This window comes from Pelmatolapia mariae, linkage group LG10_11, assembly GCF_036321145.2.
Source record: "Pelmatolapia mariae isolate MD_Pm_ZW linkage group LG10_11, Pm_UMD_F_2, whole genome shotgun sequence".
NCBI lineage: Eukaryota > Metazoa > Chordata > Actinopteri > Cichliformes > Cichlidae > Pelmatolapia > Pelmatolapia mariae.
In genome coordinates this window covers 48,530,983-48,593,955 of record NC_086236.1, presented here as the reverse complement: position 1 = coordinate 48,593,955, position 62,973 = coordinate 48,530,983, and the positions used below count along the sequence as shown (strand labels likewise).

Genomic DNA, 62,973 nt, shown 5'->3' with positions numbered 1-62,973 from the left:
TGGCCAGAAATAATTTTTTTGAGTGACACAAATAATTTGTGTGGCATCAAATTTGATGCAGAACACCTGATTGTTCTGTAAATAGTTTGAAATGTTTATTTAAAAAAACGCCTTGGCTGCATTTTTAGGTAAACAGCTGCAAAAAACTTTGTTTGCCTAACTCAGTTACTTTTTTTGAAGAAGTAACTATATAATTAATTGCCCAACATTGGTCATTATTTACTGTATTTTGCAGACAGAGAGTTACAGGACTCTCTCCCAGACCACAGACTCATACTCATAATACAAGTCTGAGCTTTATTAAAAAAAAGAAAGAAAGTTGTGTTTTCAAAATTGGAGTTCAAGTTAATTTTACTTCCAATAGTGTTAACATACTACACAGGTCATGAACAAGATTTTTTTTAATTTTCATTGTAAGTGGGCTGAAGCAGTTAATTAAAAGTAGTCTAACATAAATGTAAATGCTGTAATTTGATTATTTTAATAAACCATGTAACTTGGATGGATTCGATGCTGGTGTGACCACAGTGCACACGTCTGATGTTGCTCACAGTGGTCCAAGGGACCGCTCAGGGAGTTTGTGTGTTCGCTCAGACACATGAAAAATTAGAGGGAACATTGTCTACTAGTATATTGCAAAATAACTAATCATGCCTGTTGCTCTGTTCATAGTAATGCCTCCTGCACCACCAACTGCCTGGCCCCCCTGGCCAAAGTAATCCACGATAGCTTTGGCATCGAGGAGGCCCTCATGGTAAGTAAGAGTAATTCTATACAGTATCTGAGTATGATAAGCAAATGTAATATTTATGATCTTCATTTTTAAGCCTTAAAGGTTAATAATGTGTCATGTGATATCTGTAGACAACAGTCCACGCATACACAGCCACACAGAAGACAGTTGATGGTCCCAGTGCCAAGGCCTGGCGTGACGGCCGTGGTGCCCACGCAAACATCATTCCAGCTTCCACTGGTGCTGCCAAGGCAGTGGGCAAAGTCATTCCTGAACTCAATGGGTAAAGACACACACACAAAACATACACACACACGAAGTTTCAGCTGTCTTAGCTGGTGTACACTTTAGCCAGTTGTTGAAGAAATGAAGACTGATAATAAAAAGTGCAGAAATCACTTTTTTGTCCTCTGCCTCCTTCTTTCTGTAGTAAGCTGACAGGCATGGCATTCAGGGTGCCAGTGGCCGATGTGTCAGTGGTGGATCTGACATGCCGTCTCTCTAAGCCTGCTTCATACGCTGAGATTAAGGAAGCCGTCAAGAAGGCTGCCGAGGGACCCTTGAAAGGAGTGCTGGGTTACACTGAGGACCAGGTATTCTATATAAACAGCTGGTTTAATATTGTTATCATCGATCTGTGATTTGCTTTACTTTACGCTCTCGTGGTGTGCTTTGTGTTTGCCAGGTGGTGTCCTCTGATTTCATCGGTGATACCCATTCCTCCATCTTTGATGCTGGTGCTGGCATCTCCCTCAATGACAACTTTGTCAAGCTCATTTCCTGGTGAGTTTTCAGCATGTCCCGTCCAACCCCTCATAGAAAACAGGAAGTCTGAAAAAAACACGCTGACTAATTCATTTTCCTTTCCTCCAACCAGGTATGATAATGAGTACGGCTACAGCAACCGCGTTGCCGACCTGCTGCTGTACATGCACTCCAAGGAGTAGGCACTTCTGTCCACCAAGGAAATCAGCAAAGGGACCACCCCTAATTCATCCTTTACTTCCACCCTTCTCTTTTACACACAAGCCCAACCCATAGTCATAGCATCACAACCATTAGCTCTACTACAGTATATGTAGGCAGCAGCAGTGTGTTTGAGTGTTTATGAGTTATTCTGGTTTTGTTTTATTCTTCTTATAATTCCAAGGCGACTGTTTGGTGAAATTATTTGTGTCCGTGTGCCCCTCTCCACCTCCCACTGCCACCTTAGATGTGTCGTTATGACTCAGTACTATGGTAACTACTGTATCCATCGCCCTGTTGGTGTGTTTAAAGGCTTTATCACCAGTAAAGGAGGAAGTTGAGAGGCAGAACTACTGCAACTCTGCTGAAAAATAAATAAAAGTTGAAAAACCTCACGTTGTCCTGTTTTATGCTTCCAATCAACCAAAATACAACTTGTTTGACTGAAATATGTAATAACAACCATTAACACTGTGATATACAGTAAACAAATGACTGTGTGTGACTGTGTTTAGCCATACTCTCAGATTTTTACCTCTTACTGGCAGACTAATGGATAGCATTAACTGTAGGAAAGAAGCATATAAAACTGCAAATGCTCTTTAGCACAGATAAAGTAAAAAAGTAGAATTACTGTAACAATGATAACAAGAAGACCCATGACATAGCCACTACTCCTGGTCATGACAGCATTTTAAATGAGCTGTTACTGTGATCTTTGGGTATGGACATGCAGAGGAGGAATGGTGGACGCACTCGACAAAAGATCCACACTGAAAATTATCATGATTTGCTTTGAACTCCAACTTCATATTCAAAAGTTCTGGCAAAAGCAGCTGTGTTTTAATCCACAGGATAATATTCATGCATGTGTCTTAAAGACAACCCCCTAGCACACACACACACAGATGTGTTTAGATGCTCTTGTTCTTCAATGAACTGTGCACAAGTAAAGTATATAAAACATATTTGATTCAGATTTAACAACAAAAATATGAGTTGATTTAATTCACACAAGAGAATTGTGGATGCAGATAATATAATGACTTGATTGTCATGCTTAAATGTTTCTACTCATGCACTGCAGAATAGAAACAGCTGTTCTACAGACACTGAGATGTAAATATGGGCTTCTTAACTAATAAGACAATGGCCATGGAAACTAATCACTTTTTTTGTGCATTGATATATCAGTATTTGGACAAGTAGGTCATAATTATAAAAACTAAAGTTGGCTAGTAAATGTCAAAATTTGTTTTGTATACGGAGATAGGGAAAACGTGGGAGATTAATGATACATTGCCAGTTAATGTTGCCATGAGAGAATAACTGCATATTTTTTTACATTAAAGTTCAAGTCAGCTATGCAAAAACGGGACTGGTCACTGAGGACACCTGCTGTCTTTTTTGCAATACTGCAGAAAGGCACAGTCTGCATGCTGCTGTGATGCAGGAACATTTTTTAACTAAGCTTGTCGCTGCCTTGGCAACTTTAATTGCTCTTAAAAGCATCTGACATGCAAAACTCTGAACTCAGCTGTGCTGCAGTGCTTCCTGTTGTTTAACCGTATATATTTTCACCACACTCAGTCGGGGCAACAAGTGCCATGAGCATGTTATATTGATCAATGGGTGTGTATCATGAAGTGATATGAGAATTTGTATACTATTACAGCTGCACATCACTTGCAGCTACAGCAATGGCAGTAAAAGTGAACGTCTGTGACTGAGTCTGAGGGATATCATTCCCATCATTCCTTCTTCAGAAACGCGGATAGTTTTCGAGTATTAGATGAGTATGACCATAAGGATTGTAACTGGTTTACCATCAGCATTAGCACTATGGCCAAGTGGGCAAAAGCTTGAGATTTCATTTCATTTATAAAATAACAACTTTAAAGGTCAAAAAAGTTCTGATGGTAAAATATTACACTAACTTTATAAATAACAATTTCTTAGATCTCATGGCCGTAGACTGCCATTCTTAATGATCGATGGAAACACAAAAGAGGAGGGGGACACACTATAATATTGAATCATCTGCATTGTTGAAAATGTTTATGTTAAAGGACTCTTTTTGTTCGTTTCTTGTTGTTGTTGTTGTTCTTGTGAACTGGACACACCGTGTGACTGAGACCTATCTGACTGCTGAGTCCAGCGTTTTCTCTGAACTTCTGCCTGATAAAGGTGGATTTATCAGTTCTTTCCAGTTAACCAGCATTGAAGGGGGTCTGGTTTGTTTTTTCAGCTTCAGACTAACTTTAATTTACTGCCATTCCCCCGCCCCCCCCCCACACACACAGAGGTAGTTTGTAATCAGTTCCCTTATTTTGTTTGTCTGTCTGTTTGTTAGCAGTCAAGTGTCCACACTTTTGAAGATATAATTTTCCAATTTTGCATGGTTGCTTGGGGGACCTGAGGACCTGACTATGCTAAACATTTTACCATGAACTCTTCAGCAGCTGGAAACTTATATCAGGCAAGAATGGGACCAAATTCCAACACCAAACCTCCAGGAACTCATAACCTTGATGTGCAGAAACAGTTTTGAAAAGAAGAGGAGATGCTACATCGCAGTATACATTTCCCTGTCCCAACTATTTTTTCCCCTGTAGCAAGCATCAAATTTGAAATGAGCTCACATTGTGCATAAAATTGCAAAATTTCACAGTTTGAACATTTGTCATGTTATATACTTTGTGTTGTGAATAAGATGCTGGCTCATGTGATTTGAAAGTCTTTTAGTTTTCATTTTGTTCAAATTTAAAGAATGTCCCAGTTTTTGTGGAATTTGTGTTGAATGCTGCACTTTGGTCAATGCCTGTTGTGTTTAAATCAGCTTTAAAAACTGACTTGAACTGAATTCATGATGATCATTGGTGGATTTTCCCTGCACATGTTTGCCAGTTGTCTTTGTTGTGAGTCTGTTGAATATTTCCGAAAAAAGGGGCCACACAAAAGCAACTATTTTATTTTAATAGATCCATTTTTAAAGTTTTTGAAAAATAAAGTAAAAGTCTTTTTCACTTAAAGTTATATCTGAACAATTTTTCTAAATCTTATAACCCTTGAGGCTGTGGGTCTATAGCTTTGCTCTTTTACTTTCCCCTGTTATCTTCATTTAGCTGCTGGACTTTTGTCATTTGAAACACTAAGAGTTTTCAAGGAGACAGAGGTCAAGGCAAGGATGTCTCATAAAATAAGATTCAAATGCAGGCATTTACCTAACCTTAATTTGCCATCTAAGCGCAGAGACTGGCTGGATTTGAATGTAGAAAATCTCTTTAAAACTTTAAGACACAGAGGAACAGAGCCTTTTACTCCACTGGTTGTACTTTGTGTGTTTATTTAACTTTTGTTTTCATGATTCCCATTTACTTACATTAGAAACAAATGAGATTAGGCCACATTCATTCATCATTATTTATCAGAATAGAATAGAATAGAATAGAATAGAATAGCCCTTTATTGTCATTGTACATGTACAGCGAAATTATGGGTGCTCCACGGCAGGTGTGCAGGAGAAAAATATAGTAAAGACATAAACAAAATGGACAGCAAACAAAAAGAAGAGAAAGGCACACAATGGAGAGCAAAGTGCTTGGAAGCAGTGCGAAAGCACTTGGTGAGGTGGGTGGGTAAGGGAGGGATGTGGGGCATAGTGTTTGTTTACAGTTTGAATGGCCCAGGGGAAGAAGCTGTTAGTTTGTCTGGAGATATGGGTCAGTGCCTCAGAGACACAAACAGGTGGTGGGTCAGGTGCAAGGGGGTCACCTTTAATGGTCCTGGTTTTTCTGAGACAGGAGGATCTGGCGATGGCCTCCAGGGGTGGCAGAGGGCAGCCTTCCTGTCCTCAATAGTGCCCACTGCGTACCAAACACCCAGGCAGTAGGAGAGCACGCTCTCTCTCTATAATGAGAGTGGAGTGGACCTGTCTGTGCCTCATGAAGTCCATTATGAGTTCTTTTGTTTTAAGGACGTTCAGCTTCAGGTTATGAGCACCAGCGGGACAAATTCTCTCCACCCTGTCCGCTGTCTCATCTCCAACAGAGAAGAGTCCAACCATGGTGGTGTCATTGGCATACTTGATGATGACGTTGGTTGGGTGGGTTGGTGTACAGTCATGGTAGGTAGGTGTGTAGGATCTGAAGGTGGTCCAATTTGGTGGTACTCTCACTTCCACATATAATCCCAATTTAGACCCTTCAATCAACCTAACCTTTCTGTCTGTGTACTGTGAGGGAAACAGGAGAAACCTCAGAAAACTCATGCAAATGCAGGCCACTCCACTGGTATGCAGTGATCACACTAGAATACCTGCAAGATTGGTACAAACATCAATAAAACTAGCATTTATCAAATAACTAAAAACATATTGAGTTTTGGAGGAAAGCATCTTGAAGAACAAAGTCGAAGGTGACAACAGGAGAGTACAACAAAAGGGCCATTTGAATTGTATTTGAAAGTGTGCAGAGTTCCTATTGGTCTGCTGGATGTTGAGGTGTGTGTAGGTGGCACTGATCACATAGCTGGTTGCTATAAAAGCAGGGTGATTGCTGTTCAGCAGCCACGGACCACATCATAAACTGACTGACAGCAAATACAATCTCTGAAAACTGATCTGTGTGGCTTGTTGTCCAAACAGGAACAGGCATGGGAAAAAGCAACTTTAAACTGGCACTATACCTCGTACTCATTGCTGCCTGTGTCTTAGAAGGAAGCATTGAACGTAACACACACATTTTTATTGGGAAAAAGAACTGGACACAAGCAAGACTATACTGCCAGACAAATTATGTTGACTTGGCTACTTGGGACATGATAAATATGAATGTTATGATACCATTTTTGGGCAAAATGAATATCCCATACATTTGGATTGGTCTACTCAGAGATCCTGAAGATGACTCAGTCTGGAAGTCTATAAATCTAAGGTGAGTGTCATTTTTGAAATGACCTTTATGTGAATGTCCATGTCTGTTTATGTAAATATGACAAAACTGAATTGCTAAATTTGAGATGATTGTTGTGTTGATTTCAGAACAGGTGAAGGTGTCTCAGGTGATGACCTCTCACGTACCAGCAAATGGGCCTCTGCACAGCAGGACTACTGTGCAGTTGTAGGAGATGACCTCATGTGGTACAGTGCACAATGTTCAAGTATCAATAATGTCTACTGTTCCCAAGGTGATGTAATCCAGTACTACAGTGTTATGCTCAGTTGGTATGACGCTGAAAAGTACTGTATGATAAACAATGGCTACCTAGCCACTGTCACCCAGGTAAACTCAGGTGATGTTGACAAACGGGGCTGGATTGGACTGTATCGAGTGGGGGGTAAGACCTGGAACTGGACGGGTAGTTTAGGATCTAGCTACAGAAACTGGGCACCAGGACAGCCACTCACTGCAGACTGTGGCTCTTTAGTTGCTTCTGCCAGAAGCTGGGTAGGCTATGCATGCTCTGAAGAGTTTTACCCTTTTTGTTTGGTTGACAACCTGGTGGTGGTGAATGAGAACAAGACATGGGAGGACGCCTTGATTCACTGCAGAGAGATGAAAACATCATGTGCTGGCTGTACGTACGACCTCCTGAGCCTGACCGATGTCTCTCAGTACAACTATGTCAGAGACAGGATCTACAGAGCAACCACTGATGAGGTTTGAGTTATTTTTGAATTACAGATGTTCTTTTAAATGCATCACTTGTTCATAGATTCTGCATTAAACACCAGAGGAGTTCACGTTCAAGTGGCTTTACTTTGTACTAGTTCAGTGCTTTAAGGCTGTGCTAAAATCCAGGCTGTGCTGTGAAGATGTCCTTTCATGTCCGATGCGTTGAATATGTATACTCTAGAAAAGAAGTGCATGTAAATATGTATATATATATATATATATATATTTTATTTTTTTTTAAATGATAAATATTCATTTCAGAAAAATCTTCACTAAAGCCTCAGTAATCAGTATTTGTGTCTGGCTTAATTTGCAAATACAAATCTCTTTGTCAGTAACTGATTGATTTGCCAGTTTATTTGCATTTTTCAGCTTTCTCAGAAAACTACCAACACTTCCACAGCCAGGACTGACTCTCCCAGTTTTGTCCTGTGTTTCTCAGGCTTGGATTGGCTTGCGCTTCCTGGGAAGAAAATGGTTTTGGTTAAATGGAGACAAACCAGGTCCCAAAGATATGCTGCCGGACTGTCCGTCCAACTGGGAACACTGTGGGACTTTGTCCAAATTTGACACAAACAGCACGTGGATGATCAGGGACTGTGCAGACAGAAGAAACTTTGTCTGCATTCAAGTAACCCCTCAGTGAATGAAACTGGCAGCTTAACATCAAATGTTACAATAATCCTTGTTCTATTTGTTCTTTAGCATATATTTAATTAGTGTATACCTCTAAGTTTGATTCTAATATTATTAATCCTTTCATTGTAACACATTTTATGCAATATACATATGTTATGATCTCTGAAAACAACGGTGTACTCTGAGATTGCAGATACTTTGAAATGAGAAGTGCAGATGATGTTTCACTTGTTGTGTTTAAACCTCTGCATCCAGCATATAAATTGTCTCTGTTTTCCTTACTTTTCATTTATAATTAATTTTTCATTAACATGAAATCATGACTTGCTGCTGCTACAGTGGTGCAGGCTCCTATAATGTTGGCTCTGTTAAGGTTATTGTAAAATATTTCAATTCAACAACCATCTAGTTTTTAAAAAAATACTCAGTCTGTACTGATATATTTCTTGTTTGCTGAAGACAGATTGCATCATTTTGATGTTTTAAGCAATTAAATAACATATTAAGAGAAGTATAACTTACCACCTGGGCTCTAGTGGTGGGAAGGGTCTTTGCAAGCCTCCATTAAAGCAAAATCGCACCAGAAAAGAAAAAGAGAGGGAGAGAAGAAGTGTGAGGGAAGTCTGCTGTGTGGAGAGAAAAGCAGAGCAGAGGACAACTACAGGTTAAAATATATCATATAACATTTAGAAAAATTTAATCTAATGCATTTTAACATTCTGCTTTTAGTTTGACTCTACTTTAGAATTACAGTTTCATGAATATGAAATATATCTAAAAGTCTGGACAATCATTTAAGCTTTCATAATGATAATGTAAAATGTAATTACATCATTAACCATTATTATAACTTTCATTAAGTTATAACTGGCAGAAAACTACCCGAGGTTGGCAATGTCCCAAGATAGGGCTTGCACTTCTCACCACTGAAATCCAATAAGCCAGATAATTTAGTTTTAAAGATCTAATTAGTGATTTTGCTAAAAATAAATGTGCCAATAGGTATGTTACTGAGGAATAAACACCATCATCATCTATAAAATATCATTATTGATTTATTACATTGTTATTTGCATTTATTATATTATGATTTTTTTTAAGATTTCTTAACACTTACGATTTTTTTGGCCTTCGTGTTTTGAACCATCACGCTGTAAATTAGGAAATCTGATGCTTTGTGTCTGTCTTTATCGTAAGCAGTTTCTAAATGTGAGTGTTACAAAGTTAGGATTGCATTTTGACGCCCTAAAACAAAGTAGATTTATTTACTTACATTTCTTCCTTAAGAAAGGAAGCAATGCCACAGATTATTTATACATACAGTCCATAGTTTTGCGCTACAGGCCCCCGGAACCAATTGGTAGCTTCCTACAGGAAGTAGTGCATTGTCGGATGCATTTCGAGGTGGAGCTAAGCTTACTTCCGCTTGTCATTCAGCTAGAGAGCTGCTGGATACTCGGTGTGTCACTTGTCAGGTATTTAAAACGCAGTAACGTTCTCTTTTTCTCTTTAAAAAAGTCTTGATACGTCAAAACAAGGAAAGAAATGAGATTCGTAATCACAACATAGGAAAAGAAGGTGCCGGAGGGTTCGTTTGCTGGATGTCGCGGTGTGTCCGCACAGGGTGAACGGGGATGTAGCTTAGCCAGCTAATGCACTGGTTATTCATTTCCTTGAGGACCCTACACTACTCCTTAGCTCTGCGAATATTCATATAAAATACACAAGCTAAACGACTCACTCAGAGACGGCTGACTGTTTTTGAATTTTTAACATTTTAAATTCCTGCGATCAGTGCAGCGTTATCAGTGAGGAGTTGATATTAAAATACTTTTACAGTAAAGAAGTAAACGCTCGCTCAGGTTTAAATGGTGCTGAATGAACCAAAAACCCAGTGACGGTAAATAAAGCAGATATTATTAAACTATAACTGATAGCTCACTTACGGGTTTGAATTACTATTTCAAACTTTTTGTCTGCTGCGGGCAGGAGCAGCTTTTCTGTGTTTTAAATCACTATAGTATCACATATAATTAAAGAGATGTTTTCTCTTGTTTTCTAACACAATGAGTGGTTTTACTGACTTAAACTAATATAGTTGTTTCCCCAGTCCAAGACCCAGTCTTTTATCATTCTCTCTCTTTCTCTCTCTGCAGGAAGCTGCATTTTGTGACGAGACATCATGACACTTTTTCACTTTGGGAACTGTTTTGCTCTGGCCTATTTTCCGTACTTTATAACCTACAAGTGCAGCGGCCTGTAAGTGTCTGTGTGAATCAGTCAGTGATGCTTGACGGTATAAGATTTAAATGCAGTTACAAGTAACACACTCATCCATGGGCTCACATAGACCCTTCTTTCACATTCCTCTTCTTTGTGGTAACATATGCTGCCAGACTGGGAAGTGTCTGCTAATAATCTTCTTAGAAATGTTCGAGCTTTTGTAGAGGGTCCACATAATCCTCTTAGACCTGCATAGTGTGCATAGTACATTCATTAAAGGCATAATGTAAACCCTTTCTCTCACCATTACTGCATGGATATATTAAAGCTCTGTTCATCTAATTCAGGCATGTCAAAGTCATTTTAAATCAGGTGCTATATTCAGCCCACTTTGATTTTTAAGCAGGCTGGACCAGTGAAAGTACATAATGAATGTGTAAAATTACAGAATAATTTCTGTTAGTTGATTGCCAAGACTAGTTATAATTAATATAAGTTTTATTCATTCACAGAAATGTTTTTATTTTTAAAACTGTGGTCTCATTGTTTGTTTGTTTTTTTAAACACATTTATAATAGATGGTGGAAAAACAGACACCTTTGTCAATTAATTGTTTGTCTGTTAATTTCGGGGTGTCAAACATATACAAATTACTTTTGTATAGTATGAATGGTAAGCTGTTTTTTTTAATTGATATGAAAAGCTGTTAAATGTATGAAAATAATAAGTTCATAATCTAAGCTTTTCATTGGGCTCAATTGGAGTTTTTTGCTGGGGCTATTCTGGCCCCCAGGCCTTATGTTTGACCCTCTTGAACAAATGTATGTATGTGTTCTCTGTTTAGCTCGGAGTACAATGCCTTCTGGAGATGTGTCCAAGCTGGAGCAACATACCTGTTTGTCCAACTTTGTAAGGTGAGACATTTTTTGTGGATATGAAAATCTGTGTCATATTTTTTGGGGCAGGAAAAAAAAAGCACAAACTTAACATAAGTAATGCTCCTTTATCTTTTTGGGTTTCAGATGCTGTTTCTAGCCACATTTTTTCCCACGTGGGAAGGAGGAGTAGGAGCGTATGACTTTGTAGGGGTGAGTGTCTAATCACAGTAATGACACCAAAAAGGAAGATAATCGTTCTTGTCATGTGTATATCATTAGAGAAAGGAAAGCATACAGAATACCAGCTTTAGCATTAGGCTGTAATGTTCTTTTTTGCATTTCAGGAATTTATGAAAGCCACAGTGGACCTTGCAGACCTTTTAGGTCTCCATCTCGTTATGTCTCGCAACGCTGGCAAAGGAGAGTACAAGATCATGGTGGCTGCCATGGGCTGGGCAACAGCAGAGCTCGTGATGTCGAGGTTAGCACTAGCGTCTCATTTTATCAAAATGTGCTACACATCTACACAACGGGCTCATTCTGCATGTACGATCACACGATCAAACTCTTTAATGTGCTGTCACAGTGAAGTCTGCAAAAGCTCAAACAAGCTCAGGAGACGTTTTCTGTAGCGTAAGCAGCATTACGTGAGGACCTAAAACTGTGTTGCTTAACCATGGCTGCGCCGTTCTTGTGAGAGGAACTGGTTTTAACCGAGCCAGTGATAACGGGAGGATTTAAGGGGAAGGAAAGTGGCTCAGTCATTAAAATCCCTGACTCATTTCTTTTAGAAAGATGTCACTTAAATAAATGATATGAAATGCATTCACTACCCACAGTATATGACAACGTTAATGCTATAGTTCGTATAGTTCGTCTTTCTGCTGCCCTCTTTGTGTTTGTTTTAAAGTCAGACAACATTAAAAAACATCCTACATAACATTTAAGTAATACTTAAAGTTGATAACTTTAAATACATTTAAGTAATATTTAAAGTAACCTGTTTTATATTGTTTTTTATAGTATTTAATTTTTTTAATTTACTTTGTGACCACATGTCTGTGAAAGGCTCTTTATAAATAAATGTTACTTACCTTGAATATTAACAGAGTACATAAGAAAACATGTAAATGATAACTTCATTAACATGATGGACACACAGAAGTTGCAACAGTTAATGAATATCTTACTGCAGTATGCTTTTTGATTATTAGTTTCCTGTTACTTTTCCCTCAGTACAAAGTACAAGAAAAATATGCAAGAAAACTATTCCCATTAAAGACGGAAAAAACATGCCTGTTTCTTCTCTTTAAGCAAAAACATACTATGAGTTTAATTCAGTTTTATTTATATAGCGCCAAATAGCTTGCTGCACTCCAAATGATAGGAATAGTAAATGATGGATGGAAATTACTGATAGAGTCGCATAGTAATAAACGCCAGCTTTAAAAACTAGAGCAAAGATGAAACAACAAATGTTTCTGTAATGGTCGATGCTAAAAAATTGACGATAATTTTCAGTTTTAAGTTTCTCACAGACTTCTAAAATATTTACTTTTGTTTTCATGACAGGTGGCCTATTAAAGTTTATTAAGAACTGTATATATGTAAAATCATATTGCTAGTTAAGGACAACAAGAGTGTGCTATCAGCCTGGTTAATTTAATTCCCTGGTTTAAGTCACATCACTGAGTGAAACATGGAAAACAGGTCCCATAACTCACTATCCTGCTTTTCAGGTGTCTTCCACTGTGGGTGGGAGCCAGAGGGATTGAGTTCGATTGGAAATACATCCAGATGAGCTTTGACTCAAACATTAGTTTGGTGAGTCACTGCTGCTCTTCTCCCTTTTTAATATTTTCACACTGGTGACTCATCTTGTTTGTAGCGGTTTTACAGAAACATCACAGTAGAAACAATTTGTTTTTTGCATGTTCAGAGAAATTTGAACTTTAAACTACTTCATTCCTGCGTTCCTTTTCTCTGTTATAATTGGCATTATCATCATTGTTGTAATATGAGTGATTTTATTCTGGTACATTATTAAGGTACATTACATTGCTACGGCATCAGTGGTATGGATGTTTACACGATACGACCTTCCAAAGAGCTTCAGGCTGCCTGTGACTGTGCTGCTGGCTCTCTGTGTCTATAAGGCCTTCTTAATGGAGTAAGTCTTGGATGTTTCATATTTCATGTTACCATTCTTATATTATATAGGCTTACACAATATAAGAATTATTGTATTTTTACTACATTAAAGTCATGTTTTACCTTCAATAATATATTTAACACTTATCTGCCCTGTGTGGGTGTAGCAAGCATATTACTGTATGTACAGTTATATGTTGTATCCTGGACTAACATTGTTATGAACAACACCGACAGAAGGATATCAGATCACATTTACAACAATTCGAGTAACAAAAAGTCCTTGATGCAAATTCTTTGCTTCGGTGCTTCATGTAATACAACAGAGATGGTCTGGAGTACCTGGATGTCCATCAGGTGCATACGCAGAGGTACCAACAGACTGTCTCTGTTGGTACCTCTGCGTATGCACCTGATGGACATCTAGGTCCTTCAAAGTCACATGTGCAACCTGGGTGATGCTGGGGAAGAGCACCAAGCAGCGTCTCTATTTCATCGTTTCGCCTTTAAGCGCATACTGTGTATGTTGTTACCATTAGCTAGCTTTAGTGCTTATCACCTGTGCCAGTAGCCTTGAACCTTCAGTTGGAGCTCATTTTTTTTTATATCCCAGAGGCTTCATAGATCACAACTCTCTGCACCAGACTGTTCACTGTTACTCAGATTCATGACAAAATGACAGGAGATGCAGTTGGGTGCAGTGACTGTCCAGGTGTTTCACATTACCTTAGAGCTGGGCGATAGAACGATAACGATATGTATTGCGAAATAACTTTTTCTCGATAGAAAAATTAAACTATTGCGATAGGCCTCATCTCTCTTGTCCTCTTAAAAAAAAAAAAAAAAAAAAGAACAACCAATCCAAATTAAGTAGCGCAGAGCCGAACCAATCACAGCCGCAGCGTTACGTCACGTGACTTGTTACGTACAGCACAAGTGCCAAGGCGCACATGTGTATTTGTTTATGCAGCCGGGCTGCCCAGGTAATGGAGGAAATGAGTTTGCCGACTACAGAAAAATCAACCGAGAGCGTGAGCGAAGGTTACCGAAGAAAAAACCGATGATGGTTCCAATGCCGGAGAGATTGTTGAACGGAAGGGCCATAGAAGTTCCGTAGTGTGAAGGTATTTCGGCTATTTCAAGTCTGACAAAAAACAGAGTAGCGCGCACTGTAAATTGTGCCGAAAGCAAGTCTGGAAATACAATAAACCGGTGCATGCTCAATCTCTGACTGAGGCTACGTCCACACGTACACGGGTATTTTTGAAAACGGAGATTTTCTGTTTTCATTTTAAAAAATAATCCCGTCCACACGTAAACGCAGAAATGAAGGAAAATGCTGCTAGGAACATGCCAAAGCAACAGGTGGCGATATATTCCTAACCGTGTAGAAATGTTGGCCAATCAGAAGTCTAGAAGCCTCGGTGGGAAATAGTAAACAAAGATGGGGCATAGAAGCAGAACCGAGTCGTATTTGTGGAGGGACAGTAAGTGTGTGTATATGTAAGCATTTAAACACTGCAGAGAGTACAATTAACAGTAACAGTATAGTAGAAATTCATTTCCCCTAAACAATAACGTGGCGCACAGTGTGACGTCAAAAAATGCGCACACCTTTGACGCTGCGGTCTAAGGAGCTTGGAAAGAAAAGCGTCTGGACTTCTTAAAGTTGCTTGAAGACGTTTCACCTCTCATCCGAGAAGCTTCTTCAGTTCTAAGGTCAAATGGCCGAGAGTCCCAGATTTAAACCCAGTGGGAGTATCCCCCCAAAGAGGGACAAAGGACCCCCATAGTCAGTAGCATAAACTCAGCCACTTATAACATTGCAAAACACCTTGCTACCATCCTTGCACCTCTGGTGGGGAACACCCCACACCACATCAAGAACTCCACCGACTTCACCGACAAGGTCGAGAAACTTACCCTGGATCCAGATGAAACCATGGTGTCCTTTGATGTAGTCTCTCTCTTCACTTGCATACCCACCACGGAGGCTGTGGAGACTGTCAGAAAACGATTACAAGAAGACAACTCCTTGGAGGACAGGACCAACTTCACACCCGATCAGATCTGCAAACTGTTAGACCTCTGCCTCACCACTACATATTTCAAGTACAACGAGGGTTTCTACAGACAAAAACATGGCTGTGCCATGGGCTCCCCCGTGTCACCTATTGTAGCCAACCTTTACATGGAGGAAGTGGAAAGAAAGGCTCTTGGCTCTTTCAAAGGAAGAGTACCCAGCCACTGGTACAGATATGTAGACGACACCTGGGTCAAAATCAAAACACAAGAAGTGGAATCCTTCACTGCGCACATTAACGCCGTGGATAAAAACATCAAGTTCACCAGGGAAGACACAAAGGACAACTGTTTGCCTTTCCTGGACTGCGCTGTGCACATTGAAGAAAACGGCAACCTCAACATTGAAGTTTACCGGAAGCCCACACACACGGACCAGTACCTCCTCTTTGACTCCCATCACCCTCTGGAACACAAACTTGGAGTAATCAGGACCCTACACCACCGGGCAGAACATGTTCCCTCTAAGCCTGAAGGGAAAAAGAAGGAACACACACATGTAAAGGAAGCACTCAAAACATGCGGTTATCCCAACTGGGCGTTCATGAAGTCAGCAAAGATGCACAGAAAAGAAGATCAGACACCAGCGAGGGAGGATAAGAAAGACAGACGCAACAACGTTGTCATCCCCTATGTAGCCGGTGTATCAGAGAAACTCAGGAGAGTTTTCTCCAAGCACGACATCCCAGTGTACTTCAGACCCAGCAGCACACTCAGACAGAAACTGGTTCACCCGAAAGACAAAACTCCAAAACACAGACTTAACAACGTGGTGTATGCTGTACAGTGCAGCGAGGAATGCCCAGACCTCTACATTGGAGAGACCAAACAGCCACTTCACAAGCGCATGGCACAACATAGAAGAGCCACCTCCACAGGACAAGACTCAGCAGTCCATCTGCATCTTAAGGATAAAGGTCACTCTTTCGAGGATGCCAATGTTCACATTTTGGACAGAGAGGACAGATGGTTTGAAAGAGGAGTGAAAGAGGCCATCTATGTCCACTGTGAGCGACCATCTTTGAACAGAGGCGGTGGTTTACGACACCAATTGTCTGCCATCTATAATCCAGTTTTGAGATCCCTTCCCAGACGCCTTAACGCCCACTCACATTCTGGGCCATCTGACCTCAGGAATTCACATGATAGGGTGGGGCCAGGTTTAACAATGAGCTCACCCGAAACCCTGGCTGATTAGGTCCCACACCCGCTTTCACACCTTGGCTCATGTGATTAGAGGATCACCAGGGGGTCCTTTGTCCCTCTTTGGGGGGATACTCCCACTGGGTTTAAATCTGGGACTCTCGGCCATTTGACCTTAGAACTGAAGAAGCTTCTTGGATGAGAGGTGAAACGTCTTCAAGCAACTTTAAGAAGTCCAGACGCTTTTCTTTCCAAGCTCCTTAGACTACGATGACCTGGATGACTGAGAACCTTCACAGACACTTTGACGCTGCGTTTTCTCCGTTTTTCTCCGTAAACGCCGTTTACGTGTGGACGAAAGGTGCAAACGCATAGAAAAATCTGCGTTTTCAAAAATACCCGGGTCCGTGTGGACGTAGCCTGAAAGCGCTAATTCGTCATTCGGCTTTTGTCAGACTAAAGTCACTGTTAAAACTGTTTGAAAAGCTAAGCTATACACCAAGGAGAGATTGAGAATTTCCTTTTAGTTCTCAGTTTATTTGATATTGACAAAAGTTAGTCAATTTTGTCTGTTCTTCTGTAAAACAAACTAAGATTTATTTTTAGAATTAATATTTTGTTTCTAAGTGGAATTGACAATTTAGTAGTCTGTTTTGTTTGTTCTATTTTGAAACTTAAACGCTTTAGCGGCTGCCTTTTGTGTAGTTTGCAATATTTGCCTTTATTTATCTGAAACTGAAGTCTCACGTTCCTTAAGTACATCTACCCTGTTAAACTTATTATGGGAAATAAATATTTAAATCAAAACAAGCTGCAGATTATTTCACATTTTACTTGTGAGCAACGGCACATTTAAATCTTACAAATATAGTTATTTGGCTTATATCGTGATATATATCGTTATCACCTGAAATGAAAAAAACATATTGTGATATGAAAAAATCTTATATCGCCCAGCTCTACATTGCCTGCAGCAGTTATCCAGAATTCATAGAACCCTAGTTATATTTGTAACTCTGATTTTACATCAAAGCCAAACGTCCACTTTAGGTGAGAGTGCATTAGTCCACCAATGATGCTCCAACAATAGAAATCTAGGAGGTGTAGGATTCATGAAAGGCATCAGCACAAAGCCTGTAATATTTAGCAATTTTAAAAATTATTACAAATAATGTTCGTAAAATCATAAAATAAAAAGTCTGTAGAAAATACCTGAAATAGCTTTTAGGAAAAAATATTTTTGACTCGATAAACTGCTGCTTTATTGTGTGGAATTAGTTTTTGGGATTGATCTGCTGTTGAGTTAATGGGATTCATATAATAATGAGACATTTTTGAGAAAAAAAAGCTTGGAGTGGAGCTACACTCTCAAACTTAGACATAGCTTTCCACTTAAAAACAAAGCAAAACATATTTAGAAATATCTTTTCTTTTTCTTTTTTTTTAAATTGGAGACATAATTACTAATAGAAATATGGTTCCAGAATCAAAATGATCTGTTTCCATAATTTTTACTGGTTAAAATAAGTGAAAAAATGTTGCAGTACAACTGCAGGATTTGTGGACTTAAATTCAGTTTAAATGAAGAGAAATTATTTGAAAATGTGGCAGCAGAAACCTTTGTGAAGCACAAGATGGCAGTACAATACTGGACACGCATATGATCTAATATTTTTATCTATAAAGGACATAATTTGCAGGTAATTGGAAGAATTGCTAACTTGCATGTTGCGCAACACCTAAGTGCTAAATTCTCCAATGAATAACTTCACAGTTTGGCATCTTTAGAAACTCTTGCAAAGAAAAGGTTCTTGTTCTGTTGGTGTGAGTGGAGTGAGTAAAAAATGGGGTCAGAGTTTGAATAAATATTTTGAATATACTAATTATCCCTCTGTGTGTTTGATGGATGGTCTCAGCAGTGTTGTTTTGCTCTTTTAATTTGAAACTTACACACATTTTCCCGGTTTTGTCTTCAGGTTGTTCGTTCATGTCTTCCTGTTGGGCAGCTGGACAGTGTTGCTGGTGAAAGCCGTGCTGACTGGGGCCATCTCTCTGTGCTCACTTTTCCTCTTTGTCACTCTGGTTCACTCCAACTAAATAAACCTCAGCCCCCCCGGGCCGAAGCCTTTGACAGTCTTTCTGGTCCTGATAGGACCGGGGTTTACTTGAATCAGGAGCTGACACCACATCAATCTTGCTGTCACCATACAACATTCAAGATGGCTGAAAAACTACTGTTGATATTGTTGGGCATGTCTGCCTGGAACACTTACCAGTTCTCCCAGTTTATTGTGATGAACCCATTGTTAAAAACTGTGTGGTTTCACTCCATCTGTTGAAGCTGCAGAGCTGCAGTGGTGACATCAGAAGGCTTCCGTAATACGATTGGCTTACCTAAGCTGTGTTGGTTTCATGGAAATGTGACTTTTATATCAAATGAATTGAGACTTAGTTAACAGCATATTTAGTTTTAAATGTTTTCCAGCATTAATGCTCAAAATAAAACGTTTAATATATAACAAATAAGTGACATCAGTAGTTTGTTTGCCCACATATGTGTCTTTTTGTTTGTATAAAAGTAGTAAAAACATGCATTCTAGGACATTTTTTTCTAATTATTGAAAAGACTTGAGGTCTAAATAAAAAAATCTGAAATGCCTGTTGTAAAATTAATGACAGGTTCTGTGATTTTGACATGAATAAATGTCTTTGTATTGTCTTCTTTCTCTCAACTGTCCTTTAACAATCAGCCTAATTTGTTTTTAATAAAGCACAGTTGCAGCTATCTCAAGACAACAATCTAAGCATAGAGGTTTCTTTTGTATTCAGAGATTCACACTTTGGGCTTTGCACGCATTAACCAATCATCTCGGCTCAAAAATCACTTTAGACTAACTCTCATTTTCTGTTTTTCATGTTTTTAATTGAATTTGTTCATGACATGATTTTTATTGATATTTATTATTATTTTTATTCATTTACAATTACAATACAACCTGTTCCCCGCACACACGTTAAAAAAATAATAACATTTTTTAAAAAATTCATTAAAAAAGGGGGGGGGTGGTAATATTAATCAGCTGGTAAAACGTTCAGTGACTTGCAATAGTTGACAAAGGAGCCCCAGACACAATATATTCGGCCTTTGCTGCTAGGCCTATCTTTTGCAATTTAAGAAATGACATAAAATCTCGAAACCAAAAAGAAACTGAAGGTGTCTTTGAAGATTTCCAACGGATTAAGATACAACTTCTAGCCAAAAGTGATGTAAAGGCTAATATTTTGAGGTGTGTAGGGGTAGTTAAACCAGTATTAACTGGAAGCCCGAAAATAGCCAAAAAAAGGGTTCATGCAGACCTGGGTCCCAAGAGTCTTGGAAAGAATAACTGAATACTGACTCCAGAAGTCATGGAGTCTTGGGCACAGAAAGAACATGTGACTCAGGTCACATGGGGTGGCATGACATCTCTCACACTGATCCACCACTTGTGGGTAGATCTCAGACACATGAGATTTCGAATAGTAAACCCTGTACAATACCTTGAATGAGTTGTAACCTAGCACAGGACGTACTATAACAGACATTTGATACTGCTTTCTCCCATTGCTGATCCGAAAAGATTTTTCCTAACTCCCGCTCCCAAGCCCTCCTAATTTAACCACCGAATGGACATCTAAATCCATGAGTTGTTTATATATTACAGATATAATTGATTTCTTATTGGGTTTAAGGACAACACCGCTGGACATCTGGAAGAAGAGAGTAGGAGGGGAAGAGAGCAGAAGTGCAATGCAGTGCCTGAAAATAGTGAAATAGATGGGTAGCTGGAAGATTTGTTTCTGAACAGAGGTCTGAAAAACTTAAGAAAGTGCCATCTTTAAAAAGATCTTTAAAGGTGTTAATACTATTATGTTTCCACTGTACATAAGTGCCATTGATAAGACAAGGGGTAAATAGGTGGTTCTGTGTGATGGGCATGTGTACTGATGCAAAGACGTACTTCAAATGTCTCCTTTATTGTGACCAAATCTTAAGACTAGACAGTACCACAGGGTTTTTTTGTGAAATGAGAGGGGTTGAGTGGTAGTGGAGTGGTTAGCACTTTTGACTCTCAGCAAGAAGGTCCTGGGTTGAAATCCAGCGTGTTGCGTTTTCTTCCTTGTTTGCATTGGTTCTATCCAGATACTCTGGCTTCCTCTCTCATGCCAAAGACATCCGGTTAGTGTAGCTGGGTTAACTGGTAATTCTAAATTGCGATGATCTTTCCAGGATGTACCTTTCCTGTCGCCCAATGGAGCTGGGATAGGCTCCAGTCAACCTGCAAACCTGAACCGAATCAATGAAAGGCAATGGATAAGTATTTATTATTATCTAAATATTTATTATACTATTAGTAGGATTTGATTAAAGATTTAAATGCAAATTTTCTAGTTAAGATTTTTACGTGTTTTACTTTCATTAGTGCAATCTCACAATAATAAAACACAGTAAAAGCTTAAAATACTTCACAGCAGCATGATTGGTTGACTGGATTTGTAGAAAGATATACTTGTGGTCATAAGGTACGTACACTCATAATGGACATAAATACCATGGGCTTTGATCTTTAGTGTCTTAAAAAAAAAAGAATCGTGGTCAAGTTTGAATTTATTTTGGATTTTTCCACACAGTCAAAAGTAGAGATGCATGGCTCAAATATGCATAAACTCAAATCTTTTAATAAGTGGTTCTGAATGAGCTACACGGTCTTTTAAAATCGCACCACACATCAATACTGGAACGGATGAAGAAGGTTAACATTCCCCAAAATTTGAGGACTATGCTTAAAAGCAGGGTCTGTACCATAACACCAACCAATTTAGCCAACTACTTTTTGACTACCAAAACTCCCCTGTTAAGGTGGTAATTGCTAATGGACATTTACCCAAATATTAGTCCTGGTGTATTTGTACTTGTATCTCTATGTGTGTTATTATTATTATTATGTGTCTGGTTGTTATTATAAAAAATTCACCTCTTAACAACCAGGAATGCTACAAACATGTGAAAGTAATCAAATTTGCTTCTGGAACACGCAGAGAATGACACATTCCTGAAGTCTGGCTCAAAATTCAGGATTTTCCCAGTAGTTACATCTCATTTTTCTTAGTTAACCACTTTTCTGCTAATAGAGCGCACACTGCCGAATGTTTTCTCCTTCTGTCAGTTGTTGTCTCTAGAGTCCAATAAAGCACTCTTTTCAAGAGTCACAGTGGACTTTGCTGTTACATATTATATTAACATGGACCCACTCCAAGTTAAGGTCAAGATACAGAAAGGGAGAACGTTCTGATACTTTCCCAGAAACACAGAGGAAATTTGAAGGCTACAACTTAACAAATTTTTTAAAAAAAAACTATGATCCAGCCTTAGTTTGTTTGTTCACTAAACACAGCCAAGAGTAATTCAGTAAGAACACAAGGGTCTACTGGTTCAGACCAGCCCATGGTCATCAGGACTTGGCTCCATCCAACCTGGAAATTATCAAAGCATTTTGGAATACATAAGTTTCTTTCTGGAAGATATACGTACTAGGGAAATTGCACTAAGAACCAGGAACAATGCTAAAATTAACATTGGCCCTTGATCTTCAGGCAGTACTGCATAAAAATCAGGTTTCTGTCATGAAAACTATGGGATGGGTAGAGGAACACTTCTAGAAATCCTTGTCTGTGAACACAGGTCACAAATTCAGGTTAAAGCCCTGTCTCTCTGCAAAGGAGAAGCCACATATGAACAAGAGCCAGAAACATCACCATCTTCATTGAGCACAAGCTCTTTTAAAATGGACTAAGGCAAAGTGGGCAACTGATCTGTGATCAGACATTTCTATTTCAATCCTTAACCACCATGAGGAAGTCCAAAGTGACAGACACAAATGTGACGGTGGTGCAGAGAAATGTGTCGTGAAAGCCTTAAAAGACAAATTGAAGTATGCTAACTGTGTCTTACTCACAGGTTGTGTTAAAATGCTGTACAGTTTAGTGCAGGCTAAACAGGTTAGCTTTCTGTACTGTGGTGAAGTCTGCAATATGACTGAAGTATGTGCTGAGAAAACCTGCCAAGAAAGTGTATGGTGTGTTGGTGGAATAAAAAATACAGGAAAATATTCGAAGGGAGAGGTTATTTATATCTGCTAAATTGAGTATGAAACCCACTGAATTGTGATAAATAAATTATCATTTGGGGGAAAAATATACCTCAAACATGCACTATGAAAAATCTCTGAACCTTTTTGTCTTGGCAGTCATGTCTATAACTTTAAGCTGCCCTAAAGTGCTTTGGAGGCAGACACATTTACATTCCAGGTCTCCAAAAAAACCCAGATTCAAAATCAATGAAAAGCTGGAAGGCGTGTTTTGTTGGGTTAACTAAGTATTTGGGAAAGTAAAACCTGGGTGATTTAGTGGTAACTGAAATGTGTTTGCAAATTGCTGATGTTTTATCTCATAACTCACAACACACTTCTCTCCTCTACATAAGCTTTATAAGTTAAAAGTATCAGTATCGGTATTAATATGAGCGATAGTGCCCCTGTATTGACCTGATATTAGTATATATATATATATATATTTTGCTGTATTGAACAAAACCTAATTGTAAATCAGGCGCCATACAGGAAATCACGTGCTGCCTTCACGTCACCCTGCAAAAACTGGCTATTACTTTATTCGACATGATTGTGGGACAGTTAATTGCTATTAGTCTGAATAGTAATTTTGAGATCATAAGTAACATAATAAATAACTTTGGAGATGTTTAAGGAATTAAGCACTGGGCACGAGGAAAGTAAATATTTACTGTTTGATTTGCATTTTCGCTTCCACTGTGATTTCCCACCGTGCGTGAACGTGGCGGGGAGGTACGACGGTTACTGACAGCGACACTTTCTGTGCATACTTCGAAAAATGTCGATTTCTGAGGAGATGTATATGCGCTATCACGGACTGATTGTGCCCAAGGAGACTCACTCTTATGAGAGTTTGGAGTTTGCTCAGGGATTCAAGTTTGAAGACGACGATGTCCTGGCTGTTACATACCCGAAGTCAGGTGAGAGCTTCTGTAAAACACTCAAGCAGCTTTTACTTCACAGAAAACTGATGACTAAACATTTGTGACTGTAGAATTTGATGATAGATGCTGCACCTGCGCATTTATCTGTGTAAGTGGTGTCAGACAGAGCACGCAGAGTCTGCGGGTGAGGGTGAATATAAATGAGGTTCGCGAGTGAATTGTACGCCGTCCTTGAATAGTTTGCTGATCAACCTGAATGTTCACTATTACCAGTTTGCCTTTGAAGGCTGGAGACTACATAAACCTGTATATGTGGTTAAGTAAGCCTAGATACTGTGCGCTATGCAAGAGACAGAGTTTTTCCCGTCACTCCAAAGCCGTGTGTCAACTGTTATGATATTGTGAAAATGATGCAAATGGCTGTGGTGAACACGTACTTCAAGAAGAGGGAGGAACATAGAGGGATGTATAAAAGTGTATAAAATGTGCAGTTTGAAGGAAATGGGAGTCTGCAAGGTAGTGGCAGGTGAGAATGTAGCTAGGCAGATGAGTCGCTGAAGTTGAAGAGCAAAGAATGTTGCACAGAGTTCAGAGAGGATGTAGGATAGCTCTGGGTGGAAAGCAAGGGTTACCAGATGTCTGGGAAAACTGCCCAGAATGTATCCTCTGGATAGTTTCAAAACTACAAGTAGACTTGTTGTGGAAAGAAGAACTACAGGAAGGTATCCAAAGTGAAGAAAGACCTGAGTACTGGGAGCTTGTCGTACACCAAAGAGAAAGCTTACGAAAGGAAATGGTTTATAATGAGTTGTATGTGAGGCTGCACACTAAGAAAAGAAAATGGTTCTTGTAACAACTGGCTAGTCAAGACAAGGTAGAAAGGATGTGCAGCAGATTAGTGTGGTTAATGATAGAGATGAAATATACCAACAAGTGAAAAGAGTGTGTTGAGATGATGGAAAGCACTGCACCTGGCAGTCATGCGTGTGTATGATGTGCAGGATCTTTAGTTGGAGAGCAGTTACAAACTGTGCTCACATTGACTAAGACCGATTTTCATAAGCGTTCCTGATCCTAAGCACCGGTTCCCACTACTGTGTCTGTTAACCCGTTATGCAGTTATACCTGAAGACCTGTAGCTCATACTCATTTATTATTTCATTGCTATTTCTTTAGGTACAATCTGGATGCAGGAGATCCTCCCACTGGTGCTGAATGGGGGGGATCTGACCCCCATACATACCATTCCTAACTGGGAGAGAGTCCCATGGCTAGAAGAGAAACAACTGGCACGGGTGGTGGATAAGCTGGCATCTCCACGGGCACTGGTCTCACATCTTCCCTACAACCTCATGCCCCCTTCCTTCTGTGCCTCCAAAGCAAAGGTAATGACTCTGTGTGATATCTCCAATTCATTACTGATTGTGTAAGAGACTTTACACTCATTATGTTTTTGCACTCTTGCTGCTGTAGGTGATCTACGTCATGAGGAACCCAAAGGACATCATGGTGTCTTCGTACTACTTCCACCAGATGGCCGGCTTCCTTGAGGATCCAGGAACCTTTGATGAGTTCATGGATACATTTCTTGAGGGCAAAGGTCAGAGATCACATATGCACAAGAGGAGACATGCACGAAAATCAATATTTGCAAGTTCTATCACAGTAGTGGTTGGATGTGTAACTGGTCAGCCAATGTCTGCTTTATTTGCAGTGCTGTTTGGAAAATGGACAGACCACGTGAAGAGTTGGAGAAACAGTGAACTGGGAGACAGAATAATGTACATTACATATGAAGAAATGGTTCAGGTAAAACACTTCCAATGTTTTCACTGAAAGGAAAGTATTTCATGTGAGTTTTTTTTTTTTTTGACTAAACTACCAGACGCAGTGTCTCATAGTGCACTGCATTGTTAGTGTGTGCGTGCACAATATGAGAGACAGGTGTAACAGAGAGCTGCCATTACCTGCACAGAATAAATATTTTAGCTCACACTTTCTCTTGTTATATTTTCAATTGTCATATTGTGCATTGAAGTAAACAGAAAGTAATTGGAGGACTGTTGAAACTTTTATTCATTATCATGTCATCAACTGAATTACCTGAGCAGCTGTTGTTAGCTCTGTGTGTATTTGTGGGTGCGGTTGTCTTGCTCAACTTCAGCCTGCACCTCGTCACTACCGCATTCGCCTGCAATATACAAGTGAAGAAAGCGATCTATATCAATATACAAATCTGTTGGTTAAATAACATGAATGTTGGCAAATATAAATCATAGTAGTCAGCTAGAACATCATAGAAAGAAATAGTTTTTTCAGTCTTTTACTCACCTCTGCTGCTTCCTGGTTGCAATCTTATGATCGGGAAAGATTGTGCCCCAGGACCCGCAAACAATTTATTTGTTCCGGGAGGAGAGTAAGGCATGCGTATAGGGTATGGGAATTTATTTATTCATTCATTCATTCATATTCATATTCATAATAGGGTTATTGTTGGTTATTATTTTAAATGTGGCGTAAGTTGGAAATGTTTGTAAATAGTGTATTTTTATAAATATTTCTGTGTTACAATGCAATTTCTTTTGTATCATCTATATTCCTGAGTGTAACCTGCAGAATAGAATATCCTGTGAGGTTATTTAAACCCATCTGTTCCATTCAATCAAAGACTCTTTGGTTCTTATGTTGGATGTCTGCTTCCATGGCCACTCGACCAAGCTGACAACTGTGTTTTTAAAAATTGTTACTTACCTACATCTATTAATATTGTGTTTGGGGTACGGGTGGGACTCGATTAAAAGAAGGTTAATCTAATTAATTAGAGGCTTTGTAATTAATGAATTAATCTTGATTAATCACATTTAATCGCACAAGCAAATGTGCCTCAAAGTGCAAATGTTTTTTTTAATTTAAAAGGGTTTTAGTGGGCGACAGAATAAATAATAGACATGGACATGAAAATTGTAAACTCAAGCTCTTAATTTCTGGGGAAAAAAAAAATTAAACTGCATTTCAGTTCAAAACAGAGAAGCAAAAATAATATCCCTGGCCAAAATTGGGCAGACTTAAAAATAAAATACTATTTTAAGTACATTTTCAAAATGGTATTGTCTTTCAATAATAATGATAAAAATTTCAAAATAAAGTGCAGTTTTTCTGCTTAAAAAAATAAGGCAGAAATGTAAAAGGTTATTTGACCAGTGTCACCTTTAAACTCTGAGTAACCTTAGCCAAAATTATTTTGTACATTCATCTTAAAAAGTGTGATCATCGACTATTTTAGTGCAAAAAATAACAAACCCATTGGACTCACAATACCTACGTACTCCATACTGTCTGTGTCTTTTAACCAGTTACTTAGACAAAGTAACTGTGCTTTCATCTGTTTTTATGTTGTAAGGTATGAAGATTCATGTGCTTTGTGCTGAGGTGGGTTTTTTTTTTCTGTTCTCAAACTGCTCTCCTCTCAGGAGCTCAGTCTGCTTTTCTCCTCCTCTCCCCTCATGTATTGTGCATTTCATTGTTTTTCTTACCATCCTACCGCTCTCTGACCTGTCTTCCCAATGTGATGTTTTTGCAGTGTATGTATGGTTAGAAGGGGACCCATTTCACTGCAGGTAACATGTACATGAAACATTGCAAGTGACAGTTAAAGGCATAACCATCATCATCATCACTTCCAGGCCAGGACAGACAGCTGTGGGTGGGTCTCTGCTCGACTGGACCACCACTGCAGCGGGGAGTCTGTCTCGCTGATGGTGGATTCTGCTTTGTACAAACTCAGAGCCCTGTTACACAGGGCTTCCTCATCTCACTCAGAGTCTGAAAACAAAGAAGAGAGGAGGAGGCCCATTGTCTTTGCTGCCTCCTTTGTGGTGGCATCTTTACACTATTCCAGTAGGGCTTCAAGGCTGGTCCCAAACTCTTCTCGCTCTCCGCTTGCAAGATGCTTTAAATCCTTAAAGCGTGGGTCAAGCACAGTAGCTATCTTGAGCCACTGATGATTGAGTGTAGCTACACGCTGGGATAGGTCTTTTTTGTGAAGGCAGTCTTAAATTTCACCATGTAGTTTGAGTTATCATTGGAGACCTCCATGGTGTGATGCAGGTGGCAGAAAGCAGGTAAAACCACGGAATATAAGACATATGGCTCACCTCCAAGAAGCTCAGTCACAAACCTGTAGTAGACAGTAGGGCTGGGCCATATTATACCGTTCACGGTAATACCGGTAAATTGTTAGGCAACGATAAGAAAATGAAATATCGTGATAGAATCTGGGTAAAACGCGCATGCGCAGTGCCTTTGTTTTCATACGCACATGGCCGATTGTTGAGTGACATGGATGAACCAGAATTGGTTTGTAAAAATGGTACAACTTCAGTGATGTGGAACTGGTTTGGTGTTTGTTCGTCAGATACACAACAAAGCACAGTTTTTTGTAGAACATGCAAGCGGGCCGTCATTATTGCCGTATTTGTCGGACTAAGGCGCTCGTAAATCTGGGAGTAATCTGGGTCCTAAACTCCGTCCACTTCAGGTCCAAAATTCAAACGAGCACTGCAGCATCACTGAGAGTTAAAAACTGTCTAAATTCTTTCATCTTTAATAAAACGATCAGCATTGCTATTTTACCAGGTGTAACTATGAAGTTTAACATCCAGGCATCCATGAAAACAGAATTTATTACATTTAACGGAGTTAGAAGTTAGCAGGAAGTTAGTGGAAGTTAGCTCGCTAGTTTCGCTAGTTACCTAAGCATGATATAGCATGTTCTGACTGAGAGATTTCTGAAAAAATTCAAACGTACTGCTCTGCTATCACTTCCAACATAAATGAAGACGGGAAACTAAACAGCAGTGACGTTTGTAAGGTTACTGAAGTTGGGCTAGGTGGTATATAATGATGTGCTACGTGATCGCTAGCGACACAGCTATGTTAGCATAACATAAGCAGTGAAGCTGCAGGATGAAGGCTAACACTTTTCCACTCGATAAAAGTTAACGTGAAGGTTCCTGATGGTTAGAGACAAATGCACTCGCATGGCAGGATGCTGTAAACGGACCAAACTTCAGTCAGGAGGATAATACATCCACAATAGAAGGTTAGTCATTAATATACTGCAACAACATGGGAATAGAGCAGCTGTGATAGAATACAGCATTAATGAATCAATGGTACAGAAGTGGAGGAAGCAAGAAGAATGAGTTGAATAAAGTTTGATTTATCTGACTGCTTTGTTTCGCTTAATGTGCCTTATAATCCGGTGCACCTTATGGTCCGAAAAATACGTATTTGACTTTTTTATTTGGCACACTGCAGTTTAATGTTGCAAAGCACCTCTTTTTAACTTCAGTGGATATTATACATGGTTATGCTCAGGATATGTCAGCCCATTTCTACTGGAAATGCCTTTTGGTTAAACTTTCAGCAAGGAATTTGCATTTGCACTGTTACATTTTTATATAGCTTTAATGCACATTAAAAAAACAGCTGCTTGTTTAAGTGAGAATAAATGGATGGGGTTTTTTTTGCGCTAGTAAAGTTGTGGAGTTGTATTTTGTCTCACATCAATTATATCGTCAGTTATATCGTTATCGCAAATTTTCAAATATATATCGTGATAAATATTTTTGGCCATATCGCCCTGCTCTAGTAGACAGTTCAAGAAAGTAATTATTAATCTACACAATAAATGTCAACTATAGAGCTTCTTGAAGAAACAGTAACATTAAGTTAAAAAATAGTTTTATTTGCCTGCATGGCTCAAGGACAGTCGCCAGATTTTGGAGTTTTACCACCTCTGATGGAGTTAAAATGACTAGCTTGTGCTTTTGTTTGTCTAAAGCAGCGAAAACAGCCTTTTGATTCTTTAGTAGACAAAAAACCATATCCACCGTGTCTCTTCTCTCTCCGGATTGACTCCTAAGCCGATATGCAGCTGTAGGTGCCAGTGTTTGTTGAATTTCCTTCACAACTTGTTTCCATGCATAATGATTGTTGGCGATTGTCCTGGCCTCGTCAAGATTTATTCTGCGATTTCTGATGTCATCTTCGACCTGTTTTAGCCATGTTCTCTTCCGTGCCATTTCTTGGATTCTCCACTGGGTAGGTCGTTTACACCAGGGGAATTAGTTTGGTAGTCGGCTCGCGTCCATTCGACACACACAGCCAAACCATCGCAGTCAACGTTTTTGAATTTGCTCCTCGATTGGCGGTTTGTTGTCACATCTCCGTCAGATGTCCTAAATTCTTCGTTTAATGCTACCGCATCCGGGGCAGCCGATGCGCCAGTATTGGGGAACAAGGATGCTGGTGAGAAGTGGGCTACTGGCCGAAGAACCCGAAACATCATCACACCGAAAGTGGAAATACAAATTTTCAGGGGCAGACGGTCGTCGAACCATCACTCAACGATGACCAGATGGCACTCTACTTCTCGGGTGGAGAAAAACGAAAAGCAGGAGTCATGGTTGCCCGTCGCGCAGTCAAGAGTGTTGGCTCATTCCAGCCAATCTCCAATCGCCTTGTAGTGCTCACCATCAACAGTAGCATCAAAACCCGCCTCATTACCATCTACACACCAACCGAGACAAATCCAGACCCGGCCAAGAACAATTTCTATAACCAACTACAGCACACGTTGGATTCAATCGGATTGGGTGGGAGAGCACGGGGTCGGGTCATTTTTTTGGACATGGTGTAATGAACAACAACGGTTTGTGCCTCTTGTCCTTCGCCAACACCAACAACTTCATCATCGGAAACACCCAATTTTGACATCCAAAGAAACATAAACTCACATGGCAAAATCCAACAGGTGATGACTCAGCGATGTTGGATTACATCCTGATTGACTCCTGTTTCCGTGATAAATCTTCGACTACAAAGAGCCAAATGCAAATCGCACCGATTGGCAAAGCTCAACTGGAAATGCCTGTCAGATCCCGCTTACAAGGCAGAATTTCAAATAGCATTATCCAGCCATTTCGCTGCACTGGTGCCATCCGAAGATGTCAACGTCAAAGAGCAACAAGTTTTGGACGTCATCATGAAAAGCGCCACAGACCTGTGTCATCCCACACGTTGCTGAACACAGCCGTAAATATCCGACGAATGTCTCGATATGGTAGATGAAGCGAAATGTGTGAAGCTGGCCGACTTTAAACGATATCGTCAGCTCAACAAGGACGTCCGACGCCGAATGAAGGAAGAACGCGAGGCTTACTGGAACCAAGTAGTGGCTGACTTGGAGGAAGTGGCCTCAAAGCATGAGTGCCACACGATTTATCGAATGCTCCGATGCCTGAGTAGAAAAACCAAATCAACAAACGACAACATCTGAAAGGCTGATGGCACCTTTGTACGATCATCAACTGAGCGGTTACAGTGCTGGAAGGAGCCACAAGGACCACCAGCAGAGCCGCCACCCATCGAAGCACCAGAGACCCCGATGGTCCGATGATGAGTCGAGCCTGGCAAAGGTGAAGACAGCCATCCGGACTTTGAAAAATGGAAAAGCGCTTGGTGTGGATGCAATTACAGCGGAATCGATCAAGGTTGGCGGTGATGTTCTTCTCCAACAAGTGCACCTTCTTCCGCAAAAAAATGTGGCGCACAGAGACGATTCCAAGAACATGGAAGAAGGCCATCATTATCCCAATCTTCAAGAAAGGCAACAACCGAGAATGCCAAAACTAATGCGGCATCAGTCTGCTCTTGATCAGTGGAAAAGCCTTCATGAAAGTAATTCAATCATGCCTGCAGAAACATCGCAAATAAACGAACCGCGAAGAGCAAGCCGGCTTCAGACCTCACCGCGGGTCCTGTGACCAGATATTCAGTATTTGCCAGGTGAGGAGCAAATTTTATGTGGGAAACGGACGGTCATCGTCTTTATTGACTTTCGGCCTGCATTCGACTGCATCGATTGGGCAGCACTTTGGATGACACTGGAGACTGAGCACATCCCACCGAAAGTAATTAAGCTCCTACAGGAAAATTAGAACGGATCATTGAGCCAAATTCGCATCCGAAACAAGCAGTCGACTGAATTCGCCATCCGCACAGGAGTCACCTTACTGCTGCTCTTCAACATCATGGTTTACACCATCATTTGACCGTGTAGAAACATCCTGTATGAGTGGCTCTTTCTGTTGCCCCAGTCTTGTTTGCTCCTGGTGTAGTTCCTCCATATTAGCAGGGGTGTCTGTAATGCATCTCATTTTGCTTGCCTTTCAGTATCATAAGGCTGTTCAATTTTACTTGAAATAGTCTTTCGGCAGAGCAGTTGAAAGTTGGATCACCTGATGCTAACTGTAGCACATTTTCTAACCACCTATCTTCTACCACTGATAGTAGTCTACAGTCCAGAGCAATCCTTTTATGCGAGAGTTGGTAAGTTTGTCCAATATTGACTTACTAATTTTGGTTCTGAGGCCAGTCATTTCATCAAATTTGGACTGCTCATATCTTTTATTGGCACTGCCAGTGCTAGGTTCTGTGCCTCCCGCAACATGTTTTGCATTTGGATGGTACCGTAAGGTTGAGGTGCTTCGGTGGTATCGAAACTCCTTTTTGCACAGTTTGCACAAAACCATGCTTTTATCAAGGCTTCTGTCGGGTAGTCTTTTGAAATGAAATTTGCCTCCGATCAGTCCTAACAATGCGCGTTCTTCTTCTCCCTTTTTGTACATCCGATGTGTGCATCAGTGTAGTCGGTATTCCAGGAAATTGTGCATTGACAAAAGTTCCCCTTTGCTTGAAATGAAAAGTGTGATTAAATGCGTTATTTAAAAAAAAAAAAAAATTATTTTACATGTTTAAATTCCCACCCCTAGTTTTGAGAAACAATTTCCCACAGATTTTGATGCTCCACCTAAAGGCCCGAGTGCACCAATGTTCCCTCTAATCTGCGCATGTGCGCAATTGCGCACTGCTGGCACGGTCTCTGCGCACAGAAAATCTGTGTTGCGCACAAAAAAAATCTAACCTGAAAGGAAATTAAAATTAAAACTTTAACAATTATGTTTTGCAGTGTTCCCCTTATGGGGTTAGAACGATGCCACCATATCCCATATTCCAGCCAATAATGCGATTTACATTCGCAGCTAATCAACGTGGTTGACAGGTTATGACAGCGTCCTTATGTGCCGAGACCGGTGTTTTAGCTAGCAAAGCGGCGTGGCTGATGTGGAGTGAAGCCACATTAATGACAACATGTACAACCATTGGAGATGTGAGCAGGACAGACGAAACAATTGACGGAAAAAGTGTGGACTTTATACCAGTTTTTAAATTGTGTTGATAGGCCACGTAAAACCAGAGTTATGATAAAAAGATATGCAATGTTTGGTTTTCTTCCTGAATACTATCGTTGTTTATATTTACTGCGGGAAGAAACGGTAAAAACTGCGTTTTATAAGGAAAACACTCGAAAGCCTGTGAGCAAAAACAAAACCAAAAAAACCTCACCCTTTCCTATTGGTCGAAAAATGTACCATGTCGACCAATCAAAAATGATATGGCAACATGGCATTTATTGTTTAGGAAGGGGGGAAGTTTTAGGAGTGACGGCAGTGTTTTGCCAGGTGAGAGATTTGCGACGTTCAGCGCAGATCTTGTGTAGTTAGTGTGTAGTGTAGTCAATAGTTTTGTTGTGTGTGTCAGAACAATGAGGCGACTACTGAATGTTACAGGTGTTACAGGAGTGAGACATCTCCTGTTGTCAGGCCTGCAGGTATCAGGCTGTTGTTCTCCTTTATCTCATAGTGGACAGAAATTATTTTTTGGAGTGACACACCTAATTTGTGTGGCATCAAATTTGATGCAGAACACCTGATTGTTCTGTAAATAGTTTGAAATATTTATTTAAAAAAACGCCTTGGCTGCATTTTTAGGTAAACAGCTGCAAAAATCTTCGTTGTTTGCAAAACTCAGTTACTTTTTTGGAGAAGTAACTATATAATTAATTGCCCAACATTGGTGATTATATACTGTAGTTTGCAGACAGAGAGTTACAGGACTCTCTCCCAGACCACAGACTCATAATACAAGTCAGAGCTTTATTAAAAAAAAAAAAGTTGTGTTTTCAAAATTGGAGTTCAAGTTATTTTTACTTCCAATAATGTTAACATACTACACAGGTCATGAACAAGATTTTTTTTTAAATTTCATTGTAAGTGGGCTGAAGCAGTTAATTAAAAGTAGTCTAACATAAATGCTGTAATTTGATTATTTTAATAAACCATGTAACTTGGATGAATTCGATGTTGGCGTGACCACAGTGCACACATCTAATGTTGCTCACAGTGGTCCAAGGAACCGCTCAGGGAGTTTGTGTGTTCGCTCAGACACATGAAAAATTAGAGGGAACATTGGAGTGCACCCTCCACATTTGTCACTTTGAGCAAAATAAATCCAGACTTATGTCTTGCCAAAACTTGAAATTGTGACTTAAACCATTCAAACCCCTGACTTTTCAAAGTTTGCTCATGAAATGACTTTAGAATAAGTTTTCAATAAAAGCCAAATTTAAAAAAACACCAACTGTTTCACATTATATAACAAGCGTGTTTCTTCCAGGACCTGCCTGCGGCTCTCAGGCGTATTTCTGATTTCCTGGGCTGTAATCTGACTGAAGAAGTAATTCAGAAGATAGCAGAGCATTGTTCCTTCAAGACCATGAAGAACAACAACATGTCCAACTTCAGTCTGATCCCCAAGGTGTACTTGGACCATGACAAATCTCCTTTCCTAAGAAAAGGTGAGTTTCCATATCCCATTATGACACATCTGACTGGGTTGAAAAATTAGTGATATTGAACACAACACACCAACTTGGACGCGTTTGTTATCAAAGATGTCTTTTCAGAGTTTCTTCCATGGTCAATTTCTGTTCTCATCAGGTGTTTTTATGTTTATGTGACTCTTTGCATGCTTGGCGTGTTTTTGTTGTCAGGTATTGCTGGAGACTGGAAAAGCCACTTCAGCTCAGAGCAACTGACCCGATTCACCTCTGTGATTTCCAAAGAGCTGGAAGGTGAGAGCTTCCCTCTACCATGGAGCTTGGATTGACCACCATCTGAAATAGTGAGACGGAGAGATCAGGAGTGGTAAAGACAAAATCGAGACCTATATCGCGAGTAATGTTTTATTTCTTATATATTTGGAAGGAAAATGACAAATGGGTACACCGATTTACTGAAACATGCAAACACACATGGAAATACAGTATATAAGGAGAAAACAAAGTTTGTCTTCTAACAAACTTGAAAGTCAGTAATTTGTCAAATCAATTTTATTCCTCAAAGCAGCCTCAATTGTCTTGGCAAGGTTGTCTTGTAAATTCAGTTAAATTAAGCCAATCAGACGCTTTCCAGATGGTATTAGATAGTGGACCACCTTTGTACCTTTCTCCGGATCTCCTCCATACATATTGTTGACAATTTGAACTAGACATTTTAAATTTGGATTCATCACTCTAAGAGACCTGTTGCCACTGATCTTCAGTCCAGTTCTTGTAGAATTTGGCATACCTCAGCCTTTTCTCTCTGTTCACCTTCCTTAAGAATGGCATCTTGACAGGCACCCTTCCACTGAGATCATTTCTGATGAGACTTACGTGAACAGTAGATGGATCGACTGAAGGGTCCGATCCATCTTTGAGGTCCTGTGTCAGGTCTTTTCTGGATTTAAGGACTGTTCATCTACTGTCATATTTTTTTTATGCTGGACACTTCTTCTTTTGTCTTCCACTTGTCCAGTTTCTTCAGGTTTTTTTTAGTACACATTGCACACCATGTCTAGATATGCCAATTTTTAAATTTACTGGATGGGACAACTGTCTTATTTAATCAGCATTTCTAGAACACAATGCTAAATGGCATGATCAGGAAGTGAGACTATGGTTTAGGGAAGGCCTCAGAGGGGACTGGTGGCAGCTTGTGCTTTACTGAGCTGCAGGTCCTGGAAGGGTAAAGGCGCTTTCACGTGTCAGCGTTTTCCTTCATCACCACAAAGGAAAACGTTTTGTATTGTCTGAGTTCGGTGAATTTTTTGTCACAGGTTTACGTTCTTATACAGGGACCTTCAGAGTCATTCCAATGGCTCTGCGGACCTCAGGGGGAAAGCAGTGTTGTGGAAATTACACACTCTTCACTAGTCGGGATAGTTACAAAGCTTTCTTTGTTATGAATGAGCGATACATGTCTTTATTGAACATTTGAAGGTAATACAACACAAACTCTTGTAGAGGATATAAAGTCAGATATACACGTTTTGAAACGACAAGGAGCAGGCGCATCTAGTATACATAGAGCTGCCCCAAAAAAACAACAGAGTGCATCGGCCAGCACAACAAATTTTGGATCCTTCGCTCTGATTTAGCGGTGAGCGCAGCGCATGCCGTTGTGAAACGGCCTTTATGCTCCGCAGTGTGACTCACAGGTCCTAGGTCAGCCCTGACTTTGTGTTAGGTAATACTAAAGTAATAATGGGATTTCTGGTATATCACAGCTTAATTCTTTCAACAGCTACCGGAAGTTAAGGGACCTAGCTTGTAGTGCTGGGTGATATATCGAGTTTTTTAAAAAATATCGATATATTTTCATACGAGATATAAGATGTGACAATATCGTTTATATCGATATAGTCTATGTTACGTTATAATTATACTTGTGGAGCCGCAAGTTTGTCTCTCTTTCGTCCACTTTTGTCTCTACGCTGCGTTACTCGGCCTCGCCTCTCCTTCACTGAACACAACTCCCCCTCCCCCATAGCTTCACCTGCAGGCAACAACAAGATGAACACGGCAAATCTCCGTTAACGAGTTACCGCGGATCGCCCTGTGCGTGGGGCTGGACGGCGTCAACGTGTTGGCGAGCTAACCGCGCTAACGACATGCAGCCCCTGATCCTTTCATTTTCTCAAAAATCGACAGTGCGCCTTATGTATGAATTCTGGTTGTGCTTACTGACCGCGAACCGATTTTATGTGGTACACGGTGCTCAGCAATCTGTCAAAAAATGTTTTAGTACGACTTTGGTAAGCTACGGAGCTGCACCGCTTGATGGATTGTCGGAGCATTACGGCTACCGTAGTCTGGAGCCTCGCGGAGTGATACATACTGTGCTTCAACGTAATATTACCGTATTGTGTGTGTATAAGGACCATAAATGGCACCTGTTAAGAGACATGGATACAAAGAGGATTTCAAACTCAAGGCTGTCAGTCACGCAGTAGAACTTGGGAACAGAGCAGCTGTGAAATCTGTCTATGTTATTATGCTCAGCATCTTTTAGTTTACATTTTGACTGCACAATTGTGAGCTTTTTGTTATGCACAAAAACAACATTGTTTTCTTTTATTTATGGAGCATTATTATTTAATAAATGCTGATAATTTATTTTTGAGTAATTTCTTCATGTACATCTATGCTGTATGTTAATAAAAGTGCCTGAGTGACATCTGGGACACAGCTTTGACTAAACTCTCTTTTTGTTCTTACCTTATGGCTTAAAAAAAAAAAAATCGAGATATATATCGTATATCGCCATCCAGCTAAAAAATATCAAGATATGAATTTTGGGTCATATCGCCCAGCCCTACTAGCTTGTATGAGATATTCATATGGAGATCCTCCAGCTTCAAACTATATTACCCTTCCAGGACCTGCAACTCAGCAAAGCACCCCTTCGACAGCCCAACCCATCTATTCTCTGATTGGATTGTTACATTTGTGATTGACCTGACATTGACCAATCAGCTGAAAGGAAGAAAAATTTGGTCAAAATTTGTAAGTTGAAAGTCACACACGGCCAGGGAACTTGAGAGTTTTATATGTAGTTTTTTGCTTTGTATCTGTAACCAGATCTTAACAAAACAAATTTGTAATGTGTAAATATTTTTTTTACAAATACAAATCTTTTTTACATTGACACAAATTCTCTTCCATAGATGCACAAACATAAAATTTTCAGATATTTGGTTTACAGGTTACAAAACTCAGTTCACAACTATGCTGTCTGATTTACAAGTACAAAATATTTATAACCACAATTTGAGCCCATAAAATAGTGCTAGCTGAACCAAAACTCTCAGACTTGCTTGTGGTTTTAAAAATGGTTTGTGTATGTTTGGGGCCAATCATGGCCTTTCAATTCAAGATAAATCTAGTAAAATTAGTAAAATAGAGTAAAAATATCCCTAATGTCATGTAAAACTGCCTGCCTGCCGTTTCAGTCAGTATTTTATGTCTGATTACCTTACTCTTTTTTTTCTAGGGTTTTATACTGGAATGTAATCTTATAGTGTAATGTTATAGCTTATGATTACTGAGGTATTAATATATATTGTTTTTTAGTTTGTAATACGTATCGCATGTTAACCTTGAATATGATTAACTTTTACCATCTAGGACCTCCATATTCTGGATCTGCATGTATTTGACATTTAACTGGTACGATTTTTAATGTTACTGAGCATAGCACGTTCACGGCACAGTCCACATGTTTCTGCTAATACAAAGTTATGATACTGCAATCTTCATTAACATGGATGTAATGTTGTATTTAATTTGTTGTTGAGAATTTTAACAACAAGATCAATAAAGTCATTAACAGTAACTTGTTGTCTTATTTACTTCTTTTATAGTTTTGATGAAATAGTAGTAAAATTTTAAATGCTAAACATCATATTGTTCTCTGGACGTATGATAGACACACAGGCTTATTTTTATTTCAGCTGTAGCTGTAATAACAAGAATGATGGATGAATCTTTGAAAAGACACATTTCTGTTGGATTTTGTAAAAATAAGGCCTACAAATAAAACTTCATTCCCCTATCTGTAACGGGGTTGCTTTTTTTTCTCTCATAATGAATCAAGCTACTTTAGCCACTCTGCATTCCTCTAATCTGATTTTCAAGCCTGTACATTATGTGTACATAGTGACTCAATGTGCTCTAATCACCACTTATATATTACAGAGCTGGAGCTTTTAGTCAGCAGGCGAGCTCACACAAGTTGATCCTCCTGGGATGTTGCAATGGTAGACTGAAAAAAAAGCTAGGATACTAGATATAAAAATCCTTTGCTAACTTTATGGAGCAAGTCAAAGCTTGAAAATGCCTTGCCTTTTTATGCTTTGTAGAAAAAAGGTTATTTGAAAACATATTCACCTTAAAATGCAACAGCTATGCAGATTTGAAGCTGTTAGCATATACAGGTGTGCTTACAGCAACATTTTATGATGAACTGTATCTTGGAGACAAAGACAAACACATTCCTACATGTCAGACCACAGGGGTAGGAGGGCGCTCTGTGGTGTTGCTTGTGGCTGGAAGCCCACACAGGACATTGGATAGACTAAAGCAACTGTCTGTCTTAAATGAGCCAAATCCAACAAATGTTGCACCAAATCATGTTTTCACTTGAAATGTGTTTTATTTATTTTAAATTTGTTAGATGACAGTCAAACATCGAAACAGGATCTGCATACAATGTTAAAGTGTAGCAGACTGATGAGTGTGTGTTTCTCTCACAAAATGCAGACACTCAATCTGTCACAGCCCAAAACACAGAAAGGCACAGGTCTAGATTCAAACCCAGGACCGTGGTGCTATCAGCGGAATAGCGATAAGTTAATTTAACCTAATTCCTTGGAGTCAAAAATAACTGACTCTCTAACTCTGTCATATCTATTGTTATAGTAAGGGAGTTACTTTTTTCATACACAAGCTCATTATAAGCATACATTACTTTCTAATTGTCTGTGATGGTTTTTGACAATAAAATATGGAGATGCAACAGCTCCCCAAAAATGAAGCCAAAACGTCTCTATCGCCCCCTGGTGTCTGGCTGCAGGATAGGTCATAAACCCTGCCTCCTGTTAGTGGATGGGACTATGGTCAGAGTAAAATAAAAAAAATTCTCAGATAATTTTTTTCAACAGAGGCTTTCTTTCATTATCAACAGGCACATGCCCCACGTGCTCTTTTCTTCAGGCAATTTACTCAAGAGTATGTACGTGTGGAGTCCTGCCTGTGCCCCTCTTGCTAAATAAAAGAATCTAGCTTGCATCAGTCACATGACTACCATTAACCAATGATCGCCCTTGACAGCAGAGCGCGCTGGTTACAAGCTAGGAACAAGCTCACAAAGAGCACGCACATTTTTTGCTGTTTTGTGTGGTAACCCACCACCTCTGTTCAAAGATGGTCGTTCACAGTGGACATAGATGGCTTCTTTCACTCCTCTTTCAAACGATCTGTCTTCTGTCCAAAATGTGAACATTGGTGTCATCAAAGGAGTGACCTTGGTCCTTTAGATGCAGATGGACCGCCGAGTCTTGTCCCGTCGAGGTGGCTCTTCAATGTTGTGCCATGCGTTTAGGAAGTGGCTGTTCGGTCTCTTCAATGTAGAGGTCTGAGCATTCCTCACTACACTGTACAGCATATACTACGTTGTTAAGTTTGTGTTTAGGAATTCTGTCTTTGGGATGAAAGACAGAACTCCTATAATATTTAAAACTTTACTTTCTGTATTTTGAAAATACACACCACGCTTATATGAATCAAAGTTTTTAAGTTTTAAGGCGTTTACTGAGTTTTTCACTAATAAATAATTTAGTTTACCTAGAAGAACTTGGTGGATTTAAGGGAAATTTTAATGGATTGTTAACATAAACCCATTCTATCAGATTTCAATGAAAACCTTTTGATCTATTACGTTTACAGATAGAATGATCACATGTATGCACGCGCAACTATAGACGTACACATGCAAACACAACCACTTTGGATGCGGTAATGTTGCTCCAGCGTTGAAATTTTAAAATTTTAAGTATTTCAGTGAGTCTTCTACAAAGAGTTAGCAGCCAGGAATGCTGCAAAAATCTGAAAGTAATCAAATTTGTATCTGGGACAAGCAAAGAATAACACATTACTGAACTTTCACTCCAAATGCAGGATAACTTGTATTTCTTTACAAACTAAAGAAGTGTTGGTGTGAAACTTTTTCCATTAATACATCAGTCAGATCCAGTATACTAATAAAAAGATCAAATGTCAAATAGGTAATCAAGGAGAAGAGCCCATTTTTACCATTTTCAGACAGGATTGTCCTTCAGTGAGAAAAAACTGAATAAAAAGGAGGACGTACAAAACGAATGGTATTCACCCACTTTTCTGCTGCTTCAGCTCACATGGCCCAAATTTTTCTCTCACTCTTATTTGTTGTCCCTTGAGTCCAATAAAGCTGTCATTGTTGAAAAGGCACAATGGTCACACAGACATAAATACATGCACACACACTACTTGCTTTTATGAGCTTGCTGAACAACGCTGTAGTGTTTACACTGTAGTGCTACTTTGCTGCTGTTGTGAATTCCAGTGAGTCATATCAAGCCAGGCATGACACTAACATGGAATCACTCCAACTTTATGTCAAGACACAGAAAGGGAGAACATTCCGGTAACTTGATAGTTACAACCCAACAAAATTTCAAAACCTATGACCAGCATTATGCTGCAGTCAGTAATGTCTGCAGCATAAGGTTGTTTATGTTTTATTTTTCTTTAAGTCAGTTTTACCACATAAAGCCAAGAGTAATCGAATAAAAAGACAATGTACTACTTGAGACCAACCCGTGGTCATTAGGTCTTGGCTTCAACCTCTAAAATTAAAAAGCAGTTTGGAATACAAAGTTCCCTTTCAGGAAGGTATACGTACTTGGGGGAAAACGGTCCAATCATGCCAACTAGATTATTAAATAAGGAGGTGCTAAGGGAAAGGCCACTAACTACGTAACAGGAGAAAGTCTCTAACGAAGGATAAGAGAACAGTACAGAAGACTCACTCATCCAGAGAACTGTCATGTCTGCCACTGAGTACATTAAGTACCACGGTCTCCTCCTGCCCCTGGTGGCCCACACCGCGGAGAGCTTGGAGTACGCCCAAAATTTCTGTGTGGAAAACACTGATGTGTTTGCCATCACTTATCCGAAGTCAGGTATGTTTGTTCTCATATCTGTTGTCACTTTTAAGTTTTTCTAGTTCTCTGTGATGGTTTTTGTTGAATAACGTTATCTTTGTACACACACACACACACACACACACACAGAACAATCTTGTATAAATAAAGAACGCAGGCGGTGACAAGGCGCGAGTCCATGAGTGTCTCCTGTGTGAGCGCTTCTGTGACCGTCCTCGCGAGTAAAAGAAACTGCAGTGTGTTTGTGCTTTCTACCTCAGGAGTCTTGGCTAAAGAAAGAACGGCAGGGTGATCTAAAGAAATCCCCTGTCATTTACTTTTGTTGATAAGCTTTAGTTTCCGCATTTTATATACAGAGGAATTTATTCCTGTATATTTAAGAAATTTATTTTGATGGCAGCAAAACATCTCAAAAAAGCTGAGATTTGGGCAAAAGAACACTGAAAAGGGAAGTGACACTAAAAACAATCACATGGAGGAGCATTTCAAAACTTATTTGATTAATTAGCGACAGGTCAGCAACATGACTTGGAATAAAAAGATCATCTAAGAGAGGCAGATTTTTTCAAAAATGACGCTAGGCAGTGGTTCCTTTCTGCAAAACAACATTCTAAAGTTGTGGAATGGTTTCAGAAAAATGTTCCTCAAATTAACGCCTGCATCTCTGAAGGTGTGGGGGTCTATCTGTGTTTATGGAGTGGGTGCTTGCACAATCTGGAAAGGTACCTTCAGAGCAGAAAAGTGCCTTTTAGTTTATTTTTTTCTGTGATTTTCTGCCTCTTTTTTGTGATTCCTTGCCTCTTTGGCCTAAACAGACCACCCACCATTGGAAAGGAGGGAACTCCTCTAATGAGCACATCAGGGCTTAGGAGGGTAGCTCAAGTAAGTCATACGATATAGACCAAAAGCAAATATCCACTACAGAGCACATAAATGAACCGGCTTGGTCTCAGAAGGATATACAGGTTTTATAGGAACATACACTGCCGTCCAGACAATATCTTTTTCAGGGAAGGTCTTGCACATTTCAGCAACGTAATGCTAAACCACATACTGCAGCTATTACAGCATGATTTTATAGTAGAAGATTCTACTTCAACTGGCTCCTTTCAATACGGAAGACTAGCGGCTCTACCCTGAGCCCCGATCTCTAAGGGAGAGACCAGCCTCCCTTCAGAGAAAGGTCATTTCTGCTAACTTTCTCAAACTTGGAGGTGTTGATTCTCATTCCCACCACTTCATACTCAGCTGTAAGACAGGACAGCAGGGGAAAAAGTGGTTATTTCTAAAGGTAAGGGCTGCTCAGTGACATTTGATGAGCTTGAAATTGAGAATTTACACATAATGTCCTCATTTGTTATAAAACAAACAAACTGGAGTATACTCCCTGTATCCCATTCAGCAGTTGCAAGAAAATGCTATGCAGTTGATGATGAGATGATGATGAGATAGCCTTTATTTGTCAGTTGCAGTTGCCCACAACCAAGATGACAGACCTTGTCGACAGTACATACAATACACAAACATCACATTGGAGAGACAGGTCAGGCTAGGTAGCAAGGGAAAAAAAACATGGGAATGTGTAACACAAAAGGATAATACAGGAATGCACAGATATCAACACACCATAACACAATAAAACACAGACAAGCAACATGGGACAGTATTCCAGTGTGTACAGCTGATCTGGGACCGCTGCAATCTTCGATTGCGCCTCCAGCTGATCCGGTGTCCACATCGGATGGGAGGTAAGCAGGAGGTGTTGGATTCGGGGAAGGGAGGGTGATAGTGAGGGCATATCAGTATCAGTGTACATGTTTCGTGCGTGTGTGTGTATCCCGTGTTCAGCTGAGAGAAAGTGTCACCATGCCCAGTTAAGCAAAGGTTAACAGTCTCTAGTGGACCCAGGTGGCCTTGAAGGAGGTACAAAGAGTTCTGACAACAATCCTGTTATCATGGGAAGAATTTGTTGTTCCAGTCAGCTTCAACCTTGGCAGGCCTTCAGCTGGCACCAGTGGGATAGCCGCATAAGTGAAGATGGTGAATGTTTGGGTTTAGTGCGAACAACTGCATCCAATTTTTACAGTTGGTCTAATGTCCATCACCGGTCACCAATTATCTCAATTAACATTGTTCTTCTCCAAGATGTTTTCCATATTGCAGAGCCATGAGCTTCTCCAAGATCTTATCCATATTGCGTTCAAAACACAGTCTGAGTACTCACAGCCCTGCCAATCGTCTATCATGTCGACCAGCATTATGGGATTTTGAACAGCTGTAGCTGCTTCTTGTTCTTCGATAAGCCAGGTCCAAGCCAGCTCCAATCAGCCCGAACTCTGTTCTCGTGGTTCCAAATTGGTAGATGTCGTTCAATGTCCTTCATCAAGAGTGTCGCCAGACACACGTCGCAACCGACCATAGAGTATCCGGCAGCAAACGTCTCCGCAGGACAATCGGGCTCTCCCAAGCCCAGCAGGGTGTCAATTCTGTTACGGGACCAATTGATCAAATCCATAATTTTTTAGGTTTTAGAGAACAAGACTGAGAAACTCTTTGAGGGAGAAAGATGCGTCTGCCTCCTCCGAGAGCCAAAGAAGAGCCAGTTAAGAGAAGGCTAAACAAGTTGGCTTACTGTTTGTAATAATGCACCTTGTAGGACGTAGAGAGCAGACTATAGGCTTCATGGTCAGTTTAACAGACAATTTAAGCTGATGGTGGGAATTTTATTAGTAGTAGGTAGTGATCCACTCACTGAGCTTGGCATTTATAGTAACTTCATACTCTGTAACAGTTGGAAATCAGCCATGATAGCTCATCTAGCATCTCTGTTGGCTAAATCCATGAACAACAGTGAATCTCAGAGCAGCAGCATACCTTAGCTGATCGCAGATGTACTCAAAGAAAAATCTACTGGAGCTCACATTGGGAATTGTTCTTATGTGATTATGTGATTGTCCCTATGCCCACCACTCCAACAGATCTTAGCATTCCCCCACCTACTGAATCCCACTGTAATCTTGGACTACATTATTTTTTCTGTTTACATGTTGATGCAAAGTCACCCATCTACAGTGCAGGCAACAGCAACAAATATAAGGCTGAGTTAGCTTAGCACAAAAATAGCTGGTAGAAATGTTTTTCAAAGAGCTATTTTTTATTTTTGTACTCTGGGTACATTTACATCAAGTATAAGTACACATGCTTTACGTATACTTGGTCAAAGAAGTTGAATCATCTGGACGACCCTTTCAAATTTTGATTTGTCAACCTCTGGAAAATCTTTCACTTAAGTCTTTTTTAGATGAAGTCAGCCTCAAAGAAGACAACAGCATTTCTGGATCTGGAGGGTAGGAGGGCAGGATGTTGTTTTGAAGTTGTGGTGCAATGACAAACTGTGTTCAATGGCATTGTTTCTCAGAAGGGTTCCTGAGCTCGGACATAGTTTCCAATACAGATTGTGTCTGTTATTTCACTGTTATTTCTTCAGGTACAATCTGGATGCAGGAGATCCTCCCACTGGTGCTGAATGGGGGGGATCTGACCCCCATACATACCATTCCTAACTGGGAGAGAGTGTGTTTGTGCTTTCTACCTCAGGAGTCTTGGCTAAAGAAAGAACGGCAGGGTGATCTAAAGAAATCCCCTGTCATTTACTTTTGTTGATAAGCTTTAGTTTCCGCATTTTATATACAGAGGAATTTATTCCTGTATATTTAAGAAATTTATTTTGATGGCAGCAAAACATCTCAAAAAAGCTGAGATTTGGGCAAAAGAACACTGAAAAGGGAAGTGACACTAAAAACAATCACATGGAGGAGCATTTCAAAACTTATTTGATTAATTAGCGACAGGTCAGCAACATGACTTGGAATAAAAAGATCATCTAAGAGAGGCAGATTTTTTCAAAAATGACGCTAGGCAGTGGTTCCTTTCTGCAAAACAACATTCTAAAGTTGTGGAATGGTTTCAGAAAAATGTTCCTCAAATTAACGCCTGCATCTCTGAAGGTGTGGGGGTCTATCTGTGTTTATGGAGTGGGTGCTTGCACAATCTGGAAAGGTACCTTCAGAGCAGAAAAGTGCCTTTTAGTTTATTTTTTTCTGTGATTTTCTGCCTCTTTTTTGTGATTCCTTGCCTCTTTGGCCTAAACAGACCACCCACCATTGGAAAGGAGGGAACTCCTCTAATGAGCACATCAGGGCTTAGGAGGGTAGCTCAAGTAAGTCATACGATATAGACCAAAAGCAAATATCCACTACAGAGCACATAAATGAACCGGCTTGGTCTCAGAAGGATATACAGGTTTTATAGGAACATACACTGCCGTCCAGACAATATCTTTTTCAGGGAAGGTCTTGCACATTTCAGCAACGTAATGCTAAACCACATACTGCAGCTATTACAGCATGATTTTATAGTAGAAGATTCTACTTCAACTGGCTCCTTTCAATACGGAAGACTAGCGGCTCTACCCTGAGCCCCGATCTCTAAGGGAGAGACCAGCCTCCCTTCAGAGAAAGGTCATTTCTGCTAACTTTCTCAAACTTGGAGGTGTTGATTCTCATTCCCACCACTTCATACTCAGCTGTAAGACAGGACAGCAGGGGAAAAAGTGGTTATTTCTAAAGGTAAGGGCTGCTCAGTGACATTTGATGAGCTTGAAATTGAGAATTTACACATAATGTCCTCATTTGTTATAAAACAAACAAACTGGAGTATACTCCCTGTATCCCATTCAGCAGTTGCAAGAAAATGCTATGCAGTTGATGATGAGATGATGATGAGATAGCCTTTATTTGTCAGTTGCAGTTGCCCACAACCAAGATGACAGACCTTGTCGACAGTACATACAATACACAAACATCACATTGGAGAGACAGGTCAGGCTAGGTAGCAAGGGAAAAAAAACATGGGAATGTGTAACACAAAAGGATAATACAGGAATGCACAGATATCAACACACCATAACACAATAAAACACAGACAAGCAACATGGGACAGTATTCCAGTGTGTACAGCTGATCTGGGACCGCTGCAATCTTCGATTGCGCCTCCAGCTGATCCGGTGTCCACATCGGATGGGAGGTAAGCAGGAGGTGTTGGATTCGGGGAAGGGAGGGTGATAGTGAGGGCATATCAGTATCAGTGTACATGTTTCGTGCGTGTGTGTGTATCCCGTGTTCAGCTGAGAGAAAGTGTCACCATGCCCAGTTAAGCAAAGGTTAACAGTCTCTAGTGGACCCAGGTGGCCTTGAAGGAGGTACAAAGAGTTCTGACAACAATCCTGTTATCATGGGAAGAATTTGTTGTTCCAGTCAGCTTCAACCTTGGCAGGCCTTCAGCTGGCACCAGTGGGATAGCCGCATAAGTGAAGATGGTGAATGTTTGGGTTTAGTGCGAACAACTGCATCCAATTTTTACAGTTGGTCTAATGTCCATCACCGGTCACCAATTATCTCAATTAACATTGTTCTTCTCCAAGATGTTTTCCATATTGCAGAGCCATGAGCTTCTCCAAGATCTTATCCATATTGCGTTCAAAACACAGTCTGAGTACTCACAGCCCTGCCAATCGTCTATCATGTCGACCAGCATTATGGGATTTTGAACAGCTGTAGCTGCTTCTTGTTCTTCGATAAGCCAGGTCCAAGCCAGCTCCAATCAGCCCGAACTCTGTTCTCGTGGTTCCAAATTGGTAGATGTCGTTCAATGTCCTTCATCAAGAGTGTCGCCAGACACACGTCGCAACCGACCATAGAGTATCCGGCAGCAAACGTCTCCGCAGGACAATCGGGCTCTCCCAAGCCCAGCAGGGTGTCAATTCTGTTACGGGACCAATTGATCAAATCCATAATTTTTTAGGTTTTAGAGAACAAGACTGAGAAACTCTTTGAGGGAGAAAGATGCGTCTGCCTCCTCCGAGAGCCAAAGAAGAGCCAGTTAAGAGAAGGCTAAACAAGTTGGCTTACTGTTTGTAATAATGCACCTTGTAGGACGTAGAGAGCAGACTATAGGCTTCATGGTCAGTTTAACAGACAATTTAAGCTGATGGTGGGAATTTTATTAGTAGTAGGTAGTGATCCACTCACTGAGCTTGGCATTTATAGTAACTTCATACTCTGTAACAGTTGGAAATCAGCCATGATAGCTCATCTAGCATCTCTGTTGGCTAAATCCATGAACAACAGTGAATCTCAGAGCAGCAGCATACCTTAGCTGATCGCAGATGTACTCAAAGAAAAATCTACTGGAGCTCACATTGGGAATTGTTCTTATGTGATTATGTGATTGTCCCTATGCCCACCACTCCAACAGATCTTAGCATTCCCCCACCTACTGAATCCCACTGTAATCTTGGACTACATTATTTTTTCTGTTTACATGTTGATGCAAAGTCACCCATCTACAGTGCAGGCAACAGCAACAAATATAAGGCTGAGTTAGCTTAGCACAAAAATAGCTGGTAGAAATGTTTTTCAAAGAGCTATTTTTTATTTTTGTACTCTGGGTACATTTACATCAAGTATAAGTACACATGCTTTACGTATACTTGGTCAAAGAAGTTGAATCATCTGGACGACCCTTTCAAATTTTGATTTGTCAACCTCTGGAAAATCTTTCACTTAAGTCTTTTTTAGATGAAGTCAGCCTCAAAGAAGACAACAGCATTTCTGGATCTGGAGGGTAGGAGGGCAGGATGTTGTTTTGAAGTTGTGGTGCAATGACAAACTGTGTTCAATGGCATTGTTTCTCAGAAGGGTTCCTGAGCTCGGACATAGTTTCCAATACAGATTGTGTCTGTTATTTCACTGTTATTTCTTCAGGTACAATCTGGATGCAGGAGATCCTCCCACTGGTGCTGAATGGGGGGGATCTGACCCCCATACATACCATTCCTAACTGGGAGAGAGTGTGTTTGTGCTTTCTACCTCAGGAGTCTTGGCTAAAGAAAGAACGGCAGGGTGATCTAAAGAAATCCCCTGTCATTTACTTTTGTTGATAAGCTTTAGTTTCCGCATTTTATATACAGAGGAATTTATTCCTGTATATTTAAGAAATTTATTTTGATGGCAGCAAAACATCTCAAAAAAGCTGAGATTTGGGCAAAAGAACACTGAAAAGGGAAGTGACACTAAAAACAATCACATGGAGGAGCATTTCAAAACTTATTTGATTAATTAGCGACAGGTCAGCAACATGACTTGGAATAAAAAGATCATCTAAGAGAGGCAGATTTTTTCAAAAATGACGCTAGGCAGTGGTTCCTTTCTGCAAAACAACATTCTAAAGTTGTGGAATGGTTTCAGAAAAATGTTCCTCAAATTAACGCCTGCATCTCTGAAGGTGTGGGGGTCTATCTGTGTTTATGGAGTGGGTGCTTGCACAATCTGGAAAGGTACCTTCAGAGCAGAAAAGTGCCTTTTAGTTTATTTTTTTCTGTGATTTTCTGCCTCTTTTTTGTGATTCCTTGCCTCTTTGGCCTAAACAGACCACCCACCATTGGAAAGGAGGGAACTCCTCTAATGAGCACATCAGGGCTTAGGAGGGTAGCTCAAGTAAGTCATACGATATAGACCAAAAGCAAATATCCACTACAGAGCACATAAATGAACCGGCTTGGTCTCAGAAGGATATACAGGTTTTATAGGAACATACACTGCCGTCCAGACAATATCTTTTTCAGGGAAGGTCTTGCACATTTCAGCAACGTAATGCTAAACCACATACTGCAGCTATTACAGCATGATTTTATAGTAGAAGATTCTACTTCAACTGGCTCCTTTCAATACGGAAGACTAGCGGCTCTACCCTGAGCCCCGATCTCTAAGGGAGAGACCAGCCTCCCTTCAGAGAAAGGTCATTTCTGCTAACTTTCTCAAACTTGGAGGTGTTGATTCTCATTCCCACCACTTCATACTCAGCTGTAAGACAGGACAGCAGGGGAAAAAGTGGTTATTTCTAAAGGTAAGGGCTGCTCAGTGACATTTGATGAGCTTGAAATTGAGAATTTACACATAATGTCCTCATTTGTTATAAAACAAACAAACTGGAGTATACTCCCTGTATCCCATTCAGCAGTTGCAAGAAAATGCTATGCAGTTGATGATGAGATGATGATGAGATAGCCTTTATTTGTCAGTTGCAGTTGCCCACAACCAAGATGACAGACCTTGTCGACAGTACATACAATACACAAACATCACATTGGAGAGACAGGTCAGGCTAGGTAGCAAGGGAAAAAAAACATGGGAATGTGTAACACAAAAGGATAATACAGGAATGCACAGATATCAACACACCATAACACAATAAAACACAGACAAGCAACATGGGACAGTATTCCAGTGTGTACAGCTGATCTGGGACCGCTGCAATCTTCGATTGCGCCTCCAGCTGATCCGGTGTCCACATCGGATGGGAGGTAAGCAGGAGGTGTTGGATTCGGGGAAGGGAGGGTGATAGTGAGGGCATATCAGTATCAGTGTACATGTTTCGTGCGTGTGTGTGTATCCCGTGTTCAGCTGAGAGAAAGTGTCACCATGCCCAGTTAAGCAAAGGTTAACAGTCTCTAGTGGACCCAGGTGGCCTTGAAGGAGGTACAAAGAGTTCTGACAACAATCCTGTTATCATGGGAAGAATTTGTTGTTCCAGTCAGCTTCAACCTTGGCAGGCCTTCAGCTGGCACCAGTGGGATAGCCGCATAAGTGAAGATGGTGAATGTTTGGGTTTAGTGCGAACAACTGCATCCAATTTTTACAGTTGGTCTAATGTCCATCACCGGTCACCAATTATCTCAATTAACATTGTTCTTCTCCAAGATGTTTTCCATATTGCAGAGCCATGAGCTTCTCCAAGATCTTATCCATATTGCGTTCAAAACACAGTCTGAGTACTCACAGCCCTGCCAATCGTCTATCATGTCGACCAGCATTATGGGATTTTGAACAGCTGTAGCTGCTTCTTGTTCTTCGATAAGCCAGGTCCAAGCCAGCTCCAATCAGCCCGAACTCTGTTCTCGTGGTTCCAAATTGGTAGATGTCGTTCAATGTCCTTCATCAAGAGTGTCGCCAGACACACGTCGCAACCGACCATAGAGTATCCGGCAGCAAACGTCTCCGCAGGACAATCGGGCTCTCCCAAGCCCAGCAGGGTGTCAATTCTGTTACGGGACCAATTGATCAAATCCATAATTTTTTAGGTTTTAGAGAACAAGACTGAGAAACTCTTTGAGGGAGAAAGATGCGTCTGCCTCCTCCGAGAGCCAAAGAAGAGCCAGTTAAGAGAAGGCTAAACAAGTTGGCTTACTGTTTGTAATAATGCACCTTGTAGGACGTAGAGAGCAGACTATAGGCTTCATGGTCAGTTTAACAGACAATTTAAGCTGATGGTGGGAATTTTATTAGTAGTAGGTAGTGATCCACTCACTGAGCTTGGCATTTATAGTAACTTCATACTCTGTAACAGTTGGAAATCAGCCATGATAGCTCATCTAGCATCTCTGTTGGCTAAATCCATGAACAACAGTGAATCTCAGAGCAGCAGCATACCTTAGCTGATCGCAGATGTACTCAAAGAAAAATCTACTGGAGCTCACATTGGGAATTGTTCTTATGTGATTATGTGATTGTCCCTATGCCCACCACTCCAACAGATCTTAGCATTCCCCCACCTACTGTAACGGGGTTGCTTTTTTTTCTCTCATAATGAATCAAGCTACTTTAGCCACTCTGCATTCCTCTAATCTGATTTTCAAGCCTGTACATTATGTGTACATAGTGACTCAATGTGCTCTAATCACCACTTATATATTACAGAGCTGGAGCTTTTAGTCAGCAGGCGAGCTCACACAAGTTGATCCTCCTGGGATGTTGCAATGGTAGACTGAAAAAAAAGCTAGGATACTAGATATAAAAATCCTTTGCTAACTTTATGGAGCAAGTCAAAGCTTGAAAATGCCTTGCCTTTTTATGCTTTGTAGAAAAAAGGTTATTTGAAAACATATTCACCTTAAAATGCAACAGCTATGCAGATTTGAAGCTGTTAGCATATACAGGTGTGCTTACAGCAACATTTTATGATGAACTGTATCTTGGAGACAAAGACAAACACATTCCTACATGTCAGACCACAGGGGTAGGAGGGCGCTCTGTGGTGTTGCTTGTGGCTGGAAGCCCACACAGGACATTGGATAGACTAAAGCAACTGTCTGTCTTAAATGAGCCAAATCCAACAAATGTTGCACCAAATCATGTTTTCACTTGAAATGTGTTTTATTTATTTTAAATTTGTTAGATGACAGTCAAACATCGAAACAGGATCTGCATACAATGTTAAAGTGTAGCAGACTGATGAGTGTGTGTTTCTCTCACAAAATGCAGACACTCAATCTGTCACAGCCCAAAACACAGAAAGGCACAGGTCTAGATTCAAACCCAGGACCGTGGTGCTATCAGCGGAATAGCGATAAGTTAATTTAACCTAATTCCTTGGAGTCAAAAATAACTGACTCTCTAACTCTGTCATATCTATTGTTATAGTAAGGAAGTTACTTTTTTCATACACAAGCTCATTATAAGCATACAGTACTTTCTAATTGTCTGTGATGGTTTTTGACAATAAAATATGGAGATGCAACAGCTCCCCAAAAATGAAGCCAAAACGTCTCTATCGCCCCCTGGTGTCTGGCTGCAGGATAGGTCATAAACCCTGCCTCCTGTTAGTGGATGGGACTATGGTCAGAGTAAAATAAAAAAAATTCTCAGATAATTTTTTTCAACAGAGGCTTTCTTTCATTATCAACAGGCACATGCCCCACGTGCTCTTTTCTTCAGGCAATTTACTCAAGAGTATGTACGTGTGGAGTCCTGCCTGTGCCCCTCTTGCTAAATAAAAGAATCTAGCTTGCATCAGTCACATGACTACCATTAACCAATGATCGCCCTTGACAGCAGAGCGCGCTGGTTACAAGCTAGGAACAAGCTCACAAAGAGCATGCACATTTTTTGCTGTTTTGTGTGGTAACCCACCACCTCTGTTCAAAGATGGTCGTTCACAGTGGACATAGATGGCTTCTTTCACTCCTCTTTCAAACGATCTGTCTTCTGTCCAAAATGTGAACATTGGTGTCATCAAAGGAGTGACCTTGGTCCTTTAGATGCAGATGGACCGCCGAGTCTTGTCCCGTCGAGGTGGCTCTTCAATGTTGTGCCATGCGTTTAGGAAGTGGCTGTTCGGTCTCTTCAATGTAGAGGTCTGAGCATTCCTCACTACACTGTACAGCATATACTACGTTGTTAAGTTTGTGTTTAGGAATTCTGTCTTTGGGATGAAAGACAGAACTCCTATAATATTTAAAACTTTACTTTCTGTATTTTGAAAATACACACCACGCTTATATGAATCAAAGTTTTTAAGTTTTAAGGCGTTTACTGAGTTTTTCACTAATAAATAATTTAGTTTACCTAGAAGAACTTGGTGGATTTAAGGGAAATTTTAATGGATTGTTAACATAAACCCATTCTATCAGATTTCAATGAAAACCTTTTGATCTATTACGTTTACAGATAGAATGATCACATGTATGCACGCGCAACTATAGACGTACACATGCAAACACAACCACTTTGGATGCGGTAATGTTGCTCCAGCGTTGAAATTTTAAAATTTTAAGTATTTCAGTGAGTCTTCTACAAAGAGTTAGCAGCCAGGAATGCTGCAAAAATCTGAAAGTAATCAAATTTGTATCTGGAACAAGCAAAGAATAACACATTACTGAACTTTCACTCCAAATGCAGGATAACTTGTATTTCTTTACAAACTAAAGAAGTGTTGGTGTGAAACTTTTTCCATTAATACATCAGTCAGATCCAGTATACTAATAAAAAGATCAAATGTCAAATAGGTAATCAAGGAGAAGAGCCCATTTTTACCATTTTCAGACAGGATTGTCCTTCAGTGAGAAAAAACTGAATAAAAAGGAGGACGTACAAAACGAATGGTATTCACCCACTTTTCTGCTGCTTCAGCTCACATGGCCCAAATTTTTCTCTCACTCTTATTTGTTGTCCCTTGAGTCCAATAAAGCTGTCATTGTTGAAAAGGCACAATGGTCACACAGACATAAATACATGCACACACACTACTTGCTTTTATGAGCTTGCTGAACAACGCTGTAGTGTTTACACTGTAGTGCTACTTTGCTGCTGTTGTGAATTCCAGTGAGTCATATCAAGCCAGGCATGACACTAACATGGAATCACTCCAACTTTATGTCAAGACACAGAAAGGGAGAACATTCCGGTAACTTGATAGTTACAACCCAACAAAATTTCAAAACCTATGACCAGCATTATGCTGCAGTCAGTAATGTCTGCAGCATAAGGTTGTTTATGTTTTATTTTTCTTTAAGTCAGTTTTACCACATAAAGCCAAGAGTAATCGAATAAAAAGACAATGTACTACTTGAGACCAACCCGTGGTCATTAGGTCTTGGCTTCAACCTCTAAAATTAAAAAGCAGTTTGGAATACAAAGTTCCCTTTCAGGAAGGTATACGTACTTGGGGGAAAACGGTCCAATCATGCCAACTAGATTATTAAATAAGGAGGTGCTAAGGGAAAGGCCACTAACTACGTAACAGGAGAAAGTCTCTAACGAAGGATAAGAGAACAGTACAGAAGACTCACTCATCCAGAGAACTGTCATGTCTGCCACTGAGTACATTAAGTACCACGGTCTCCTCCTGCCCCTGGTGGCCCACACCGCGGAGAGCTTGGAGTACGCCCAAAATTTCTGTGTGGAAAACACTGATGTGTTTGCCATCACTTATCCGAAGTCAGGTATGTTTGTTCTCATATCTGTTGTCACTTTTAAGTTTTTCTAGTTCTCTGTGATGGTTTTTGTTGAATAACGTTATCTTTGTACACACACACACACACACACACACACACACACACACACACACACACACACACACAGAACAATCTTGTATAAATAAAGAACGCAGACGGTGACAAGGCGCGAGTCCATGAGTGTCTCCTGTGTGAGCGCTTCTGTGACCGTCCTCGCGAGTAAAAGAAACTGCAGTGTGTTTGTGCTTTCTACCTCAGGAGTCTTGGCTAAAGAAAGAACGGCAGGGTGATCTAAAGAAATCCCCTGTCATTTACTTTTGTTGATAAGCTTTAGTTTCCGCATTTTATATACAGAGGAATTTATTCCTGTATATTTAAGAAATTTATTTTGATGGCAGCAAAACATCTCAAAAAAGCTGAGATTTGGGCAAAAGAACACTGAAAAGGGAAGTGACACTAAAAACAATCACATGGAGGAGCATTTCAAAACTTATTTGATTAATTAGCGACAGGTCAGCAACATGACTTGGAATAAAAAGATCATCTAAGAGAGGCAGATTTTTTCAAAAATGACGCTAGGCAGTGGTTCCTTTCTGCAAAACAACATTCTAAAGTTGTGGAATGGTTTCAGAAAAATGTTCCTCAAATTAACGCCTGCATCTCTGAAGGTGTGGGGGTCTATCTGTGTTTATGGAGTGGGTGCTTGCACAATCTGGAAAGGTACCTTCAGAGCAGAAAAGTGCCTTTTAGTTTATTTTTTTCTGTGATTTTCTGCCTCTTTTTTGTGATTCCTTGCCTCTTTGGCCTAAACAGACCACCCACCATTGGAAAGGAGGGAACTCCTCTAATGAGCACATCAGGGCTTAGGAGGGTAGCTCAAGTAAGTCATACGATATAGACCAAAAGCAAATATCCACTACAGAGCACATAAATGAACCGGCTTGGTCTCAGAAGGATATACAGGTTTTATAGGAACATACACTGCCGTCCAGACAATATCTTTTTCAGGGAAGGTCTTGCACATTTCAGCAACGTAATGCTAAACCACATACTGCAGCTATTACAGCATGATTTTATAGTAGAAGATTCTACTTCAACTGGCTCCTTTCAATATGGAAGACTAGCGGCTCTACCCTGAGCCCCGATCTCTAAGGGAGAGACCAGCCTCCCTTCAGAGAAAGGTCATTTCTGCTAACTTTCTCAAACTTGGAGGTGTTGATTCTCATTCCCACCACTTCATACTCAGCTGTAAGACAGGACAGCAGGGGAAAAAGTGGTTATTTCTAAAGGGTAAGGGCTGCTCAGTGACATTTGATGAGCTTGAAATTGAGAATTTACACATAATGTCCTCATTTATTATAAAACAAACAAACTGGAGTATACTCCCTGTATCCCATTCAGCAGTTGCAAGAAAATGCTATGCAGTTGATGATGAGATGATGATGAGATAGCCTTTATTTGTCAGTTGCAGTTGCCCACAACCAAGATGACAGACCTTGTCGACAGTACATACAATACACAAACATCACATTGGAGAGACAGGTCAGGCTAGGTAGCAAGGGAAAAAAAACATGGGAATGTGTAACACAAAAGGATAATACAGGAATGCACAGATATCAACACACCATAACACAATAAAACACAGACAAGCAACATGGGACAGTATTCCAGTGTGTACAGCTGATCTGGGACCGCTGCAATCTTCGATTGCGCCTCCAGCTGATCCGGTGTCCACATCGGATGGGAGGTAAGCAGGAGGTGTTGGATTCGGGGAAGGGAGGGTGATAGTGAGGGCATATCAGTATCAGTGTACATGTTTCGTGCGTGTGTGTGTATCCCGTGTTCAGCTGAGAGAAAGTGTCACCATGCCCAGTTAAGCAAAGGTTAACAGTCTCTAGTGGACCCAGGTGGCCTTGAAGGAGGTACAAAGAGTTCTGACAACAATCCTGTTATCATGGGAAGAATTTGTTGTTCCAGTCAGCTTCAACCTTGGCAGGCCTTCAGCTGGCACCAGTGGGATAGCCGCATAAGTGAAGATGGTGAATGTTTGGGTTTAGTGCGAACAACTGCATCCAATTTTTACAGTTGGTCTAATGTCCATCACCGGTCACCAATTATCTCAATTAACATTGTTCTTCTCCAAGATGTTTTCCATATTGCAGAGCCATGAGCTTCTCCAAGATCTTATCCATATTGCGTTCAAAACACAGTCTGAGTACTCACAGCCCTGCCAATCGTCTATCATGTCGACCAGCATTATGGGATTTTGAACAGCTGTAGCTGCTTCTTGTTCTTCGATAAGCCAGGTCCAAGCCAGCTCCAATCAGCCCGAACTCTGTTCTCGTGGTTCCAAATTGGTAGATGTCGTTCAATGTCCTTCATCAAGAGTGTCGCCAGACACACGTCGCAACCGACCATAGAGTATCCGGCAGCAAACGTCTCCGCAGGACAATCGGGCTCTCCCAAGCCCAGCAGGGTGTCAATTCTGTTACGGGACCAATTGATCAAATCCATAATTTTTTAGGTTTTAGAGAACAAGACTGAGAAACTCTTTGAGGGAGAAAGATGCGTCTGCCTCCTCCGAGAGCCAAAGAAGAGCCAGTTAAGAGAAGGCTAAACAAGTTGGCTTACTGTTTGTAATAATGCACCTTGTAGGACGTAGAGAGCAGACTATAGGCTTCATGGTCAGTTTAACAGACAATTTAAGCTGATGGTGGGAATTTTATTAGTAGTAGGTAGTGATCCACTCACTGAGCTTGGCATTTATAGTAACTTCATACTCTGTAACAGTTGGAAATCAGCCATGATAGCTCATCTAGCATCTCTGTTGGCTAAATCCATGAACAACAGTGAATCTCAGAGCAGCAGCATACCTTAGCTGATCGCAGATGTACTCAAAGAAAAATCTACTGGAGCTCACATTGGGAATTGTTCTTATGTGATTATGTGATTGTCCCTATGCCCACCACTCCAACAGATCTTAGCATTCCCCCACCTACTGAATCCCACTGTAATCTTGGACTACATTATTTTTTCTGTTTACATGTTGATGCAAAGTCACCCATCTACAGTGCAGGCAACAGCAACAAATATAAGGCTGAGTTAGCTTAGCACAAAAATAGCTGGTAGAAATGTTTTTCAAAGAGCTATTTTTTATTTTTGTACTCTGGGTACATTTACATCAAGTATAAGTACACATGCTTTACGTATACTTGGTCAAAGAAGTTGAATCATCTGGACGACCCTTTCAAATTTTGATTTGTCAACCTCTGGAAAATCTTTCACTTAAGTCTTTTTTAGATGAAGTCAGCCTCAAAGAAGACAACAGCATTTCTGGATCTGGAGGGTAGGAGGGCAGGATGTTGTTTTGAAGTTGTGGTGCAATGACAAACTGTGTTCAATGGCATTGTTTCTCAGAAGGGTTCCTGAGCTCGGACATAGTTTCCAATACAGATTGTGTCTGTTATTTCACTGTTATTTCTTCAGGTACAATCTGGATGCAGGAGATCCTCCCACTGGTGCTGAATGGGGGGGATCTGACCACCATACATACCATTCCTAACTGGGAGAGAGTCCCATGGCTAGAAGAGAAACAACTGGCACGGGTGGTGGATAAGCTGGCATCTCCACGGGCACTGGTCTCACATTTTCCATACAACCTCATGCCCCCTTCCTTCTGTGCCTCCAAAGCAAAGGTAATGACTCTGTGTGATATCTCCAATTCATTCCTGATTATATAAGAGACTTTACACTTGTTGTGTTTTTGCACTCTTGCTGCTGTAGGTGATCTACGTCATGAGGAACCCAAAGGACATCATGGTGTCTTCGTACTACTTCCACCAGATGGCCGGCTTCCTTGAGGATCCAGGAACTTTTGATGAGTTCATGGATAAATTTCTTGAGGGCAAAGGTCAGAGATCACATCTGCACTTCTATTATCACCAGTAGAAGAGTGGTTGCATGTGTAAATGATTAAAAAAGCAGGAACTCCAGCAACACTTGAGGGGAAGAAGAACAACTTTAACGCGTTTCGGCTTGTGGCCTTCATCAGGGTCATAGTGGAAGCAGGTGAAGTTGTGCCAGAAATTTTTGCTGTGTAAATGATTAGCCAATTTCTATCTTATTTGCAGTGATGTTTGGAAAATGGACAGACCATGTAAAGAGCTGGAGAAACAGCGAACTAGGAGACAGAATAATGTACATTACCTACGAAGAAATGGTTCAGGTAAAACACTTACCAAAAATTTTGTTAACGTCTTCCATTGTTTTCCATGAAATGAAACCATAAAAGAACACTTTATCTTTGAGCATTGTGTTGTCGGTATGTCTGCAACATTCCCAACAGAAAAGGTTATTTTAACATTCTTGCTGTTAAAAAAAACTTAAAGTTCCTTTTAACTTTCGGACATATAGTATTCAACTAATAAAACCCAGACTTTTTATCTTGCCAAAAATGTGAAGCTGTTACTTAAATCACTCAAATCCCTGACCTTTCAAACTATGATCTTAAAATGACTTCAGAATGAGTTTTCATTAAAAGCTAAATTTGAAAAACACCGACTGTTTCACATAATATACCAAGCGTGTTTCTTCCAGGACCTGCCTGCATCACTCAGGCGTATCTCCGATTTTCTGAGCTGTAATCTGACTGAGGAAGTCATTCAGAAGATAGCAGAGCATTGTTCTTTCAAGAGCATGCAGAACAACAACATGTCCAACTTCAGTCTGATCCCCAAGGTGTACATGGACAGTGACAAGTCTCCTTTTCTAAGAAAAGGTGAGTTTCCATATCTCCTATCAAAAGTGTATTTTTAGATTTCTTCCCAGAATGTGTTTTTATGCTTATGTGACTCCAGCTTGGCATGTTTTTGTTGTCAGGTATTGCTGGAGACTGGAAAAACCACTTCAGCTCAGAGCAACTGACCCGATTCACCTCTGTGATTTCCAAAGAGCTGGAGGGTGAGAGCTTCTCTCTGCCATGGAGCCTGGATTGACCACCATAGAGATCAGGAGTGGCAAAAATCCTGGCCTGTTATTTCAGACAAAGTAATTCATGCTAACTGAGCCAATGTTCTTAAATTTATTTATGGTTTCAATATTAGGAACATGAGTAAATAGCATTAGAAATAGCAACGTTTATTCATCTGTCTTCTAATCCAATTAAACCAGGATTCAGAAGCCTTACAGAGTCCATTAAAGTTCTCATGACTGGCATGCTTTAAATTAAATGGAGACTATTTATAGATACAGATAAAACTAGCTTGGCAAAATATTTAGTGTATCCTGATATAAATCTGAAGCCACAAGCACTGGACATTAAAGATTGTCCAATTTGTGCTGATTTACCCACAAGAAAATACTGTTGTAACATTTGAATTCCTCACAAATTAAAGTGAGATTTTTATACCTCTATACTGCTGTTTTTATTTTATTTCCAGTTCACATAATATGCTGAAATCTGTCTGTTACGTTCTTTTCCTAGGCGTCTATTGAACGCAACAAGAAATTGGCCCACTCCCGCTCCACCAAAGCAAGAACACAAACAGTCGTATCTTTTAAAGTGCTAAGCAGCCATTTATTAGCTTCAGCAGTGAGCAGTGCCAAAAATAACAAACAAAACTCCCTAATGGTCCCTACACTTTCCTACACAAAAATGAAAACTAAACAAAAGACAAATTCACTTACCTAACTTCCTAAATGAAAAACAGGAGAAAACGTAATCAACAAAAATGGCTTCTCACGCCTACTAGGCTGCTGCAGTGAAGGATATATACAAGGTGAACAAAGTGTACGATTGCTACTTGACAAATCTATTTACAGCTATTTACAAAATTGACATAATAACGCCAGACACACACACAAGGTTATACTGGCTAATCACTTTGTCAAAGAAACTCTACACTGCAACGAATCAACACACAGGTTCTTGGTTGAATGGTGGAGGTTAGGAGAGAGGGGCCAGGTGGCTGCCATCTGGTAGTTAAATACTGCAGGTGATTAGCCAATTATCCAATCCAAGGACACGAAGAGACTCCGCCCAGCTACTCAGCAGGCACGCCCAGGTGTCCACCTCCTAAGAGAGAAAAGGGGAAGAAACCCACAGCCATCCTCTGGTTGGAGGAGTCACACATAAAACAAACACAACATTGGATCATAACATGTCTTTTTTAGTAAGCACTTTTTAACTTATTTTATCTCTAATAATTATTTACGTCTTCATTATTTTAATATGTTATTTTTTGCCTCTGGGAATGGATTAACTACTTCAGATTTAACTTTAAAAGTCATCAAAAATTATAATTTGCCCAGTGAGTCTAAACTCATGCACCAAAATGTACTATGTGAATACTTAATGTCTGTAACTTTGGTATTTTCTAATCATAAAATACAGGTTATCACCTATTTGTATATGTGTGACTCATATTGACTCATAATTTAACAGAAATGATGCCTTGCAAGAGGAGTAAAAATATCCCCGATATCATGCAAAACAGCCTGTCATTATGTGTCTTCAGCTTAGTGGAGTCAGCACATCCTGCTTATGTAGGATGTCATATTTTAGTATTATTATGTCGTTATAACTTATAATTGCTTCAGGTTCACAGATTGGTTAGAGCCTATCCCAGCTGCCATAGTGCGAGAAGTGTGGTAGCTGAAAACACTCCACAGGAAGTCTGGGGGTCTAAATCTGTCTGAATGTACTGAAATATGTTGTTAAAGTGCTTCAGATAAAAAAAAAATTAAAAAAAATGAAACGAAACGAAAAAAAAACATTTTTTTTCAGGACCATTTCTTTTTAGGCAAACAAAATTGGTGTAAGGATTTATAATCTGATGTAGTCTCAGCCTTAACTGAGAGATGATGGCTTTTCCACAGCCATAGCAGAGATGCTTTTATTTAGAATTGCTATTAATGTAAACCAACTGTTATTACTTTAAGTGTAATACACTTTAGATTGCTCACTTGTTCTTTGTTCACCTCAACTTTGGACTAAATGAAGAAAAGGCTCAGTACAGCTGGAACTCAAAAAATATAGTTAAACAGTACATGAGCGATTACAGACTTTGCACCACATAGCGTGCACTTCATCTACTGATAATGCACCAGATCAGTACCAGATGAGGAGTCTCGTAATACCTGATCCAGCTCGAATTTGAGCCAAATGTGCACAGATTTTATTAGATTAGATTAGATCAGTATTAATAACAAAACAGAAGTTGAAGTACCTGTCAAGACTGTTCAGTGTTATTCAAATCATATTCCTTTTAGAAACTATTGAACAACAAAACAGTAAAATGGGAGACAACAGTGGAGAAAAGTTAGCTTTTTTAAAAGTATCTGTTTTAAGATAAATGAACATATTTGTACATTTTGTTTAATTAATTAATAATTTATTCTGAAAATATATTAATTTTTAACAGCATTTATTTTAAAAACTCAAATACAAAATGAAATGTCGCTTAAATTTTACAAGTAACAAAAGAGCAAGCAACAACAAAAAACAACACAACACTGTACATTTATTATTAAAATTTCACACAAACACACAAATAAAATGCAATGGTTCAACACTAAACAGATCAAACAGGATCTGTGCAGGATTGGATCAAGAATGATACATACACTCCTAACAATCTAACACAATTCGACGTTCCTTCAATTCCTCACATTTAAACCCATGTAACATGTTTTCTAATATGGCATCAGGCATGGCAAAGTAGAAAACAATGTGACAGCAACTTTAGGTTAAGGCTTCTTTGGCTTTTTGTTGTTCTTTGGGACCTCCACGATCACCAGCGGAGAGCAAAACAATCGAGTTCAGTATCTACTGCACTTGCAGACAAGGGGTTCTTCCACACAGCTCGTGTGAAGACAAAACATGTACCGTTTGACAAACATACACAACATTCCAAAGTTAAGTTCATTTATTGATAGCTCTGCTGAAATGTGGAACATTGAAGGGTTAAGCACATAAATTAGATAAATACAAATTTGAATGAACTAAAATCAGACAATTATATAAGTCACAACCACCTCACTACACAGTTTTCATGGTCCTGGGTCAGTGACCGAGTGTTTTCTGTATTATTATTATTAGGGCCCGAGCACTGAGAGTGCGAAGGCCCTATTGTATCTGCTCCGTTTATTATTATTATTTTTCATTGAAATGAATTGCCTTTTTGAGGGCTTTAACATGCTCAAAAACTCTTGAAATTTTGCACACATGCCAGGTCTGGTGAAAAATTTTGTATTTTAATGGTTTTACATATGAGCACTGGGAAATCGCTCTAGAGCGCCACCTATGCGTTGTTAAATGCAGCCCTACGAACACATCGTTTGAGCTACATGTATGAAATCTGGCACACATGTGTATCATGCCAAGATGAACAAAAAAGTCAGTGGGCCCATTGACGCAAACCCAACAGGAAGTCCGCAATTTAGAGGTGAACGTGACATTTTGGCTCTAATTTTGCCATTTCCATGCCTCGAACTTTTTTGAACTCCTCCTTGGGATTTGGTCGTATAAGCTTCATCTTTGGTCAGTTTCAACTACACACCTGGGCCATGTTAAATTGCGGAGCTTTACGATA

General features: G+C 40.0%; 4 protein-coding genes across 8 annotated transcripts in view; all 4 read left to right on the top strand.

Annotated features, from left to right (window-relative positions):
- gapdhs (glyceraldehyde-3-phosphate dehydrogenase, spermatogenic) overlaps positions 1-2,091 on the top strand; it is a 13,799-nt gene extending 11,708 nt beyond the window's left edge. The window contains exons 7-11 of the mRNA XM_063488278.1: positions 673-754; positions 865-1,016; positions 1,164-1,326; positions 1,419-1,516; positions 1,611-2,091. Of these exons, the coding sequence (XP_063344348.1) occupies positions 673-754; positions 865-1,016; positions 1,164-1,326; positions 1,419-1,516; positions 1,611-1,680 (565 nt within the window). The 3' untranslated portion in view covers positions 1,681-2,091. The remainder of the gene's footprint in view (positions 1-672; positions 755-864; positions 1,017-1,163; positions 1,327-1,418; positions 1,517-1,610) is intronic.
- Positions 2,092-9,406: 7,315 nt separating this feature from the next.
- tmem147 (transmembrane protein 147) lies at positions 9,407-19,163 on the top strand. The gene is made up of 8 exons (XM_063486269.1): positions 9,407-9,488; positions 10,170-10,272; positions 11,081-11,150; positions 11,259-11,324; positions 11,459-11,595; positions 12,854-12,938; positions 13,163-13,284; positions 18,467-19,163. Exons 2-8 carry the CDS (start codon positions 10,196-10,198, stop codon positions 18,585-18,587), a joined length of 678 nt encoding a protein of 225 aa, XP_063342339.1. The 5' UTR covers positions 9,407-9,488; positions 10,170-10,195; the 3' UTR covers positions 18,588-19,163.
- A 4,189-nt stretch (positions 19,164-23,352) lies between these two features.
- Positions 23,353-38,156, top strand: LOC134636143 (sulfotransferase 2B1-like). The gene is made up of 6 exons (XM_063485984.1): positions 23,353-23,580; positions 24,721-24,929; positions 25,018-25,144; positions 25,259-25,353; positions 34,126-34,306; positions 34,502-38,156. The coding sequence occupies exons 1-6, from the start codon at positions 23,439-23,441 to the stop codon at positions 34,615-34,617; spliced, it is 870 nt and encodes a 289-aa protein (XP_063342054.1). The 5' UTR covers positions 23,353-23,438; the 3' UTR covers positions 34,618-38,156.
- Positions 38,157-54,177: 16,021 nt separating this feature from the next.
- Positions 54,178-61,121, top strand: LOC134637272 (sulfotransferase 2B1-like). Of its 5 annotated transcripts, none has more exons than XM_063487658.1 (7): positions 54,178-54,370; positions 57,869-58,077; positions 58,166-58,292; positions 58,513-58,607; positions 58,979-59,159; positions 59,239-59,341; positions 59,865-61,121. In XM_063487658.1, the coding sequence occupies exons 1-7, from the start codon at positions 54,235-54,237 to the stop codon at positions 59,947-59,949; spliced, it is 936 nt and encodes a 311-aa protein (XP_063343728.1). In that variant the 5' UTR covers positions 54,178-54,234; the 3' UTR covers positions 59,950-61,121. The 5 variants fall into 5 exon arrangements, 3 of the variants coding, with proteins under 3 accessions (XP_063343728.1, XP_063343730.1, XP_063343729.1); XR_010095099.1 differs by having other exon boundaries at positions 54,179-54,370; positions 59,239-59,428; XM_063487660.1 differs by having other exon boundaries at positions 54,179-54,370; positions 59,261-59,341; positions 59,865-61,119.
- The last annotated feature ends 1,852 nt before the right edge of the window (positions 61,122-62,973 follow it).

What these genes read in the sequence shown, in the direction of transcription:
- tmem147 (XM_063486269.1), top strand. Translation starts at nt 10,196, where the DNA reads ATGACACTTTTTCACTTTGGGAACTGTTTTGCTCTGGCCTATTTTCCG. An exon ending in ACCTACAAGTGCAGCGGCCT is followed by an intron (nt 10,273 to 11,080) that starts GTAAGTGTCTGT and finishes TTCTCTGTTTAG; the next exon opens with CTCGGAGTACAATGCCTTCT. An exon ending in GCAGAGCTCGTGATGTCGAG is followed by an intron (nt 11,596 to 12,853) that starts GTTAGCACTAGC and finishes CCTGCTTTTCAG; the next exon opens with GTGTCTTCCACTGTGGGTGG.
- LOC134636143 (XM_063485984.1), top strand. Translation starts at nt 23,439, where the DNA reads ATGTCGATTTCTGAGGAGATGTATATGCGCTATCACGGACTGATTGTG. An exon ending in TGTTACATACCCGAAGTCAG is followed by an intron (nt 23,581 to 24,720) that starts GTGAGAGCTTCT and finishes CTATTTCTTTAG; the next exon opens with GTACAATCTGGATGCAGGAG. An exon ending in TCTGTGCCTCCAAAGCAAAG is followed by an intron (nt 24,930 to 25,017) that starts GTAATGACTCTG and finishes TTGCTGCTGTAG; the next exon opens with GTGATCTACGTCATGAGGAA.
- LOC134637272 (XM_063487658.1), top strand. Translation starts at nt 54,235, where the DNA reads ATGTCTGCCACTGAGTACATTAAGTACCACGGTCTCCTCCTGCCCCTG. An exon ending in CCTACGAAGAAATGGTTCAG is followed by an intron (nt 58,608 to 58,978) that starts GTAAAACACTTA and finishes TGTTTCTTCCAG; the next exon opens with GACCTGCCTGCATCACTCAG. An exon ending in GTCTCCTTTTCTAAGAAAAG is followed by an intron (nt 59,160 to 59,238) that starts GTGAGTTTCCAT and finishes ATGTGACTCCAG; the next exon opens with CTTGGCATGTTTTTGTTGTC.